Genomic DNA, 72,089 nt, shown 5'->3' with positions numbered 1-72,089 from the left:
AATTATTATAATAAGGAATACATATGTATATACATATATGTATATGCCTGCAGTAGTAATATTAGTTAATAAAGAGACCATGAATTTGAAGGAAAAAGGGAGATTTTGAAGGGAAAAAAGAAAATAAAGATTGTTTCCAGGTTCTGGCTATTACAAATAATACTGCTATGAACATAGTTGAACAAATGCTTTTGTCATTTGATAAAGCATCTCTTGGGTATATTCCCAAGAGTGGTATTGCTGGGTCCAGGGGTAAGTTGATCACGAATTTCCTGAGAAACCGAAACACTGACTTCCACAGTGGCTGCACAAGATTGCATTCCCACCAGCAATGGATGAGGGGTACCCATTCCTCCACAGCATCTCCAGCAAAGGCTATCCTTGGTGTTTTTGACTTTAGCCATTCTGACAGGTGTAAGATGATATCTCAAAGTTGTTTTGATTTGCATTTCCCTGATTGCTAAGGAAGTTGAACACGACCTTAAGTGTCTTTTGGCCATTTGAACTTCTTCTGTTGAGAATTCTCTGTTCAGTTCAGTGCCCCATTTTTTAGTTGGGTTAATTAGCATTTTAAAGTCTAGTTTCTTGAGTTCTCTATATATTTTGGAGATCAGACCTTTGTCTGTTGTGGGGTTGGTGAAAATCTTCTCCCAGTCAGTAGGTTGCCTTTGTGTCTTAGTGACCATGTCCTTTGCTTTACAGAAGCTTCTCAGTTCATAGCAGTATTATTTGTAATAGCCAGAACCTGGAAACAACCTAGATGCCCTTCAATGGAAGAATGGATGAAGAAAGTATGGAATGTATACACGCTAGAGTACTACGCTGCGGTAAAAAACAATGACTTCTCGAATTTTGCATGCAAATGGATGGAAATAGAAAACACTATCCTGAGTGAGGTGTCCCAGACCCAAAAAGATGAATATGGGATGTACTCACTCATAATTGGTTTCTAGCCATAAATAAGGACCACGGAGTCTACAAGAGGTGAACCTAAAGAAGCTAAGTAAGAAGGTGAACCCAAGGAAAAACATATAGTTGTCCTCTTGGCTAAGGGAAGTAGACCAAATTTCCGGGGAGAAAATGGGATCTTGGGGATGGGGTGGGATGGGGGTAAAGGGAGATGGGGAGAGAAAAGGTAGAAGGGAAGGAGGGGGGACCTGGGAAACAGGAGAATTGGGATAAAGGAAAGGTGGATAGGGGAGCACGGAACCACAATTCTTAGTTAAGGGAGCCAGTTTAGGGTGGGCAAGAGACTTGACCCTAGAGGGGCTCCCTAGTGCCCAAGATGAGGTTCCCAGTTAGTTCCTTGGGCAGCTGAGGATTGGGAACCTGAAATGACCCTATCCTAGAGCAATACTGACGAATGTCTTGCATATCATCATAGAATCTTCATCTGGTGATGGATAGAGATAGAGACAGAGACCCACACAGGAGCACTGGACTGAGCTCCCAAGGTCCCAAGGAGGAGCAGAAGGAGGGAGAACATGAGCAAAGAATTCGGGACCACGACGCGTGCATCCACCCACTGAGACAGTGGAGCTGATCTACGGGGAGCTCACCAAGGCCAGCTGGACTGTGACCGAAAAAGCATGGGATAAAACCGGACTCTCTGAACATGGCGAACAATGAGGGCTGATGAGACACCAAGGACAATGGCAGGGGGTTTTGATCCTACTTAATGTGTTGGCTTTGTGGGAGCCTAGCCAGTTTGGATGTTCACCTTCCTAGACATGGACGGAGGGGGGAGGACCTAGGACTTACCACAGGGCAGGGAACCCGGACTGCTCTGTGGACTGGAGAGGGCGGGGGGCGGGGGGGGGGGCGAGGAGTGGGGGGAGGGGGAGAAGGGTGGGAGGAGGGGAAGAAGGGTGGGAGCAGGGGAAGGGAAATGGGAGGCTGGGAGGAGGTGGAAACTTGTTTTTTTGTTTAGGTTTTGTTTCCTTCTTTTCGCAATAAAAAAAAAGAAAATAAAGAATGTTATTAAGCTATAATCTCAAAATTAAAAAAAATTAAAAATGATAAAACATACAACAATGTTTTCAGAGTGAAATCACATATGTTGAATGTTAGCAAAAGAACTCATATGAGAATAGTGTTGATGTGAACATTTTCATAATTCCTTTAGGGAAAACAAGAATACTATCAAATTAAGGTAAAAAAATATAACCTTCCAAAATGATTTAGGATGAACTCATATGATCTCATGTTTCATAATTCACAGCAATTTACATAAAGATCCCAAAAGCACAATTACAATCTTTAAACAGCATGCCTAGGGAATTAAAGTAATTTCTGTTAAAAACACAAAATTGAAAAGTTAAAAATAATTTCTAAATAGTGTAAATTAGGCATGTGGTGTATGATAGAAAAACAGCACCCAGGATAGGTATGTTCATAAAATTTGTCTTAGAGTTCTCAGTATGGATGGACACGAGACAACTCTGTTGACTAGTTCTCCAAGAGCATCCTTCACATCCTTGTTTCTCAGGCAATATATGAATGGGTTCAGCATGGGACTGATCACAGTATACATCAATGAGGCAATCATTCTTCTCTGAGAATGAGAAACAGAGGAGCTGAAGTAAACTCCAAGTCCTGACCCATAGAACAAGGAGACCACACAGAGGTGAGACCCACAGGTGGAAAAGGCTTTGTACTTACTCACAGTAGAGGACATCCTTAACAAGGATGAGATAATCTGTGAATAAGACATAATGATACCTATCATAGGAATCACACCTAATAGGGAAGTCAGCACATACATAAAGACATTAATGACGTGAGTATCAGAGTTGGCTACCTTGATAACTTGTGCCAGTTCACAGAAGAAATGTGGGATTTCAGTTCCTCTGGAAAATTTCAATTCATTCAGCAATAGGATATGAGTCAGGGAGACCCAGAACATGATGATCCAAAATATCAGGACCAGAAGTGTACATACCCAAGGACTCATGATAACAGTGTAGTGGAGGGGATGACAGATAGCTACAAAGCGATCATAGGCCATTAAAGTAAGTAAAAAATTATCCATTCCAACTAGAGTATTAAAAAAATATACCTGTGTAAGGCATTCTCTGTAAGAGATGCCTTTTCTCTGTGAATGCATGTTCACCAGCATCTTTGGCATTGTAGTTGAGACGAAACAGATGTCAATAAAAGACAAGTTGGAGAGGAAGAAGTACATGGGAGTGTGGAGGTGGGAGCTAGAACTGACAGCCAGGATGATGAGCAGGTTCCCAAGCACTGTGACCAGGTACATGGACAGGAACAGTCCAAAGATAATGGGCTGCAGTTCAGGATTATCTGAGAGGCCCACAATGAGAAATTCTGGTATCACTGTGTCGTTCTCTGTTTCCATTTAACTTTTGTTTCTGTTAGAGATGAGATAAGGAGAGTTTTCAACTAATACCACTGTCAAGTCACAAAATAACCTGTGAAAGCATATCTTTCATAATGACAACAACTCTCATTTACTTAACCAAGTGATTTTTTGTAACCATTTTTAAATATGTGTAATCATTCTTTTTGTATTTAGTCAAATATCTCTCTTCCTTAACTTCTAAAACTGCTATTAATGGAATTTTATAAATAAGCCAATATAGAAAATTTATTCTTCAATAAGCCCTACAAACACTTGAAATACATTTCGAAAATGTCAGTTTTCATTTTTATATTATTATTACTAATATAAATCTGCTCTATTATGATAATTATTTTGGGTGCATAACAAAATTTCAAAAGTAAATATTGAACAATGATTTACAAGTTAAAAATTTTGCCATATTTCTTTAACATAATCTTGGTTCATCCATTGACATCTATGTAGTCTTGAGAAAATTATGTGACTTCTTAAATTTCTCATGCATAACTATCATTGAGAATACCCAAAAGGTCTTCTGTGGAGCAGCAGGAATTGATGATGTATTTCTGGCATAAATACAACAAAGTTGTTGCACTACTTTGAATCAATGAGGTTTCCTACAGCTCTTTCTTTTGAACACTTGCTTCCAAGTGAATGTGTCTGGAAAGAGAAAAGAGCAGTGGTCTATAGAGATGAGAATATGAAACAAGAAGCACACTATCACTATAATAAGTAGGGGGAGTGCATTCTCATATGCTCTTCCCTGTCCATAAACTGGATTATTATTGTAAAATGAGGAGCACTAATGGTAAAACTTTATAATCAGTTAATCTGATTACAGATATTGAAATATAATTAAAACCAAATCATCAAAGAAAAGTAAAAGACTTTTTTTACTTATATAAGTTACTAAATTTTCCATGAAAGAAAGTGTTAACATTATGAATGCCTGAGAATGTTATTTGCCTTTGAAAAAAATACCTGCAAAGGAATAAAATAGTTTATCCTGTGAGAGTGAAAGAGTGGATAGTAGTATCTTCCCTGAAATAGGAACATTTGAGAAAAGACCAAAAGGCAAAAAAAAATGGAGAGAAATATCCAAGGATGAGGGACTAGTATGTAATTTCACTATGAAGATATCAGTCTGGCGTTTGGCTTGTGAAATAAGAAACAGAAAATGAGGGCCTCAAGGACAAGGTATGAGATTCACATATTGTCTTCTGTGTTTTCTTTGTCACTGTAACATTGACTGATTCACATTCTTTGTTAGTCTGAAATCCTGATGGTTCTGTTCCATAATTTGTATTTTGAAGGAATTACATTTTGATTATTAAACTTTAGGAGCTTGTGGGAGCCCACCGTGAGTCCATTCCAGCCTGAATGGAGGTCAGAGTTCAAGCTTGTTCTTTCTTCTCAAGGCCAAATAACAGGATGTTTGACCAAAGGAGTGGTTGCTATATATTTTGAGTATTAAGGAGGTGATTATGTTAGCTTGCTCTTAGAACCATGGTAAGGAAGTATTTTGCCGCCCCCTTTTGCTTTGGGTATAAGAGGGCTATAAGAAATAAATCATGACTGCTGCAGTATTCACCAAGAGCTCTCTCTCTATCTTCTGTCTTTTGTCTTTCTTTCTGAATCATCACACCCATATTCAGGTGCTGTTTGACGAGTCATCTGATCCCAATAGAACTTGAATAAATATAAATATTTGAAGTAAAATATTGAGAAATTACCTACAAAAGGGGAATCTTCCAATTATTTATACACAAATGTAAGTATCGCGAATTTAAACTAAAATACATTAACATTTTTAAAGAGATGAACAGAAAATCATAATTCTAGAAATGGATCTTGAGTACTTTCTGAGTATGAAATTGGGAAAGGAATTCTTACCAGATTCTACAAATCCCATAAAGAAGTGGAGAATAGATGGATACTCTTTAGAAAGTGACACTGGAAAAATAACCAATATTGCAAAGACAGAAACAGATTAATATCTGTAAAAGGGACTCATTGAAAACTAAAGTGTCTTTGAAGTACAGGCTCTTTGTAATAACAGACCAAATAAACACTTTCCAGTTTGCACTCTTTCAAGGATCTAGCCCACTACACACATCCTCTCTGAGCTCCAAGCCTACCCCGCAAGCCTTGATTGGTGCACACCAGCTCTTCCAGTGGTCATTACTGCAGCTGTTTCTTCTCAACCATCTGTTTACAGAAAGATCAGGTGAGTTTTCATAGTACAGAGGTCAGAGATAAATAAGAAGAAGGGGCATTATAAAACTTTCATATGTCCCAGGGTTTGGATTCTCAAAGTGCCTCATTAGTTAAATTATCTGTTGTCTTTACACTCCCCAAACTATTGAGTTCCCTTGGGGTACAAAGGAAAGTTGAAAACTGCTAGTTAGTTTTGTGTGTGTGTAGTTAATCACAAAAGGAGACTGATTTTTTTTTGCAAGAAAGAGCATTTATTTAGGTTTAATTAAAAATCATTCTTTGACCCAAAGATAGTGTCAGTTCTACAAAAATCAATCCAAGACAAACTTTAGAAAGTCTCCTTTAACAATAGTCCCCAAATTGTCAAATATTATATCTATTCTATTACAAAAAATGACACCATTTGTATCACAATATTCCATGGTTTGTTTTTCAATTTATTATTTAACTTGATAGATAATATCTTACTTTTATTGTCCATAAAGTACGATGTCTGGGAACAATTTATATTAGGCATAAATTAAAACTGAGAATTAACATATACATAAAATTGTTATATAAGAATATTTCATATGAGCCATATTTTAGGAATATATCATTACTAATTATATTTACTCTTCTGCACAAACTATTTTGTATTCCTCTGACCAAGTATAATTTTTTAATCTTTGATATGGTTTCATCTAATATGATGCTCAAACTCTCCTGACTACTAATAATTCCCTCATTTACTTCTTTAGGGCAAATTGGACTAATTTCAAATATCAGTAAGATCATGTGCGATTTTCCTTACTGTATTTGGTTTATTTCAACACACACACACACATGCACATGCACACACGCTAACACACACACACACACACACACAAACACACACACACACTTCTCTGGTATATTAATTTTTCTTGGCTTGTACCCTAAAAGATCTTTAGGTAGTGTGGTTATTTGGTATTTATTTGTTGTTTTCCTTTCTTATTTATAATTTCAAATATAGTGGTTAGCCTGAGAATGGTTGCACATGCTTTTAATCCCAGCACTCAGGAGGCAGAGGCAGATGGATCTCTGAGTTCAAGGCCAGCCTGGTCTACAGAGTACATGGTTAAGGACATTCAGGTCTACATGGAGAAACCCTGTCTCGAAAAACAAACAAACAAACAAACAAACAAATGAGAACAGTGTTCAAGGAATCCCTTTTCTCCATGGATTTCTAAATTTTTTGATATTATGATTATTGATAGATTTTAATGTTACATATTGATAATCTTCACTTTTATATTTTTATGCTAGCCTTTAACTCAAGTTCACAAGTGAAGCTGCACCAACATTAAAAGTTCTACAAGAATGGTTAGCATATCAATGATTGTGGAGAGTAGGCCTTTTGTAACCCCCAAATCAAATTATCTTCAGCTGTCTTTGCTTCCTAAACAGCATTTTCAACCCACCACTGGGTGTGATCTAACATGCACATGTTTATCAGAGAAATAGATCCTTAGCTTCCATTAAACGTTAAGAATAATTTTAGGCAATATCAGAGGCCTAAGACAGAACATTCCTTTTTGGCTATAATCACCTACCTTATAATTTTACCAGTATATTTGAAAGCATCTTGATTTATGATTTATGAGTGGATTTGCTCCTGTACTGTAAGACTTTTTATGAAACTGTTAAAACATTAAATGGTATTTGAGGTATTGTAAACCTGTTGTACTAAAATGTGGTTTTTCATAGTTGAATCCAGAATAAACTTTCTCTTATAACCGTTGAGGTGAGAGAAGTGTTTTCTGTATTAACAGACAAACCTTGCTTTGCTCATGTGTACACCCTGTCCTATTGTAACCATATCTACCACTCTGACCTATAAGTCTGACTTCCATAGTTCCTTCTGCTCTGTATTTATATTATCCCTTTTCTCATCTTCTACTTATACAAGTAGCACATAATACCTTTTATTTGATGCTTAACTCATTTGGCTTGACAAGCTGTCCTGCTGTTCCATCTAATTTTTTGCCATCAACTGATGTGAAGTTATACTTTTCATGGTACAATAATATTCCACTGATTTGCAGTATGACTTTTCTGCATGCACCAATCTTATAAGGTATTATTAAACTGAATAGTTTTCAACTTCAGTAGGTTATATGTTTCTGTAAGCACATCAAGTTCTTTTAGATTTTCCAATATAATGGATTATAATTTTGAAACAATGTCTAATGTTCCTGTGGAATTTAATAGTCTGTTATAAAATCCCACTTCAAACTTAAATTGTATTAAAATGCTTTTTTTTCTCCTCATCATGGTTATTTTTGCTAAGATCTTTCAATATGTCTTATATTTTGTTTTTGTTTCTTGTTCATTTGCATTTTTGCGGTATTGGTATTTAGACACAGGAACTTACACACATTACATAAGTATTCTGCAAATCTACACCCTTAGTCAGGATTTTTTTTTTAAATGAAATCAGTGCTTTCCCCTTGAATATTTTTTGTGTTCTTTTAAATTTAATTTCATTCATTTCAACTTTGACTCTTACTATTTCTTTCTTTCTTTTGGAAGTTTTTCTTCTCACAATCATAAGACATATCATCTGTTTTCTTATTTGTATCTCTCTCTCTCTCTCTCTCTCTCTCTCTATATATATATATATATATATATATATATATATATATATATATTTCAGTGTAGGCAGTCACAGTTACAAATCATCCTCTTAGAAAAACTACCTTTTCCGTCTTCCACATATTCTTATTTCATTAAGTAAATCTGTACTTTGACAATTTCACAGGATACATAGGGGTGGGAGGATGTGTGGAGGGAATGGGAGAAAGGGAAAAATTGGGAATTTGGATTGGTATTTTTTAAAAAAAATATAGTAAAAAAATAACATTATTTGAGAGTTGGTACTTCATTTGTTTTGTTGTGTTTGACCGTATTTTACTTTATAACATACTAGAACTCAGTATGTAGGTCATGCTGGCCTTGAACTCACACCAATCCTCCTGCCTTATGTTCACAAGTAATGGGATTACAGGAATGAGGCACCATCACTCCCCAAAGCTAAAATTTCTTCCCAGATCTGCATAACTCCTCGGTTGCTGTTCCCATTTACGGGGGGTTTAGTTTCTGTATCACCCATGTTCCCAAGGTACCCTCCCTACTCCTCTACTCCTGTTTACTCTCTACTTGCTCTGTCTTCCAAGAGAAAGAACTTCAGGAAGTCCTAAAACCTACTGGTCTGTTATAGAGCTGCACCCCAGGGACAGGGTTGAGAATGAAGTTCCACAACTGTAAGAGCATAAATGCATTCTTATGTAAACAAGAAATTTTTCACCAGAAAAATACAGACTTACAAATGCATTATGGTACCAAGCTTCAATCCAACATGCTCAAAGGGACTCACCAGGGGGTTTCCTGCAAATTACATTGGTATGTTTTTGGTGGTGTTTGGGTGGTTACAGGTCTTCCTGTACAATAATATGGCAACCTAGGCTATGTGAGCTATTAAAAATGGCAACTGAATATCTTGTGTTAGAGTTTTTATAGATACAATCTTCATGGAGGAATTATCCAGGAAGAGGAGGCTTCTGGAAGAAGAGAGACAGTGGTCAGTGTTTTTTTGGAAAAGTTGAATTGTCAGGGTGGGAAAGAAAATCTCAAAATGAATGAATTAATTCATGTGATAAAAGATAGAAGTTTTAAAGATGTAATTTGATAATAATTAGTTGCATTTTTCCTAAAACCATGTCTTATATCTCCCCGCAGAGACAGTGAAGACCATTGCTTTGTTGGTAATATGGGCTTTTACCAAATAGCTTAAATGAAGGCCCCATTATTTCTTATTGGAAACTGTAGCCGCCCTAAGATGTGATGACTGGCTTGCACACACACCTTTGACTCGTGCATGTATCTAACCATGGCTATCACTCTTGGACTCCAGGAAATATGGAGAGACCTTGACATGCATCACTTATATTTTCCAATAGCCTTATGAACACTGTTTTAAACCTCGTTTTAGCTGTGAGAAAAACTGAAGGTCATAAGGAGTCTTCACTGGTCCAACATTAAAGCTTGCAACTCCAACAGGGCAGAAAGGAGATTCAAAGAAGGCTCTGACTTGGCTAAAATCTACAGCTTATCGGTATTTCTGAAGAAAATCTCTAAATGATGTTTCTTGATTATATGGGTAGGGAAAGTGACTAGATGAGGCCTTGACAGAATCAAGTTGAGTAAGTATCAGACAAGTACAAAACAAACACACAAAACCAAAGAAAGACAAAAGCACATCTCTCTACCCCTTTATTCTCAGCTCCACTTCACTTTCTAGGAATCTAGAGGAAATGGGACTATTTGCTACCTCTGAGTTTTGAGCTGAACTTAAAGTTTGTATTCATCTCTTAAAATGATCTCTGCTTCAGGTTAGACTGAAGACTTAGGACATAAAAGGTTGTGATTATCTTTATGTCCTATAGGCACCCACTGTTCCTTGTAAGAGTTCCCTTGTCCACCCCTGTGATGACTACTCTTGGTTGTCAACTTGTCTATGTCTGAAATGAACTATAGTCCTGAAATTGAGGGCACACTTGTGATTCAGACCTCCAAGCAAGAAGAGAACATGCCTTTTATCCAGATCTCGAGGCTGGAAGGCACACCTTTAATCTGGGCCACAACTTCTTGTTGTGAGAGACTTGTTTTGTTGCTCCGAGAAAGTCAATGGTGTTAAACCTTGATTCAGACAGTGGAGTTCACATTCAGCTGAATGAACCGTAGGACTTTCTGACTGACTCAGAGGAAGATCGGGAGTCTTAGAGAAGAATAAGGAGGAGCTTGAAAGATTCAAGGGCCTTTTCTGAGAAGGTGGAGAGGAAGGCTGCTGATCCTTTCCCCCTGACATTGTGTTGATCTTCCAGGTTAATGCCCTAATATCTGACACAAAATTTTATTTATTAATAAAACAATAAAAGAAGCTGCTACACCTTCTGCTAGAAGGGCAATGGAAGAAGGAAATTGGCATGTTTGTTCTTCCCCTGCTTGTCCTCGCCTTGCTAGTACATCCATTTTTTTCACTGGCATTGGAGTCTACTTCTTTGTGATTCCAGCATATATGTGACAACTAGACTCCTGTGACTGAGCAAGTACTATAATCTTGGAGTTTTAATCACAGTTAGCCATTGCTAGATTGCAGCCCATAAATAAACTCAATAAATTCCCATGTATGTATGTATGTATGTATATAAGTATATATATATATATATATATATATATATATATATATCTGTATATATGTGTATGTGTGTGTAAATTCCAAGTATTTGGATTTAGTGGAATCTCATATATATGTATATGCATATATGTATATATATATACATATCTCATATATATACACATTATATATATGAGAGAGATTCCTTCTATAAGTTCTGTGACTCTAGATATCCTTGAATAATACAACCCCTTCGTTACTCAGCCAATAGCCCCATCATATTGCCAAACAATCATGCTGGGATTTCTAGTTTTTTTTTTTTCCTTTTTACCCTGTCTCCTGGTCAGTCTGCATATATGTTTCCTTTTTCCTTCCTTCCCCATTTTCCCTTCCTTCCTTCCTTCCTTCCTTCCTTCCTTCCATCCTTCCTTCCTTCCTTTTCATATGGGGGGCATTTCTCTTTGTCTCTTCATACCCATTTCCAGCTATTCAAGTCCTCTTTATCAATCTCTCTTTCTTATGCTCATAGTCTACATGGCTTCCAGATGGATGCTTAAAAGCCAGGAACAATAATTGTCACTATATTCAAAGTTTAACATGAGCTTGCTGGGTGCTTGTCCTGGGTAAATAGTTTCTCCCTTTTAGGTTGCTTATCTAACATCCCATTCTTTGTCCTGAAGTTTTTGGTGATTCGTTTTATCATCAGATAAAATTTGAGTTTTATATAGTGTCATGGTCTGGCCTTCTCATTACCCCAAGTTATCTCAGGACGCTGCTGCTTGTCCACTTGACAGCTATTTGAGACACTCCCAGCTCCTCCTACTCTCTCCCACCCTTGTGTGTTCAGACATGCTGCCATCCTTCTATATGTGGAAATACTATCTAAACTTTGTAAATCTTACCAACTAAATCATTGGTTTGGGTAAGTTTGTTTCCACCTGGCTCTTCCTTTCCCTTTCTCTAGAGATGTATACCATTGGGAAATGCTAATTACATTTGAAAATGTAACCTGCTTGCATGTGCCAACAAAGCCATTATATTGTCACTAATTCTTGATGCCTCTAGCAGAATAGAGACTCCTCAGTCCACTACCCTATGTCAAAATGAGGACTTCAGATTAACTTTCAAAATTCAAATCTCAGCTTTTACTTTTTACAGTCACCATTATTTAGCTTGCCAGCCTATGGTCTCCGTAGAGATGGTGGCTCAGAGCCCATGGGGGCATATTTTGCAGCTAGACTCTCCAGAGAACAGAGCCCTGACTACTTGGCACATCCTATCTAGAACCAAATTTGGCAAATTGTTGGTACTCAACATTTTAATGAAAATTTTTATGCGTGCAAAGAGATAATTTTTTGGTTCCACTCAATGTTTAAAAAAAGTAGCCTTTGGGAATGGTCTTGACCTTCCCTGGGGAGGAGTTACCATTTGTTGGGCTGTCCTGATCCTCCTTGGGGAGAAGTCACTGCTTGGCAGGTTCTCTCAGAGGTGGAGTTTGGACTAAGGCAACTCCATGGGGAGGGGTCTTGAAATGAAACCTTCTACCCAACATTTCAAAGATAGATGCCAGGGGGTTGGGATGAGGCCCCTGACTATAACATTCCAGACTTTTGTATAAAGGGGTGTTAGGGAGCTAGAGTGATGCTTTCAATCAAACAGTGAGTATTAGTCATTTCTCTTATACAGATCTATAATGAAAATGAACAGGGCTGGAGAGATGGCTCAGCGGTTAAGAGCACTGCCTGCTCTTCCAAAGGTCCTGAGTTCAATTCCCAGCAACCACATGGTGGCTCACAACCATCTGTAATGAGGTCTGGTGCCCTCTTCTGGCCTGCAGGCATACACGCAAAACAGAATATTGTATACATAATAAATAAATAAATAAACATTAAAAAAAGAAAATGAACAAACAGTCTAAAAGAAATACAAAACACACAGTTTGAAAAGAAAAAAAATACAAGCAAATGTAATGTTGGAAGCAAGTACAGTGCTCAATGAGATTTAAAAAACTTAAATTAATTTTTAAAAAGCCTGGATTCATAAGTGAATAAAAAATACAGGGAGTGACAACCTTAGGGTAAGTCCCCACCCTCTATGTTTCCAGCTTGTGAAAAGGAATTAAAAGAAAGCTTAGACAGTAAAGGAAAAAAGCAACAACACAAAACTAATGCAAATGTAATTGAAAGAGGGGCCTGAGTTGCTGCTGCAGGAAGCAAAATAACTTGTTTTGTGGCTCTGGTTTTAGAGTTAAATACAAGAAAAGAGATACGGAATCTCTCCCCACTACTAAGGAAAGTAGCATGGGCCAGGCATGTATCAGGGATGTCCCAGCATGGAGGTGTTGGGATACTAGAGTCAGGGATGCCTGCCAAGAAAAGCTGATAAAAGGGATGCGACCAGCCCAAGAGAAGGAAATGTGCTGCGGTCAACAAAATCGAAAGGAGTTAGAGCTCTGAGGAGAGCTTGACATCTAACACGGCAGTGCAAAACTTAAAGATAGCCCTGTTGCTTTTTAGTTTGTTTTAGCCCAGTATTCCTCACTATGTTCCCCATCCTCTCTTTTGGAATAGTGATGCGTATTCTGTGACATTATATGCTGGAAGTATGTGATCTACTTTTAAATTTTGATTGTATATAGTGTTACAGTTAAGAGATTGCCTTGAGTTTCAGAAAAGATTTTGGACTTTTAAACAGTGACAATAAGCTAACCCTCCGAAATTCTAAGCAAGTCTCCAATTAAACGGTTTTTTCTATAAAATTTTTTAGTCATGGTGTCTCTTCACAAAAATGAAGTTAAAATAATTATTTCATTTTTGGTATAACAATAAATATATTCCATAAGAGTTGGTTCTTAAAGAATTATAAATCCTTTATTACTTTCATTTCCTTGTTTTTCATAATTTTTCATTTATTTTCTTAATTTTTTATCATATTACTATGTGTGTACATGTGTGTGCATGTGTGTGCTTGTGTGTGTACATCATATGTTTGAAGGTGCTTGTGGAAGTAAGAAGAGAGATCAGAATCTCTTAAGTATGTATACTTTGAGTAAATGCCCAAGAATGATATAACTGGATCTCGAGACAGATAAAATATATATTAGCTTCATGAAGAACCTCCATACTGATTTCTATAGTGGCTGTATCAGTTTTCATTCTCATTAGAAATTATTAAGTATTCATCCATGCTAATAGGTACTGTTAGGAATAGTTCTTTTGATGAGCTTCTCCATTGACACAAATAATTCCAATCAGACTAAATCAGACTAAATCAAAGATGCTCATGGTTAATGCAGTACTCCTGGGTGGTATTGGGAAAGCATGGCAAGGGGGAGAGAGAGAGAAGGGGAGACCATGTGAAACCCGGAAACCATGTGTTCATTCTCTTTCTGGCAATCTAAACAGCCTGTGGGAGTGGTCCTGACCCTCCCTGGGAAAGGGTCACCACTTTGCAGGCTTTCCCAGAGGTGGAGTCCAAGGCAAATCCTAGGGGAGGGGACTTGAAATCAAGGCAAATCCTAGGGGAGGGGACTTGAAATGGAACTTTATGCTCCATTTCAAAGATAGGTGCCAGGGGCTGGGATGAGGCCCCCAAATATAATATTCCAGACTCTTTGTATAAAGGGGTGTTAGGGAGCTGGGGTGATACTTTTGAGTAAACATTCCAGGCTTTTTGGGTAAGGGAGTGCCCGTGAGCTGAGGTGAAGGCCCTAAACCAAATAATTTAGGCTCCTTGGCTCAAGTCTGGATGACATGGGGGAGGGGAGAGCAGGGAGTTGGCAGGTTCATGTTCAGTGAGAGGTGTGGCTGGAGCGGTATCCAGTTTACTGTCATCCTGGAATTCTCAGACAGCTGTTTCTTGAGGGAGGAGAGAAGGCAGGTGGCTAGGAGAAAAAGTACTGTTATTATTGGCCTTACAGATAGGGCTAGTCATGGGAAATCATTAACTGCAAGAAAGAATGGGACAGAGAAGTGCCTTGGTTGTACATGTGAGACTCAGGTTATAAGTGTGACACAATAGCAAATAAAACCAGATTTTAATTAGTAAGTGTCGTTGATACAGGAGTGTTGGTCCCAACAGTGAAGTCCCAGAAGCTGATGCAGCTGTTGGTGTTGTTTGGAGAGTGCTTTGTAAGTTAATCTTGGCTCAGACAGCAGGAGCAATCTGTAAAATATGATTGAAAATTGGTGGGGTTAAAACAGGCTCAGGAGACTGTTAGTTTTTATCAGACCAGTTTTTTTGATACAGTAGCAGAACTTTTTCCAGGAACCTGTAGGTATCTGTAAGGCAGCTGGAACAGATTTACATCTTGGTGTCATAGCAAAATGCTATTGCTTTAGGTTAAAAGGTATAAGCATATTAGAAGATAATTAAAGGCAATTAGAAACTCTGAACCTCTGAATATACTCCTGAAACCTGTTAGTCCTTCCTGAACTATGAGGACTATGAAGCCTGTTAAAGAAACACACCTACCTGTATTTTAGCAGAAAACTTAAAACAAATGAAGTAATGAGCTACCAGTACCTTAAGTCATCAAATGCCATTAGACAGATCAAAGGGGGATAAATGAAAAAAAAAATAAGACAGCTTTTTTAGCTACACAGGCAATCCCAAGTCTCTCCTTAGTCCTTGGAGAACACTAGCCTAGAAACAGTGCTTGCTGTTAGCTTCTGAGTACAAGCGGCCTGAAAATTTTACTTTAGAGTGAAGGTTTACTCTACCTGTTTTGGCAGGATGAGATGATTGATTCTCTTGGTGGCATCCAGGAAGCTGAAGAGGTAGAAGGCCACTTTTTGCTGTGTGGGTGGCTTTGCCAAACCCAAAGGCAAGCCTGGAGGTGGAAGGTCTTTTTGAGGAGCTATAGGATGCTGTGGGAGCTGGCATGTCTCTGTGATAGAAGCTCTTTTGTTAAATGCCATACTCTCAGATCTCTAAAGGCCCTTGAGAATTGGGTAGTAGTCCTTGTTATATTTAAACTTGGCATATAAGCTAAATATAGACATGTATTTTATCCAATCAGTTATACCTTACCAATGCTAGTAAATGTAAGAAGACTAAAAGGGATATTTATTAAGTCAAAGAATACTAGCACATGTAGGTACTTGTATCCAAGATGGTGGTGGGGTTTAAATGGGGGTTACCCGCATGTTTGTATTTTTTCAGAGCTGTTATAATCTGGAGTTATAAATTTTACTGATCTTAAAACAAGCACACAAAAATATAAATCAAGCATACTATGAAAACACACCCACATACTCACATGGACATACTGGAGCCACATGATTCTAAGAGACAGATAAATTAAAAAATTTTAGAAACTTGTGTCAGTTGATCAACTTAAAAATTCCGGCATAGGGCTGGAGAGATGGCTCAGTGGTTAAGAGCACCAGCTGTTCTTCCAGAGGTCCTGAGTTCAATTCCCAGCAACCATATGGTGGCTCACAACCATCTGTAATGAGATCTGGCGCCCTCTTCCGGCGTGTGGGCATACACGGAGGCAGAATGTTTTATACTTAATAAATAAATAAATCTTAAAAAAAAATTCCGGCATAGGCATAGGTAGATGGCAGAAGCCAAGGAAGCACACTGGATTAGCAGACACTGCAAGAAGGGAAAAGAAGAAAAGGACTGAAGAGCTATACAGTATTAGAGTGGAAGGACAGAAGAAGCAGGTCTTTTTTAGAGAATCCCAGAGTGAGACAAACAGCAAACAACTAAAGTAGCAAGGGGGGGGGGAAGGAGAGGGGGAGGAGAGCAGGAGCACACATCTAGAAAGCATGGCTTTTGGAACCTTGTTTGTTTTTACATTAGACGTTCAATAGCCTGAATTTAAAAGGATTTTTGTAAAAGGCAGCTGAAGGGCATTTGAGGATTTGGCTTATAATTACAAGAACCCATTTAGAAGCCCATGCCAACTGGGACTCAAGCGTGTCACAATGTGTCCACTGGACAAAGCTCTTGAGTCAAAAACGGGGGGGGGGTTCATGAGAAATGAGTGGTAGAGGTCACTAACCATCCAAGTCCCATCTCAGTGAGGCCTGGCTTGCCACTTGAATTAGGCTTTTGGCATGGCTGCGACTTAAATGGAAAGCATAAAAATCGACAAGATAAGGAAGTGCAAATGTTCCCCCCACCTCGGAGGACTCTACCTGCGTGTATTCCAAAAGGGAAACTCATCAAGATGAACCTGATCTTAGCCTGGTGGAGAGCACATGCGAGAAGGGAATTTTCCAACACAGTGACTCTGGGCCTGTGAAAAAATAAACCCTCCCCCCGCAGGGGGAATCTCCGTATATTAGGAATATTCCTTAAAATGAGCCTCTCCACTGATGCAAATAATTCCAATCAGACCAAATCAAACCAAATAAAAGATGTCCTTGTTCAATAAACTCCTCTTGGGTGACCGGGAAAGCATGGAGGGGGGAGAGAGAGAGAAGGGGAGACCACGCAAAACCTGGAAACCACATGTTCATTCTCTGGGGGGCAGCCTAAGTAGCCCGTGGGAGTGGTCCTGATCCTCCCTGGGACGGGGTCTCTGCTTGGTGGACTTTAATGGAGGTGGAGTCCTGACCAAGGCAACTGCTAGAGAATGGGGCTTGAAATGGAGCTTCCTGCTCCATTCCAAAGATGGGTGCCGGGGGCTGGGATGAGGCCCTGAATATAATATTTGGCAATGTGGGAGAGAGAGAGAGCTGGGAGTTGGTGGGCTCACACAGTACTGTTGTTTTACTGGTTTTGGCCATTCTCAGTAGAGAAAAGAACAGTCTTAATATACATTTTCAGGATAGAAAGGATATTGAACACTTCCTTAAGTGTTCCTCAGCCATTTGTCTTTCATCATATGAGAACACTCTGCCTTGTTATCTACCTCACTTTTACTTGTTTCCCCTTGGTGTTTCTGTAGTTCTTTATATGCTTGATATACTAGCCCTCCATCAGAAAATAATTTTAAGGTATTTTCCTATTCAATAGGTTGACACTTTGCCAGAAAATGGTGTCTTTAAATGTACAGAAGTTTTCAACTTCATGAGGTCCATTTATTAATTGTTATTCTTTTTTTTTTTTTAATTTATTTATTTATTAAGGATTTCTGCCTCGTCCCCACAACCGCTTCCCATTTCCCTCCCCCTCCCCCGATCAAGTCCCCCCCCCCCCCTCATCTGCTCGAAGAGCAATCAGGGTTCCCTGACCTGTGGGAAGCCCAAGGACTGCCCACCTCTATCCAGGTCTCGTAAGGTGAGCATTCAAACTGCCTAGGCTCCCACAAAGCCAGTACGTGCAGTAGGATCAAAAACCCACTGCAATTGTTCTTGAATTCTCAGTATTCCTCATTGTCCGCTATGTTCAGCTAGTCCAGATTTATCCCATGCTTTTTCAGACCTAGGCCAGCTGGCCTTGGTGAGATCCCAATAGAACATCCCCATTGTCTTAGTGTGTGGGTGCACCCCTCGTGGTCCTGAGTTCCTTGCTCGTGCTCCGTCTCCTTCTGCTCCTGATTTGGACCTTGAGATTTCTGTCCGGTGCTCCCGTGTGGGTCTCTGTCTCTGTCTCCTTTCATCGCCTGATGAAGGTTAATATTCCTGAGGATGCCTCCCAAAAAGAGGAACATGGGATGTACTCACTCATATTTGGTTTCTAGCCATAAATAAAGGACATTGAGCCTATAATTCATGTTCCTAGAGAAGCTAAATAAGGCGAATCCAAAGACAAACACATAGGCATCCTCAGGAATATTAATTGTTATTCTTAATGCTTGGCCTATCAATGTCATATCCTGTGGAGGCCAAAAAATGCAGGCCCATCCTTGTCTAATAGTCAGAGAGTTTGGAGATTGACAAGCATAGCTGTACATCCAACTCAGGATGTGATTGCTTGGTTCTTTTGAAATTACAATAGCTCCATGCCATTCTAACAGGTGGTCAGGATATTCAAATGACTTTAGCTCCTTTGTACCTATGAGGTTACCTGGGGAGGGGCACTCTTCAGAATACTTGACCGAGAGCATCTTTCTGCCTAGACTACAGAATGCTAATGATTTGATGTCTCAGAGAGTAAAGCAATTGACTATGCGAGTTATCCTTTGTATCATGTTAATAAAGTCTTTTGTTACCTTCTCCCCCTTTTATGTTCGGTATAAAAGCTGTGGAAAAGCTCTCACGCCAGGAGAGCCAGCATTGGGGTGAGTTTCTGGCCCCGCCCGGCGCCAGCCTGGGATGGGGAGCTCAGAGGTTCCTTGGCCCCCTATCCTTCTTAGGCTCTCTGCAGGGATTCTACTCCCTGCATACCGCCTCATTCTTCCTAGCCCACCCAGCTTCCATCCAGAACCCTCTCCACTTCGGCCCCACCACCCTCTTTCGGCACATAACATCACCCAGCCCAGCCTGTCTGGGCACTGGGTCTGAATCCTAGGGGCACGCAAGCGGGCGGGAGTTCCTTTGTTTCTATGGCCTGCCTGCACCAAGCAGTGTAGGCGCTTTGTTTGCAAGCTGCCCAACCAGGACGGGGAACTGATCTCTGAGCACCAGGAGAGCCAACGTTGGGGAGAGCCAGCGTTGGGTAGGCAAGGAGACCTGATCCGGTAAAAGAAGATCCATAAGGGAGCATTTGGAAGAAGAGATGGGCAGACGCCAAGGCAAGAATTCGCCCAACAAGCTGAAAAGCAACATGAAGCCACCAGAAACCAGCGACCTCACAACGGGAGGACATGAACACCTTAATCAAGAAAAAGTAGAAAAGATTGACTTCATGAAAGCGATTGACACCCTTAAACAGCATGTAAAAAATGCCCTAATAGAAATGGATGAGAAGTATAACAGAAAGTTTGAAGAATTGAATAAATCAGTGAATGATACCCTAGAACACCAAGGAAAAACAATCAAACAGATAATGGAAACAGTTCAAGATTTGAAAACTGAAATGGAGGCAAAGAAGAAAACACAAACAGAGGGCCGGCTGGACATGAAAAATTTAAGTAAACAAACAGAGTCTACAGAAACAAGCAAAACTAACAGAATACAAGAATTAGAAGAAAGAATCTCAGATTCTGAAGATACCATAGAGAAAATAAACACACTGATCAAAGAAAACAGTAAGTCCAACAAACTCTCATCACAAAACATTCAGGAAATATGGGACACAATAAAAAGACCAAACCTAAGAATAATAGGAGTAGAAGAAGGAGAAGAAGTGCAGCTCAATGGTCCAGAAAATATATTTAATAAAATTATAGAAGAAAACTTTCCCAACCTAAAGAAGGATATACCTATGAAGGTTCAAGAAGCATACAGAACACCGAATAGGCTGGATCAAAAAAAAAATCCCCTCGCCATATAATTATCAAAACACAAAGGATACAGAATAAGGAAAGAATATTAAGAGCTGCAAAGGAAAAAGGCCAAATTACTTATAAAGGTAAACCTATCAGACTTACACCTGACTTCTCCATGGAAACCATGAAAGCCAGAAGGTCCTGGATAGATGTACTGCAGAAACTGAGAGACCATGGATGCAAGCCCAGATTACTATACCCAGCCAAGCTTTCATTCACTATAAATGGAGAAAATAAAATTTTCCAAGATAAAAACAAATTTAAACAATACGCAGCCACAAATCCAGCCTTACAGAAAGTAATAGAAGGAAAATCACTAACCAAGGAGTCCAACAATGACCACAATAACTCAGACATCTAGAGACCCTTCACCAACACAAATCAAAGAAGGGAAACACACAAACTCTACTACTAAAAAAATGACCGGAGTTAACAACCACTGGTCATTAATATCACTTAATGTCAATGGACTCAACTAACCTATAAAAAGGCACAGGCTAAGAGATTGGATACGAAAACAGGATCCAACATTCTGCTGTTTACAAGAAACACACCTCAACCACAAAGACAGGCACCTACTCAGAGTAAAGGGCTGGGAAAAGGCTTATCAAGCAAATGGACCTAAGAAACAAGCAGGTGTGGCCATACTAATCTCTAACAAAGTTGACTTCAAACTTAAATCAATCAGAAGAGATGGAGAGGGACATTTTATACTCATGACAGGAACAGTTCATCAGGATGAAGTCTCAATCCTGAACATCTATGCCCCTAATATAAAAGCACCCACGTACATAAAAGAAATATTGCTAAAACTCAAGGCAGCCATCAAATCGCACATACTAATAGTAGGAGACTTCAACACTCCTCTCTCACCAATGGACAGGTCAATCAGACAGAAACCTAACAGAGAAGAGAATTAATGGAGGTATTGAATCAAATGGACTTAACAGACATCTATAGAACATTCCACCCAAATAGGAAAGAATATACCTTCTTCTCTGCAGCTCATGGAACCTTCTCGAAAATTGACCACATACTTGGTAACAAAGCGAACTTACACAGTTACAAAAAAATATTAGTAACCACCTGTGTCTTATCAGATCACCATGGATTGAAGTTAGAATTTAACAACAATGCTACCCCCAGAAAGCCTACAAACTCATGGAAACTGAACACTCAACTACTGAACCATACCTGGATTAAGGAAGAAATTAAGAAAGAAATTAAAGTCTTCCTGGAATTCAATGAAAATAAAGAAACAACATACTTAAACTTATGGGACACTATGAAAGCAGTCCTAAGAGGAAAGTTCATACCACTGAGTGCCCACTTAAAGAAAACAGAGAAAGCACACATTGGAGACTTAACAGCCCACTTGAAAGCTCTAGAAAAAAAAGAAGCAGACTCACCTAGGAGGAGTAGAAGACTGCAAATAATCAAACTGAGGGCTGAAATCAACAAAATAGACACACAGAAAACAATCCAAAGAATCAATGAAACAAAAAGCTGGTTCCTGGAGAAAATCAACAAGATTGACAAACCCCTATCCAAACTAATCAAACGGCCGAGAGAGAATATGCAAATTAATAAGATCAGAAATGAAAAGGGGGACATAACCACAGACACAGAGGAAATTCAGAGAATCATTAGATCTTACTACAAAAGCCTATATGCCACAAAACTGGAAAATGTAAAGGAAATGGACACTTTTTTAGATAAATACCATATACCAAAGTTAAACCAGGACCAGGTGAACAATCTAAATAGACCTGTTAGTCGCGAAGAAATAGGAGAGGTTATCAAAAACCTCCCTACCAAAAAAAGCCCAGGACCAGATGGTGTCAATGCAGAATTCTACCAGAACTTCCAAGAAGACCTAATACCTATACTCCTTAATGTATTTCACAATATAGAAACAGAAGAGGCATTGCCAAATTCCTTTGATGAAGCTACAATTACTCTGATACCAAAACGCACAAAGACTCAACCAAGAAAGAGAATTATAGACCAATCTCACTCATGAACATTGATGCAAAAATCCTCAACAAAATACTGGCAAACTGAATCCAAGAACACATTAGAAAAATTACCCATTATGATCAAGTAGGCTTCATTCCAGGGATGCAGGGCTGGTTCAACATACGAAAATCTATCAATGTAATCCATCATATAAATAAACTGAAAGAAAAAAACCATATAATCATTTCATTAGATGCTGAAAAAGCATTTGACAAATTTCAACATCCCTTTATGATAAAAGTATTGGAGAGATTAGGGATACAAGGGTCATACCTAAATATAATAAAAGCTATATCCAGCAAGCCGACAGCTAATATCAAATTAAATGGAGAGAAACTCAAAGCCATCCCACTAAACTCAGGAACACGACAAGGCTGTCCACTCTCGCCATACCTTTTCAATATAGTGCTTGAAGTTCTAGCAATAGCAATAAGACAGCAGAAGGGGATCAAAGGGATTCGAATTGGAAAGGAAGAAGTGAAACTTTCGTTATTTGCAGATGATATGATAGTGTACATAAGCGACCCCCAAAACTCCACCAAAGAACTTTTACAGCTGATAAACACCTTTAGTAATGTGTCAGGATACAAGATCAACTCCAAAAAATCAGTCAACCTCTTATACACAAAGGATATGGAAGCAGAGAGGGAAATCAGAGAAGCTTCACCTTTCACGATAGCCACAAACAGCATAAAATATCTTGGGGTAACTCTAACCAAGGAAGTGAAAGATCTATTTGACAAGAACTTTAAGGCATTGAAGAAAGAAATTGAGGAGTATACCACAAAATGGAAGGACCTCCCTTGCTCTTGGATTGGGAGGATCAACATAGTAAAAATGGCAATTCTACCAAAGGCAATTTATAGATTCAATGCAATCCCCATCAACGTTCCATCAAAATTCTTCACAGATCTTGAGAGGACAATAATCAACTTTATATGGAAAAACAAAAAACCCAGGATAGCCAAAACAACCCTATACAATAAAGGATTGTATGGAGGCATTACCATCCCTGACTTCAAGCTCTATTACAGAGCTACAGTGATGAAAACAGTGTGGTACTGGCATAAAAACAGAGAAGTCGACCAATGGAATCGTATAGAAGACCCGGGTTTTAACCCGCAAACCTATGAACACCTCATTTTTGATAAAGGAGCTAAAAGTATGCAATGGAAGAAAGAAAGCATCTTCAACAAATGGTGCTGGCATAACTGGATGTCAACCTGTAGAAGAATGAAAATAGACCCATATCTATCACCATGTACAAAACTCAAGTCCAAATGGATTAAAGACCTCACTAACAGTCAGAACACATTGAACCTGATAGAAGAGAAAGTGGGAAGTACCCTACAACAGATGGGCACAGGAGATCGCTTCCTATGTGTAACCCCAACAGCACAGACATTAAGGGCAACATTGAATAAATGGGACCTACTAAAACTGAGAAGCTTCTGTAAAGCAAAGGACACTGTCACCAAGACAAAAAGGCAAACTACTGACTGGGAGAAGATCCTCACCAACCCCGCAACAGACAAAGGTCTGATCTCCAAAATATATAGAGAACTCAGGAAACTAGACTTTAAAATGCTAATTAACCCAATTAAAAAATGGGGCACTGAACTGAACAGAGAATTCTCAGCAGAGTAAGTTCAAATGGCAAAAAGACACTTAAGGTCATGCTCAACCTCCTTAGCAATCAGGGAAATGCAAATCAAAACAACTTAGAGATATCATCTTACACCTGTCAGAATGGCTAAAATAAAAAACTCCAATGATAGCCTTTTCTGGAGAGGCTGTGGAGGAAGGGGTACCCTCATCCATTGCTGGTGGGAATGCAATCTTGTGCAACCACTTTGGAAATCAGTGTTTCGGTTTATCAGGAAATTCGGGATCAACCTACCCCTGGACCCAGCAATACCACTCCTGGGAATATACCCAAGAGATGCCCGATCATATGACAAGAGCATTTGTTCAACTATGTTCATAGCAGTATTATTTGTAATAGCCAGAACCTGGAAACAATCTAGATGCCCTTCAATGGAAGAATGGATGAAGAAAGTATGGAATATATACACACTAGAGTACTATGCTGCGGTAAAAAACAATGACTTCTCAAATTTTGCATGCAAATGGATGGAAATAGAAAACACTATCCTGAGTGAGGTATCCCAGACCCAAAAAGATGAACATGGGATGTACTCACTCATAATTGTTTTCTAGCCATAAATAAGGGTCACGGAGTCTACAATTGGTGATCCTAAAGAAGCTAAGTAAGAAGGGGAACCCAAGGAAAAACATATAGTTATCCTCTTGGCTATGGGAAGTAGACAAAATTGCCGGGGAGAAAATTGGGATCTTGGCGGTGGGGTGGGATGGGCGTAAGGGGAGATGGGGAGAGAAAAGTTAGAAGGGAAGGAGTGGGGGGACTTGGGGAAACAGGAGGATTGGGATGAAGGAAGGTTGGACAGGGGAGCATGGAACCACAATTCTTAGTTAAGGGAGCCACTTTATGGTGGGCAAGAGACTTGACCCTAGAGGGGCTCCCAGGTGCCCAAGCTGAGGTCCCCAGTTAGTTCCTTGGGCAGCTGAGGATAGGGAACCTGAAATGACCCTATCCTAGAGCAATACTGACGAATATCTTGCATATCATCATAGAACCTTCATCTGGTGATGGATGGAGATAGAGACAGAGACCCACACTGGAGCACTGTACTGAGCTCCCAAGGTCCCAATGAGGAGCAGAAGGAGGGAGAACATGAGCAAAGAAGTCGAGACCACTTGGGGTGCACCCACCCACTGAGACAGTGGGGCTGATCTATTGGGAGCTCACCAAGGCCAGCTGGACTGTGACTGAAAAAGCATGGGATAAAACTGGGCTCTCTGAACATGGCGAACAATGAGGGCTGATGGGACGCCAAGGACAATGGCACGGGATTTTGTTCCTACTTAATGTGCTGGCTTTGTGGGAGCCTAGCCAGTTTGGATGCTCACCTTCCTAGATATGGACGGAGGGGCGAGGACCTAGGACTTGCCACAGGGCAGGGAACTTTGACTGCTCTTTGGACCGGAGAGGGAGGGGGAGAGGAGTGGGGGGAGATGGAGAGAGGTGGGAGGAGGGGGGGAAGGGTGGGAGGAGGGGGAGGGAAATGGGAGGCTGGGAGGAGGTGGAAACTTGTTTTTTTTCTCCTTTTCTTAATAAAAAAAATTTAAAAAAATACCTTAAAGAAGAGCAGATATATATACCTTGTATTGTATATACATATATTTAGTATAACAAAATTTACCAAAATTTGTTTCAAGATCCATACCAATGCCAGGTATTCATCTCTATATAATATCCCCCTTATTTATTTTAGAAATTGACTTTCACAATTAATCATTTATGCTCAACCCTTTTGAAATGAAAATAAACATTTGTAAACAACCATTTTGAAAATTTGGGCATAGTTTTCGCCAAATTGCTTCTTGTTTGTGGAGCAAATTCAGGGGTTGAAGAACATTCAGAGTTTCTGAAGCAAGGTTCAAAGAACCTTAGATGCCTTCCCTGGGCTGTGGCCAGGACATAAGGTCACTAGACTGATCACATGCCTCACAAACAGGCTCTGGGCATCAATTTCACAGCCAAGTGTGCACACACTCAGGGCTGGGAACTTGGTGCTTCAACAAATGGTGTTGGCATAAGTGGTTGTTGACATGGAGAAGAATGCAAATATACCCATATCTATCCCCATGCACAAAACTCAAGTCTAAATGGTTCAAAAACCTCAACATAAATTCAGCAACACTGAACCTTACTGAAGAGAAAGTGGGAAGTAGCCTTGAATGACTGGCACAGAAGTAAATTGAAGTGTGGTGGCCAGTGAGCAGGGTGTAAGGAGAGGAGCAAGAGAAGAAGGGGAGTTGAAGGAGAACATGAGGAATCTCCTGGTTGAGTTGGAAGAAGGAAAAAGAGTGAAATCAAGGAAAGAGATATCTTGATTGGGGGAGTCATTATGGGGTTATTCTGAAACCAGGAACTAGGCAAATTCCCAGGAATCTACAAGGAAGACCCCAGCTAAGGCGATAAACAATAGTGAAGAGGGTGCCTGAACTGCCCTTCCCCTGTAATCAGATCGACGACTACCTTAACTGTTATCATAGAACCTTCATAGTATAAATGATGGAAACAGATGCAGAGAACCACAGCTAAGCACTGGTTCAAGCTTCTGGAGTTCAGAAATAGAGAGGGAGGAGCAATAATATAAGCAAAGGAATCAAGACCATAATGGGGATAACCACAGAAATAGCTGACCCAAGGTAGTGGGAGTTCACTGACTCTGGACTGACAGTTGGGGAACCTGCATAAAATGAAACTAGGCCCTTTAAATATGGGTGACAGATTTGTGGCTTGGACAATTTGTGGGGCCATTGGCAGCGGGACCACTATTTATCCCTACTGCATGAACTGGCTTTTTGGATTCCATTCCCTATGGAGGGATACATTGCTCAGCCTAGATACGGGGTGAGAGGGCTTTGGTCCTTTCTCAATGTGATGTGACAGACCTTGATAACTCCAGCTTTTATATTGCTGGAATGTGATATCCACATTATTTGGGGGTGGGGGGAATCGTCAACTTCATCCAGCTGAGAGATCTGCAAGCTACAACACAAGTAGCCTGAAAAAATGCTTATTGGTGCAATAGCACTGATATTATGATAGCAGCCAACCACATTTTAGTAAAACCTAAGGCCTACTCCATGAGTTTTAATGAATTTCTGATATGCCCTGAGGATAGGGCATATTTCCATGGGAAGAACTTAATTGAACCTGATATCTTAAAACAGTTCATACTGATTTCTTGCTATATCCACAGACAAATGAATCTCTCATTCCTCATCAGAGAAGCTTCTTTATGCATTATAAGGTAATTGACATTTACCTTATAAATTGAGGAAATTTTTTCCTCAATTACTTTGTTGTTGTGTTTGCTTTTAAATAGGAAGTTCAAAGATTTTTTTTTTTTTTTGGATTTTTCGAGACAGGGTTTCTTCGTAGCTTTTTGGTTCCTGTCCTGGAACTAGCTCTTGTAGACCAGGCTGGCCTCGAACTCACAGAGATCCGCCTACCTCTCCCTCCCGAGTGCTGGGTTTAAAGGTGTGCGCTGCCACCGCCCGGCTGAAGTTCAAAGGTTTTGTCTTCTAGTTTTGTGTCCTATTTTTTGATGAATGCATTTATAAGCTGTGGAAACTTTCTGGTATAATATTTATAGTGTTTTGTGTATAAAGTAATATCACCTCTACATAAAGATGCTTTGACTTCTTCCTTTATATTTGTGTCCCTTAATATCCTTCGGTTTTCTACTGTTCTAGCTAAGACATCAAGTACTGTACAGAATCGTTAGGGAGACAGTGGACATATTTGCTCCTGATTTTACTGAAAATGCTTTAAGTTCCCCTCCATTCATGTTCATGTTCACTGTTGTACTTCTGTAAATTGTCTTTATTATTTTGAGCATTATTCTAATTAACCTGCCTTTACTGGGTATTTTTCCCTTGCGGCTTTTAATATTTTTTCTTTGTTGTGTATGCTTCGTGTTTTGATTACTAGGTGTCACAAGGAACTTTTTTTCTGTTCCTGCCTATTTGATACTCTGCAAGCCTCTTGGTCCTTGATAGGCATCTCTTTCCTTATATAGGGAATTTTTCCTCTATGATTATGTTAAAGGTACTTTCTGTGCCTTAATCTGAGTCTCTTCTGTTTTTCAAAAGCTTGATGTTTTTAAAGTATTCAAGAGTTCCTGCAAGTTCCATTCTTGAGTTTTTCAGAATTGACATTTTCTATGATTGAATGATCCAAATATTCTGCCTTGCCTTCAAGCCTGGATATTTACTTCTAGTTGACCCAATCAGTTTCCTTAAATATTTTTTATTTGAATTATACACTGTAAGGTTTTTGCAGCCCTGTTCATAATATACAAGCCATGAAACCAACCTAGGTCTCCAAAAACAGAAAAATGGATAAAGATAATGTGTTATATGTACAATGTGGAATTTTTTTTTTTTGTTTTTTCAGACAGGGTTTCTCTATATGGCTACCCCGAATCTCACTCTGTAGGTCAAACTGGCCTCGAACTCGCAGATATCCACATGCCTCTGCCTCCCAACATTCTGGAATTAAAGGCACGTGCTCTACTGCCTGACCTGCTTTTTATCCATAAAATAGTGTTATTATGAAGGAAAGTAAAATAATGGAGGATAATCCTTTTAAGTGAATTAAGTATGTCTCTAAAAGATCAATATGGGATGCATTTTCTTACTTTATATGTACATAAAAATATATGTGTAGAAACGGACTTTCTAAGGGGTCAAAGAACTACTGGAGAGATGATAGCAAAATGGAAATGAGACTGAAGTCTAAGGAGAGATGTGCTCAGAGTATCTGAGAGTCTTGTATGAAAATGTTATTATATAAAGCAATATCAAGTACAGTCCAAAATATTGCTACAGAAAGACAATAAGAACTTCTTCAACATGCATAATTTTTTGCATTTATTAATGATTAAGTAGAGGATTTGTATAATTATAATTTTGATGTCGGATTTTAGGTTTTTCATAAAGAAAAAATCATGACTGAATATGTTATATACCAGAATGTACTAAATGATAGGACTATATTCAAGGCTATTTAAGAAGTTGCAAATTTTGCCTTAATTTCAAGTTAAATTTCTTAAGTAATTTACATTTTTCTTTACATTTGAGAGGTTCACACATGTATACAAGCATATTAATCCCTCATTTCCATTTCCCCCCATAAATTTTCCCTATATCCTTCATAATATGTTCTTTACCCAGTTTCATATCTCTTTTCTCACAGTCCATTGAGTTCATTACTGTTGCCCATATGTATTTGAGTTTGGGGCAAGCCCTAGCAAATGGGAATGCTCTCAGTGTTCATATAATCAAAAGGGAATGATTCTCCCTTCCTGAGAAACTATATATTGCAAAGTGCTGCTCATGAAACTCAAGTCAGTGACACAACCATCAATTTTTAAAATTAAACATCTGTCTTGTACAACACAGTCTGAAATATATTAATTTCACATTTACATGCTGACAAATTATATTAAGAAAAAAATGAAAATATTTTTCTTCCTGAAATTAAACCATTAAATTTCCATCTGTACATATGGTAGCATCATAGTAATTCTTATTGTCAAATCCAGCAGTCAAATCCAAGCCAATCCAAATATTTTTGTCTGCATTCTTTGATGTTTCATTGTATGAAAACATTTGCAGCCACCAATTTCTAATGTTATATGCTCAGAAACCAGGCCATGCTGAAGCTACAATATGTAATTTGGATAAGCACAACAAAATATACCTGATTCACTACATGTATGCACTGTTTTGATTATTTTATCTTAAGAAATTTTTACAGTTGCTACATTTTTCTTGACATCACAATAAGTTATTTGATCTGTAGCTTAAGAACTTATGTGTACAACGATCATACAGGTACTTAAGTTAGATTATTTTGACCATTTTCTGAAGAGCTTTCTTGATGTCCCTGTTCCTCAGACTGTAGATGAAGGGGTTTATCGTGGGAACCACAATGGTATACATTATTGAAGCCACCATGCTTTCCCTGGAATAACTAGAAACAGATGAACTAAGGCACACACCAAGGCCTGTTCCATAAAATAAGCAAACAACAGACAGGTGTGATCCACAGGTAGAAAAGGCTTCCCATACAATGTACTTCCCATACAATGAGGGAACTCTAAAAATGTAGGAAATAATTTTATAGTAGGAGTAAAAGATTCCTGAGACAGGGAGAAATCTTTAATAAATAAATAAATAAATAAATAAAATAAAATAACTTATTCATCATAATTCCAAATTGTGTGTATGCCTGTAGGCCAGAAGAGGGCACCAGACCCCATTACAGATAGTTGTGAGCCACCATGTGGTGGCTGGGAATCGAACTCAGGAACTTTGGAAGAGCAGGCAATGCTCTTAACCACTGAGCCATCTCTCCAGCAGGAGTTATTCAAGATGAATTTCATTCCTTTTACAGAGGGTGAACCCCAAAGCATGTGTGACATATATAATCAGTATTCAAACTGACATGTTGTCGCTGGACATACTGCCTTTTTAAATATTTATTTATTTATTTATTTATTATGCATATAATATTCTGTATGTGTGTGTGTGTGTGTGTGTGTGTGTGTATGTCTGCAGGCCAGAAGAGGGCACCAGACCTCATTACAGATGGTTGTGAGCCACCATGTGGTTGCTGGGAATTGAACTCAGGAACTTTGGAAGAGCAGGCAATGCTCTTAACCACTGAGCCATCTCTCCAGCCCCATACTGCCCCCTTTATAAATTAGCACCATAATTGTTTCTGGTTTATAGGCACTCTGGTGCTTTTTAACTTTTTTTTGTTTTCCGTTTTTCAAGACACGGTTTCTCTTTGTAAGAGCCCTGACTGTCCTGGAACTAGCTCTTGTAGACCAGGCAGCCCTCGAACTCAGAGAGATCCGCCTGTCTCTGCCTTCTGGGTGCTGGGATTAAAGACATGCACCACCTAAAAGCTTAAGTGAACTTTGAGGTTTGTTGTTGTTGTTTCAGGTTTTATTTTGTTAAAGAGGACATGACCATGACGGTGGGAGGGGAAGGTGATAGGGTCTGGGAGGAAGTAGGGAGAGGATATAATGATTAGTACACACTCACACACACAGACACACACACACAGACACACACACACGCAAACGTATGTATATAATACATTGCACACATATATTAAATTCTCAAAGAATAAAAATGATTTTATTTTTTATTATTTATTTATTTATTTATTTATTTATTTATTTATTTATTTATTGTGTATACAATATTCTGTCTGCATGTATGCCTGCAGGCCAGAAGAGGGCACCAGACCTCATTCCAGATGGTTGTGAGCCACCGTATGGTTGCCGGGAATTGAACTCAGGACCTTTGGAAGAGCAGGCAATCTCACCAGCCCCTAGAAATGATTTAAAAAAAAAGGGGAGGGGGGTACATAGATGGATCAGTGGTTAAGAGCTATTAATCACCATTCTTATAGAGGCCCAGTGCTCACAAAAGGTCAGTAGCTTCAGCTTCAGGGGACCCAACACCCTGTTTTAGCCTCCGCGGGCATTGAATGCACATTGTTCACAAACTTGCAGACAAAACAGATCAAGTAAGAAAATTTCCTAAGAGTTGGGAGGGGAAGAGTACAGAAATGGCTCCGCAATTAAGAGCACAAAGGGATCTTGTGTAGGACTTGAACTCCCTTACCAGCACCAAAATCATGGTAGTTCACAACTGCGTGCACTCAACTAAATAAATCGTAAAAGATTAACTCCCTCTCCCTACCTTCCTGTGAGAGTCCAGTCTCCCTCAGAACCCGCCAAATCCCATTAAACTTCACCTGCACGCAGGAGGCAGAGGCAGGCGGATCTCTGTGAGTTCGAGACCAGCCTGGTCTACAAGAGCTAGTTCCAGGACAAGCTCCAAAGCCACAGAGAAACCCTGTCTCGAAAAACAAACAAACAAACAAAATAAATAAATAAATAAACAAACTTCACCTGATCCAAAGCAACACAGACAAACTCTGTCTCGGGGGAAAAAAAAAATCAAACTTTACCTGGTCCGCTAGCAGACAGCGACCTGGTGGCTCTCAGGCTCGGCATAATTCGGCAGAATTCGGATATCTCCGGGGATTCCTTAACGGAGCGCGCCGCCCGTAACCCGTCCCTTTAAGTGGGACTTTTCTCATGCTGGACCGCCCCGCCCACCAAGTTGGTACGTCATTCACCTGCGCCACCCGGAAGCCGTGGTTCATAGTAACAGTTCTTGCAGGTGGCCTTAAGGTAAGCTCTCAGGCTCGGCAGAATTCGGCAGGGTTCGGATATCTCCGGGGATTCAAGAACGGAGCGCGCCGCCCGTCACCCGTCCCTTTCAGTGGGACTTTTCTCATGCTGGACCGCCCCGCCCACCCAATTGGCACGCCATCCAACTGTGCCACCCGGAAGCCGTGGTTTCCCCTCCTCCGCACGCAGGCGACATCATGGCGACGCCCCCCAAACGGCGGGCCTTGGAAACGGTCGGAGAGAAAGTGCTGCGGTGCGAGGCCTTCATCAGTGATGTACTGCAGCGAGACTTGCAGTGAGTGACGACGCGGATCCTAGGCGTGACGTAGTTTGAGAAATTCCACGCGTGACGTAGTGGGTGGGACGGAATTCCCTGACAAACTTCTGGATTGGCCGGGAAGAGGGGTTGACGTCGGGGCTATGATTGGGTTAAACATGGTCCTTGTAGGACAGCCTTTGATGCTGTTTGTCGTATTTAAATTAAAATTAAAATTAGTCATTACGAACCCACAATATTTCAGACTGGGCTATTTAACCATTATTTATAAACAAGTTGTACCTCACCTCTCTTCCCTAGGCTTTATGAACTTTTCCTCATCAGTGAGATGGGGAAGTTTATATTGCCTTCGTAATGGGGTCTTTTTGAGTTTTAGATGTATCAACCCGGGTAAAGAATGTAACCCAAAGCCGAGCGTGATATAACACAGGACTGTAATTCCAGCACGAGGGAGGCAGAAGCAGGCGGAGCTTCAGAAGTTGGAGACCAGCCTGGGCTGTAGACTGACTGTCTCAAAAAGAAAAAAATTGAGACTAAAGCCAGGCTCAGGCTCTGTGGTGTGTGCCAGGAGTCCTATCTAGTGGTGAGGTGGGAAAATTTATTTCTTTAGCCAGAATGTTCAAGCCAGCCTTGACAATAGAACATGGTTCTATTAAAAACTAAGAATTAAAAAAAGCTCACTGTGATGACGTTCTTGCAATGGGTAAAGCAGGAGGACCCAGAGCTCAAAATTATCCTCAGTTGCATTTCAGAGTTGAGTAGAGCAGAGACTCTGAGACTATGTTTCAAAAAAAGAAGAAGAAAAAAGCTAGCAGGATGGCTTGCCTTGCCTCCAATACCAATGCCCTGAGCTAGATCTCTGGGATCTAGTAAAAGGAAAAATCTTCCAAAAACTGTCCCCTGACTTACATGTGTGTACCATGTCACCAATACATGTACACAAAATAAATACATTAAGTAAGAATACTTTTTTTTTAATGCACATAAACCCAACTGCTGTTATATTAAGCCTGAGAGAAATACTAGCCTGGGAAACTCAGCTCTAGTCTCAGAAAATAAAACAAATAACCTGGATAGTTGTTTTGAAAAAGGAATTTTGCTCCAGTGCCTGAAACACAATAAAGACTCAATAACTAGATGATTACCATTGCTGTCATTATTAATCTGAACAGTTAGGTGTTCAGAACTAGAGCTGTATGATCATCCTAAACAAGATGGCGGAGAGGAGAGATATATTTAGGGTGAAGATGGGACGTTTTAATTAGCATAATGCGCTGAGTAAAATGCAGTATTTGTAATAAATAGTATTAAAGTATACAGTGCTTACCCATTTGGGTGACATTTAAAACACTTTAAAATCAAGTCATAGTAAACACTGGATTCTAATGACTCCTAGGAGGGGAAACCAAATCCCAAACAGATTTCCTACTTGCCAAAGACACATTGCTGGTAAGAGGTAGAGCTCAGGATGAAATACAGTCTGACTTATATTTTCTACGTATCAGAAAGGTGCTGGATCATCGAGACAAGGTATATGAGCAGCTGTCTGTATACCTTCAACTGAGAAATGTCATTGAGCGACTCCAGGTAAAGGCCTTTAAATTGGGTATCCGTGTGTGTATGTGTACAAAAAAGGAAAGAAACCCCAGAACAAAACCTTTTACCTGCCCTAAAAATTGGCCACTGACACCCTACTTCTTTTCTCCTGGCCCTACAGGAAACTAACCATTCGGAGTTATATATGCAGGTGGATTTGGGCTGTAACTTCTTCGTTGACACAGTGGTGTGAGTGTATTCCCTCCCCTCTGAGTTTCTCCCTTCTTTCTGCAACAAGTATTTCTTTTTTTTTTTTTTATTATGTACACAACATTCTGCCTCGATGTATGCCTGCACACCAGAGGAGGGTGCCAGATCTCAGTACAGATGGTTGTGAGCCACCATGTGGTTGCTGGGAATTGAACTCAGGACCTCTGGAAGAGCAGTCAGTGCTCTTAACCTCTGAGCCATCTCTCCAGCCCAAGTATTTCTTAATATTTTCTATATATTAGATTCTGGTGACTTTTCTTTTTCTTTTTTTTTTAATTTTATTTATTTATTAAAGATTTCTGTCTCTTCCCCGCCGCTGCCTCCCATTTCCTTCCCCCTCCCTCTGGTGACTTTTCTATTGCATTAAGATATAAGCTACATGCTGTGGGTGTGACAGTGAATGAACAGAAAATACCTTCTCTTACAGAGCATTCACTTTGGGGAATTGAAGGGAATAGGAAACATCTTAAACTGTCCGATATGCTAAATGATAATAAAGACTTCCTCCACTTCCTCTGACTTCTTTCCTCAGCCCAGATACATCACGCATCTATGTGGCCCTGGGATACGGTTTTTTCCTGGAGTTGACACTGGCTGAAGCTCTCAAGTTCATTGACCGAAAGAGTTCTCTCCTCACAGAGTGAGTTCATTCCATGAGGATAGTATGTAAAACCACCTACATTGGCTCGGGGTACAGGGCAGTGGTACAGCATTTGCCTAGCGTGTGTAAAGCCCTGGGTTCTATCCCTAGCACACACCACACAGAAAGGCACACACAAAATACATAAAAGTCAGGTATGGTGATAAAGCAAGGCCCTATCTAAAAATAAGTAAATAAATAAATAAACATCACAGAATTTAATAGTCTACCCTTTTCCCCCCATGACTACAGGGAATGGAACTTAGAGAACCATACTACCTTCCTCTTTAGAGCTAGGACTCTAAAGAAAAGTGAGAATGCAAAGTTCAACCTTTGCATAATAAACAATAAATGTTTTTTGTATCAATCCCTTCACACATTTATTGAGTACCTTGTGTATACCAGGTTGTGTGATTAGTGTTGAGAAGAAAAGAGTCTTACATTCTAGGACTATGCTGTTGTATGTACATATATCTATGGATATCATGGATGAGGTTTCAACCCATGAGTCAGTAACGGTCACTTAACTATCTGCGATTATTTCTGCTTATTGACATCTTTTATTCACAGAAGTTTCTGTTTTCTCAGCACTCTAAACCTCACATGCCTGTACCCACACGTGCGGAGATAACACCCTCTTCTGTTGCTGTCTGTCTTATTCTTCACCAAACCTTAGAGTTTGCCGTTTGGGGGCTTCAGCAAGCTCCTGTCCTATAGTTAGAGGTGTTTTTACATTGTTACTGGGGATCCAAGCTCAGGTCCTTATGCCTGTACAGCAAATGTTCTTGTCCACTGAGCCACCTTCCTAGCCTTAACACATGCTTTAAGCATTCCCACTTTTTTCTTCACTCAGTTGTCTTGTACAAATAATACTTTCTCAACAAGTTCTGTGACCTAACTTCAAAATTGCAACCCCTAGCCCTCTTGACTTGCCCCTCCACTTTAAAAAATTAATATTACTGTGTGTGTGTGTGTGTGTGTGTGCGCGCGCGCGCATGCAGGTATGTGCTCATATGCACTTGTCTGTAGGTGTATGTGCTATATATAGCATGCAGGTGGAGATCAGAGAATAGTTTTATAGAGTTGGTGCTCTGATTTCAGGGATTTTATGAATAGAACTCAGATTTCCAGGCTTGTGTGGCAAGTACCTTTGTCTGCTGAGCCATCTCACTAGCCATCTTCTAGTTTTTCTGTTTTTCCAGTGTCTTTCTCATGTTCATTGTCTTTTATAAGTAATTAATAAGCATCATTTACATTTTTACAGGCCTAATACTTAAAGCCAAGGTCTCTTGTATACTAAGCAAGAGTTCTGTTGCTGAACTGTGTCCCCAGCCTAGGTTTATAACCTGGCATTGTAAAGGGGAAAGTTTAAACTGTAGATGCCCAAAATAGTGTAAAGCACAAAATTTCTGTTGAATGAAGAGTATTGTTTCAATACACTAGAAGCATATTGAAGGGTTTATCAAAAGTTACCTATGTGGGTAGTGGTGGGCAGAGAAAGTGTGGGTTCCAGATGAGTTATGGTTTTGTGTAGGGAAAAACTAGTTTAGGAGAGTCGTTTGAAATATTATAGGTAGTGTTGTAGCTTGTCACATGTAGAATAGTTTAGAATAAGTATGAAGGGGCGGTGAGCAGTCCACTTAGATAAATATACACTTACAAACACGAACATCTCCAATGTAAAATTTCCCCTTGGTCATATTTATTCCTGCATTCATTTTGCCTCGAGTTTCTTCCTTTAAGGTTTCAGTACTTATTCTATTAAGCTTTCTAGAGTTTTGAGTTTTAGTAGACCTGAGTGAGAGCTGCTGAGATTTCTAAATTTTGGTGATCAAACAAATTGGCAAATAGTTTGATGAAGGGCAGTGTAATTCCAAAGTAGTGGCCATTTAGAACAAGTTCAGTTTTTATAGCAAGTTTTCCTCCTATGACACAGGGTTTCAGGGTCTTTAATTTTTTTTCTTTTTGAGAATTGATGATTTTTCTCAAAATGTGGTATTTGAAGTTATCAGTACCTATCAGAAAAACTCTTTGCCTGGTCTTTCTAATCTGTTGACATGCTTTCTACCGGTGTGATGAAATATGTGCTTGACCTCATATTGCTCCGTTATCACTAATAGAGCTGTCTCAAACTTTCATCATTCTAGATTAGGATTTGAGTCTACGTAGTTGAACTTTCTTTTTAAAACTTGATTACTTGGGATATACTTTATAGTAACATATTTTCTGGTTGCTTTTTGTATCCCAAACTGCCTGCCAGTACTTAATTGTTTTTAATGTATTTCTTTGGTTATTATTATTGCTCTGTGTGTGTGTGTGTGTGTGTGTGTGTGTGTGTGTGTGTGTCACACATGTATATATAATCTACTGAGTCCATTTAGCTTTGTTTGTATGTACATGTGTCCAGGGTTGACTACTTGAGATTGGGCAACCTATGTGGGAGTTTGTCCCTAAAGGAGACTGATTCTGCCTCTTTCAGCAGGCTTTGATCACTTGTAGTTCTTCATCTCAAGGTAGGCCATTGTGTAATTTCCCCTTTCCACCCTGACATGCCAAATGGTGGTGTCATTATGCTGACTTTATTCATATTCTTGGAAATTCATAGGTACAGCTTTCCTAGTTTGTCCAGGGAATATCTAACAGCAGACATTCTGAGCCTCTGACTCTTATAATCTGTTCACCCTATCTCTATGATTCTCCCTGAGCCTTAGGTATAGGGGTTACATTACAGATGTATCAGTTGGGGTTGGGCACCTCACAGACTCTTATTCTCTGCATTTTGGCCAATTGTGGATCTCTGTGATAGTCTCCATCAGCTGCAAAAAAAAAGTTTTTTTTTTTTTGGTTTTTCAAGTACATACATATGTTATAAACATAAAATAGTGTTTACCTATGGCCATTTCAATCATCCTCATGTTTTTTAGCCCTCCTCTGTCCCTCTTCCTCAGTGTTTTTCTCCCTCTCCCCTCCCCAACTTTTCCCTGTTCCCCATCATAGCACCTGTGCCATCCCACCCCATTCTCTACAGTTTCTACTCCTCCCTATCCCCTGGTCCCTTTTTACTTTCCTGGTTTCTGTGGTTACTCCAGCTTATATACTCACATCTAAAGATTCAGAGTTAGCATCCACAAATAAGAGAAAACTTGCAATGTTTATCTTGCTGGGTCTGAGTTACCTCACTCCGTATAATATGCTGTGGTTTCATCTATTTACCTGTAAACTTCTTAATTTCACTTTTCTGTGTAGCTGAACAGAATTCTGTTGTGTATATGCACCATATCTTTATTATCCATTCATCTAGTGGATGACATGTATATTGTTTCCATTTCATAGCTGAGAGTGAATAGAACAGCTCTGAACATGGCTGAGAAAAGGTATTCTTGTTCTCCAGCAGTAATGCTATGCTTCATACCCTGTCCTAATCATAGACTTAAGTATTATTTAAGGATAAAGATATTGGGTTCCTTTGAATGCAGCAATCTTCATTCATTCAACAGCCATTGGGTCCCCACTCTGTGTCATATACTTCTTCCGGTCCTCATTATACAACAAGCAGCAAAACAGACCACAGTCTGCCTTCGCAGCTGTCATTCTGATAAAAGGAAACAATAAGTAAATAAGGCCATGATGTGGTATAATAGATGTTGACAGTGGTACAGACAGTACATAATGGAGATGGGAGGTTTTGCTTGAGATGCAGTTGTGGTGTTGAATGGCTGACTGAATATGAAAAACAAAGAGGAGTCTTGAAGCTGTGGTACCTGTCAGTAGTAGAGTCCATAACTGGGCTGTGTGAGGTCCTGAGTTCAAAGCTAATTCTGCAAAAAGAAGAGAATCTGGGTTTTTTGTAAGCAACCAGAAAAATGCCATTACTTCTATTTGAGATGGAAAAGTAGACCAGTTGGAAGAGCTGGGACTCAGTGTAGGACTTAGACACCAAAGTGAGGTTTTTGAAGATAGTTGGCAATATAAATTTGGGAAGATAGTAGTATATAAATAGTTGATACTAGTTTTTTTTTCCAACTTAACTTTCTATCCCATTGCCTTGTTTCTTTGTGAAGTCTTTAGTTTCATTTACGCAGATCAGCACAATTAAATTGGATTTCCTATTATGCTATCAAGATCCTGCACTATCTAGCCCCTTCTGCTGCTTCCACATTCTCTAATACCATCTCCCTTCACTACACACTTAATTCATAATACCGACTGCTTTTCACAAAGCTTTTTTGTGCCCCATGGTCCTTTCTCTTTACCTGACTGCAACCCTTTGGCCCTGCCTTCAAAATACTTACCAAACTGAGTTCTTTCTATTACTTCAACTCTACTGCTCCCTGTGGTCCGAGCCTCCATTCTTCACCTGGACTATTGCATTAACCTCCTCACTGCACTTACTGGCTTCACATTTGGGTTTCTTGTCCTGTCGGTGCTCTGCCCTATAGCCAGGTGTATTCTTTTTTTTTTTTAATATTTATTTATTTATTATGTATACAATATTCTGTCTGTGTGTATGTCTGCAGGCCGGAAGAGGGCACCAGACCTCATTACAGATGGTTGTGAGCCACCATGTGGTTGCCGGGAATTGAACTCAGGACCTTTGGAAGAGCAGGCAATGCTCTTAACCACTGAGCCATCTCTCCAGCCCCCCAGGTGTATTCTTTAAACCACAATGAGTTTATTTATCCAATCAATTTGCATCTATCCTCCACTCTCAACCTTCCTCTTTTTCCCACCTTATTTAATATAAAAGCTAAGGTCTTTACCACAGTCCTGTAGACTTTACACCCTCTGCCTCCTCCCTTACCTCTCCTTCACATATTCTCTAGCCACAGTGGCTCGTACCTGAACCATACCAAGCACACTGCTAGCACCTTTGTATTGCCTGTTCTTTTCGTGGGAACACTCATCTTCCGTGTCACCCACACTATATGAACTTCTTCATTTTAGGTAAGTGGTAGAGTGATAGTACACATCTGTAATCTCGGCAGATCAGCAGGAGGATCTTGAATTTGGAAGTGAGGCTGGGCTACATAGTCTTAAAAGAAAACTTCTTAGTATAGCCAAACCTGAGCACTCTTTAAAATTGAAGCCTCCACTTGCTACCTCTTCCCCTTTCATTATTAATTTCCTTATACATAGATCTAACACATGGTTGCTTGTGTTTATTTTTGTCTCTTAATATTTTAAGAGCTGGAGAGGTGGCTTTGTGGTTAAGAGCACATACTGCTCTCTAGAGGAACTGAGTTTGCTTCTAGAACCCATATCAGGCAGCTCACAACCAGCTATAACTACAGCTCCAGGGGATCTAATGTCTTCTTCTGACCTCTGTGGGCACTTACACTCAAGAGTACATTTTCCCTACACACAACAGACAGATAATTAAAAACTAAAATTTTTAAAGGAGCTCCAGGAGCCCAAGAATTTTGTTTCATTTACTGCTGTTTCTGCTGCTATTTCCCCAATATTTATAGCTGCCTGACATCCAGAAGACTTTCAATAATCTTTACTTTCTGTTATCATATACTCATTATAATGGGTTTCATAAAGACAGTTTCCAGTATAGTTTGATCAGAGACCCTGTATTCTCCCCACTCTTCCCCTTATCCAAAAAAAAAAAAAAAAAAAAAATTACTACATTTTTTTTGTGAGTACGTGTGAAGGTAAGAGGTCAACTTTTGGAAGTCAGTTCTCTCCTCCACTATTTGGGTCCTGGGGATTGAACTCAAGTTGTCACACTTGGCAGCAATCACTGTTACATGCTGAGCCCTCTCACTGGCCCTATTCCCCTCAGTCTTTAAATGAGGAAATTCCAAGTAGTAGTAGTCATCTCTGCATAGGAGCCATCCATGCAGAGTGGATTCCAGGTGGGAGCCATCCAGGATGCAAGCATTTCCTGAAATGATGAGGAAGGAATTACCGTTGTAAGCCTAAATAGGGCCCACGTTGCCCTTTCTTGTTCCTTTTTTCTAGGCTCAGCGACAGCCTCACCAAGGACTCCATGAATATCAAGGCCCATATCCACATGATGCTAGAGGTGAGAACAGCTCACTCCACTCTACCCTCCAAATATTTTAGGATGATAACCTGAAGGAGAAAGCCAAAAAAGGGAGAGATCATCTTTCCTTCTGAACTGAAACCAAGGAAATGAAAAGCAGAGAAAACCTGGGGCAGGATCTGAACCCAGCCTCTGCTCAGTCTATTTTGTCCTCTTTTACAGGGACTTAGAGAACTACAAGGCCTGCAGAACTTCCCAGAGCCATCTCCCCATTGACTGCTTCTTCCCATCTAATATTAAAGAGCCGAATGCCTTGGAATTACATAGCCGTTCTTTTTCCCCTCTCACTGACTGACTAAGTGCCCTGGAGACCCATCCACTCTGTAGAACCTCTAAAACACTCTAGAGGTCTTGCCTCTGATTTGTATTTTCCATGTGACTTTATGCTTTACCCTTTTTGTCACCTTGTGAACTTCGACCCACCTCGTCACAATTTAATTCCTTTTCCTAGATACTTGTATCTGTGCTCTTTGTATTACCATAAAGAATGGACGGATGCATGGGCTGGGGGTGAAGTTCAATTGGTAGAGTGCTTGCCTATCACATGTGAAACCCTAAATTCATAGGAGGTCTCCCTGAGTGAGATCAGGAGTAGGCAGGAAGGTTAGAAGTTCAAGGTCATCCTGAGCTATCCCTGAGACCCTTGAAACGAATTTTCAAAGTGCCAATTCAAAGTGATTTGTTCCCATGGCCATTAGCCTTTTCCTCAGATCTTAAGGTTTATTACCTCTCTCTCAGACAGCCTTGATTTGTTCCCTAAATGGTTCCAATAGTTCTAAATAGATCTGCCTTTCCTGCTACAGGCCCTATCACCTAGAGTCTAGTCTTAGATAACTAAGAACCAAGTTCTACCCTTATAACTGGCTGCAATTTGACCCTGCCCTTGTAGACAGTTCATTTCCTCCCTTCAACTCCCTTGTGTATCTGGCAGCCATTCAGCCCTCCTACCTCGGCTGGATTCTAAATTCCTCTTGCCTAGCTAATTATCATAGCGTTCCCCTACCCTCCTACATAGAGTCAAGCCCTACCCTGCTGCTGCTAGTCCTCATTCTAAAGTCCCGTTTCCGCTGAACCGCATGGTGTGCTCTTGGCAGCTGTCTCGGTGTCTCCACCAATCAGCTGAAAACAGAACCCATCCACTGCCCTCCATCCTCTGGGCCTGTCTGCCATCCATCTCATTTAGGCCAATCCGTGTGAACCAGGCGCCCTCCTCCCCCAACCTTGGCACTTGCCCACTTGGCTACCAGTCGTCGACCCAATCAGGGTGAAGAATCAGTACCGCCCAACGTCTCTCTAGTTGACCACCCAACGCAGTCCATCAATCCCCTTCGAGCCAATCGTGTCACAGCTCTGTTAGGATTCCACCACCGGGCCCTGAAGCTGTGCCTACATCCGTGACATACATTTATTTATTCATTCATTTATTTATTTATTTATTTATTTATTTATTTATTTATTTATTTGTAGTTCTGCCTCCTCCCCGCCACCGCCTCCCATTCCCCCCCCCCCCCCCCATCAAGTCCCCCTCAGTCTTCAACCCTTGACTTTTTTTGGCCAATCAACAAACAACAGGACGCTCAGCTCCTCCTCTGAGGACCCACGTGAGAGGAGGGGAAACGCAGGGGCGGCTTCTGGGTGCTGCCGCTGCCGCAGTTGTTGCTCCCGCAGCCCGTTACCGCCACAACCACCGCCTTGGAACTCGGGCCTGGGGGGGCGGTGGGGCCTCGCATGGAGCCCCGCCCCCCGGAGCTGCCGCCGCTACCGCCACCACCGCGCCACACGCAGGTGAGCCCCAGGCCCACAAGGTGGAGGGCGCCATCCATGACCCCATGGATCCTCGCCCCCGCGCATGGGATGTGGCTTGGCCCAGCCTGCTGCTATTCGGCTCCACGGTGTGCATTTCCAGCTCCTTTTGCCCCTTGCAGTGGATCTGAGTGTGGCCTAACCTCCTACTGGGTCTGTATAATGGGTCGATGTTTTTCCTCACCCCCAACTTAATGGACTCGTCCATGTCTTGCCCTCCCCAACCCCCACTGACTGGGAACCAGTCCGTGGCATCGTCCAGTCTTCCTTTAGTAGTAGATGCTTCTCAAGTGTTTGCATGTCTCCTAGCCTCCACTTTCAGGGGATCTTTCTGTGGCCTTGTTTATGGAGCCTCTCATGTTTGGTTGTAGTGAATCAGTTCGTGGCACTGGGCCCCCTCCAGGGACACAATGTTTGTTTAACAGTCAGTCCACCTGAGTTTATATTTCTGCCCCCTTGAATCCCCAGTGCATAAACCCATGACTTTACCGGCCTCCTCCCTCTGCCCCCATCTTTCTGCGGGTTAGTCTGCATGGCTGCATTCACATCACTCTAGTTATCACTGCCCTAACTTTCCTCCCTGATTTGTAGACTCTAGCCATTGAGCTGCTTCCTTTTAACAATGGGTCAGTTTAGTGCTCTTTCTTTCTTTCTTTCTTTCTTTCTTTCCATTTTCGGCAGCCCAGTCTATGGCCTTGTCCTGTCCCTCTTTTTTTTTTTTTTTTTATTTAATTTTTTTGAGACAGGGTTTCTCCGTAGCTTTTGGTTCCTGTCCTGGAACTAGCTCTTGTAGACCAGGCTGGCCTCGAACTCACAGAGATCCTCCTGCCTCTGCCTCCCGAGTGCTGGGATTAAAGGCTTGTGCCACCACCGCCCGGCTCCTGTCCCTCATTTTAATCACTATGTGAGGCTCTTCTCTGCTATTGTACAGGAGTCCGCCATATCTGCCTCCTTTTGTAATAGATCTGTTCAGTAGCATCCTGCCACCTCAGGGTTTGTATTTCTCATATCCGTCTGAGTCCAGTGCTTGCAATCTGTCCCCGAGGAAGATAGGCCTTGCAATTTATTTCCCTCCTCTTCATGTGTTCGATCAATCTTCCCTGCCCCATCTCTTAGGCGATCCTGTGTACTTCCGAAACCCAGGGACTTACACTGTATACTTTATATGTTTCCTCACAGACACTCTTAAACACTTAGACATTTTGCCTTGATACAGTTCTCAAGTACAGGAGTGGTACTGATGTTAGTGACAGTCCGAGCTAACCTTTCCACTTTCCACTTGCTAAGTGTACTATAGTCTCCAGCTTGCTTAGTCCTCATCACAGCCTTGTGAGACAGGCTACTGACAAAAATGGGGCATATGGAGGTTAAAAGCCTTAGTGAGAAATGGTCCAATAACTACTTAAAACAAGAAACATTTTCCCAGTGCCCCGTCTCCCTCATTGCATCCCACATGAGGACACATTCGCGCCAATTACCAGGTTTCTGTTCCTGCTCTTCTGCATCAGAGCTATCTCCATTCCACACTGGTCTCAAAACCCATCAACCCCCAGTCCCAGCAGTGCTGTGACTTTACTTTTTCCCTGTACTGGACTGAAAGAGGGGAGGCAGAAACTATAATCCTTTCCAGTGTGAAGAGAGAATATGTACTTAGCTCCTTCACCTCCCCTTTCAGACCCCATGGTATAGTCATGCTGGCCTCCTCTTCTCCGCTTCTCAGAAGCAGCAGGTCCAGGCAAGCCTCAGGGTATTTGCATTAGCTTTTCTTTCTCCCTGAACACTACTCCCACATTTCTGTACGGTAACTTCCTAGGCTCTCTTCAGGTGCCATTCTCAAAAGAATTTTAGCACACTGTGCAGGGAACACACTAAAGATGTTTCTAGGAACGCTGCGGTGAGTGGAAAGGATGTGTTAATAGACATGTGCTGCCGGTGATATCAAATAGAGCAGATGTTGCAGTGAACACTTTCCTGTCTTTGCATCTGGGTAGTGTTCTTTCAGTAAAACATGTATTTGTCCCACTGGTGCTTGGCTTATACTATATAAAGGCACATGTTTCAAAGGGTACTTTGTTGAAAACAAAGTAGTCAACACCCACCCCTCCCCTTGACCATCTGATTTTGCACACCCAGCAGGGTTCGGGTCTCCTGCTTGCTTTGTTCTTTTCTACTCTGTCACCGTTAGAAATGCTATACAGATCGTTATATTGTCTGCCTCTCCTCAGAATGGGTACTTAGAGATTTTATCTACTTAGTGATCACTCTTTATCTAAAAATGTACCTTCTTAAAGTAGGTGCTTGAAAGAATTGGTGCACAAATAAATGATGGGGAGATGTTATCTATCTAGGCTGTGCATGGGTGATTCACAACTATGTATTTCCAGCATGGAAGACCAAGAGAGATTTTTCAGGAAGTAAATGCTAACTTGGGCTTTCAGACTAACCTGGACTATGGAGTAAGATCCTGTCACAAAATTGAATATGAAAATTATATCCCAGATATCAATATGAGGATGGACTAGGCAACAAACAAAAGAAGAAAAGGAATGCAAGAATTAAGATACTTGTTGGGATTGTTTAAATGTTAACAGCTATTTTCTAAGCACCTAGTGAATACCAACCAGCCATTCATTCTAGATGCTGGCGATATGGAGAAGCAAAACGGCAGAAATCCCTGCACATAGGAAGCAGGTGTTACTAAAAGTGAAGGAGAAAGACTGTATAAATAGGTAAAAATAGTGTAATATACAAATGCTAAGGAACAAACTTAAGTGGGGCAAACAGGACTGGAGTATCAAGATGTTTGATAATCTTGGAACAAGGCAGGCTACACTTGGAAATGTGACTCATGAATTAAGGCCTGAAGGAAACAGAGGATGAATCCATAATGTGTAAAGGAAAAGTGTACCAGAAAGAACACTCAGTACAAAGACCATGAAGTCACATTGTACCTGCTTGTCCAAAGCCAGTGTGGCTGGAAAAGAGTCGGCAGGAAGTGGCCGGGGGGGGGGGGGGGGGGAGGCAAAAGACAAAGTATGAACAGAGCCTGATGCGGGGGTGAGGGGGGAAGAAGGATGACACACAACCTAAGGGCTAACATTTATTGACTGTTTACCATGTTCTAGAGACACTTTTCTAAGTCTTTTACATATATTGGCATGTTGAATCCTTATAAAAAGCCTTTGAGGGAAGGCATACTTTTTTAAAATTCTTTTTTGGTTTGAGAGTAAAATCCCTTGTTTTACAGATGTTCAACTAGACATAAAAAAGTTGAGCAACTTGCTCAAAGCCACACAGACATAACAGGGCAGAATGTGAGGCTGTGAAGACCGAGACAGAACAAATTTGCAAGGACAAGCAAGTTACTCCATGCATTGGATTGTGCAGAGGAAAAGTTAATTCTACCTGCTAGGGACTAGAACTTGAGAATTATCCTAGGAACCATGATACCTCAGGTAGACACTTCAGAGCTTTTGTATATGCGATTTCCTTTACCAAAATTATCCTTCCCGTGGACATCAATATGACTTCTACTACCCCTTCTTCAAATGTCACTTCCCCGGGGAAGCCTGTCCTGCTCACATCATTGTCACTCTGGGATCTCGCCTGTCTCTATTTTCTTCATAGAGAACTGGCCTTGAGTAGCTAGGGATGCTGAGTCAGAATTTATCCAGCATCCAACATCTCATCCAATGATGAGATCTTAGGCAAGTTACTTAACTACTAGCTCCACACTTACTTGTCTGAGAAATGGATGTCATAATATAATCCACCTTTTGGAGGGTGGTTGTATTGTGTTGTGTTTTCTTCTTTTTGGAGATATTGAATGTGTGAATCATACTAGATTCCTCTCTGTTGTGTCCTAAGCTGTTTTGGAGCACCCAGTAAATGAGGTGAGGAGCAAAAGGAAAACCTAGGAAGGGCAGGTGACGAGAATTCTCATTAGGATTGTGCGAGAGAAGCAATAATCAAATTCAGCCCCCTGTCTACTAATTGGGCCGCTTTCACTCAGCTGCCAGATTTTAGCATAGCTCAGAAGAGGTGGTGAGGGGGCTGGAGAGATGGCTCAGAGGTTAAGAGCATTGCCTGCTCTTCCAGAGGTCCTGAGTTCAATTCCCAGCAACCACATGGTGACTTCCAACCATCTGTAATGAGATCTGGTGCCCCCTTCTGGCCTGCAAACGTACATACAGACAGAATATTGTATGCATAATAAATAAATAAATAAATATTAAAAAAAAAAGAAGAGGTAGTGAAGTTGCCTGTCTTCGCCACTAGGAGCCACAGTGGACTCTGGGCCTCTGAAAGAAGTCCGTCTTGGGTATATTTTAGTCTTTTAAAACTCTGAGGAGGGGACTCTGGTCCACTGTTGTTTGGCACTGTAATTTGGATAGCTGCCTAACACTGTGCCTGCTAAATGAACCTTGAACTAGCTCAGACATATGAGACAATCATACTGTAATTTCATTCAGATTAAAGAATAAAGCTATAGATATAAGTTCTTCAAAACCTTAGAAGGTTTATTCTTAACCTAACAATCCCAGCCAGGTGGACGGATGGTTAACAGAGTCCCATCAGGGACTAGATGGTTCAAGGTTAGCTCCAGTTTGCTTATGGAAAGAGCAGTAATGGGATGACAAGAAACATCCTTCCTCTTCAGGGCGTGCCTAAAAGGAGTAATCATTTGAAGTAATATTTTGATTTGTTCTTCCTTTTATGGAAAATAGATTTTTTTTCTCAAATAATATACATTCTGTTTATGGTTTCCCCTCCTTCTTACTCCCACTAATTCCTTCCTACTTCCCCTCCCATCCAGATCCACTCTCTTTCTGTATCTCATAAGAAAACAAACAGAACTAGCGTGGTGGTGCACACCTTTAATCCCAACACTCAGAGGCAGAGGTGGTACACCTCTGTGAGTTCAAGGCCAGCCTAGTCTACAGAGCAAACTCCAGGGCATTGAGGATATTAAACAGAGAATCCCTGTCTCAAAAAAATAAAAGCAAAATGAAAACAAACAGGAAGCCAGGCATTGGTGGCATATGCCTTTAATACTAGCACTCAGGAGGCAGAGGTCAGCGTGATCTACAGAGGAAGTTCAAGGACAGCTAGGGCTACACAGAAAAACACTATCTCCAAAAAAAGAAAAAAAGAAAGGAAACAGGCTTCAAAGGGTTGATAATTATAAATTATAACAAAACAAAAACTAACACATTGCAACTGGGCAAAACAAACAGAAATAGCCCAAGAGAAGACCCAAGAAACAGGGACTCATTTGTTTAAATACTAAGGAATCCCATAAAAACATTGAACTGGAAGGTGTAGTATATACTCAAAGGACCTGATGCACACCTGGTGCAGGTTAAATGCTCAGATCCTTTGAAGTTGGTCATGGTGACCCATCCCTGTAAGTTCAGTCACAGGGAGGTGGAAACAGGAAAATCAGGAGTTCAAGATCATCCTCCATATGGCAAGTTTTAGGCTAGCATAGACTGTATGAGACCTTGTCTCTAAACATAAACAAACACTTAGATCCCTGGAATATACTTGGTTCAAATGCAGGAACTGTCTTTCACCTACAGCAGTGTAGCATAGTGAAGTCACTTGGACATCTCTTGCCTCAGTATATAAATTAGGTGTGATATTACAATAAGAATATGTCCTTAAACAAAAGGAAAAATGCCTACTTTCCAGAGTCGGGATGAGAAATAAGTGACTCAGTGCCTATAAAAATAACAGCCCATGCCTTTATCCAAAACCCCAGAGACCAGATGTATTTCAGAATTGTGAATTTTTCAGTTTGGAAAGGTAGCAGCGTGCACATATGATACGTTACATAATATCTTCAGCAGCTCTGTCACCAGCTGCTTTTAGATCCCTGCAGCAGAATGCATGAACATTCACACTAAGCAGGATCAATAAAAACCAGAATGGGCCTTGCTTTCTTTCAAATCATGTTTTGTTGCCAAAAGCATTACAACAGTTCTTGGAGCTTTTTGGATTTAGAGATAGCAGGAAAAGGACTTTTGAACAAATTAGAAAATTCTCTCTTTTTTTTTTTTTTATGATTTTTCGAGACAGGTTTTCTCTGTGGTTTTGGAGCCTGTTCTGGAACTAGCTCTTGTAGACCAGGCTGGTCTCAAACTCACAGAGATCCGCCGACCTCTGCCTCCTGAGTGCCGGGATTAAAGGCGTGTGCCACCAACGCCTGGCTAGAAAATTCTTAAAGCCTTTACCCCAAGTAGGTTATATTTAATTCACACAATGATAATGGTGCATAGTGTCTGTTTTATAGATGGGTATGTCACTGTCCCTATTTCACAAATGAAAAAAAATTTGAGGTACAGAGAGGTTAATGAATCTGGCCAGGATCACACAGCTAATAACTGGCAGAACAAGGATTCAAAACATAGAAGTCTAGCATTAGACTGAGGCCGATTGTCCAGTAGACCAGCCTTTCTGCTTAGAGCAGTGCCTAACATAATAGTTTACATGTTTGTTTAAAGAAAGACATGGGTTTATAGTGAAGCTCTGTGATAAAAACATGTGTTTAACATGCATGAGGCCCTGGAGTTGGTCTCTAGCTCTTCAGAAAGAAGCAGCAGCCATGTATTCTTGATATGTATAATCTCAGCACTCAGGAGATGGAGGCAATAGCATCAAGAGTTTAAACCGAGGCTAGAGAGATGGCTCAGAGGTTAAGAGCACTGGCTGCTCTTCCAGAGGTCCTGAGTTCAATTCCCAGCAACCACATGGTGGCTCATGACCATCTGTAATGAGATCCAGTGGTGTCTTCTGGCCTACATGCACACAGAACACTGTATATGTAGTAAATAAATAAATCTTTTTTTTAAAGATTAAACCATTGAGGGACAGAAAAGTGTAGGTATTCAGTTTGAGAAGGCTTCATAAACCTAACTTGAACTTTGAGTAGGGTTTGTGTTTTTTTTTTTTTTTGGAAGATGACTGTTCAATACAGGAAAGGAGCCCCATATGCAGTGAACAGTGTTTACAAGGGCCTAGCAAAAGGCACACCCTCAAAAAGTTAATGGGGTAGAAGACTGTAAGAGTCAAGTCAAGGACATTTCACTAGTTTTCTAGTACTGCTATATAAATTATCTCCAACTTGGGCTGGAGAGATGGCTCAGTGGTTAGGAGCATTGTCTGCTCTTCCAAAGGTCCTGAGTTCAATTCCCGGCAACCACATGGTGGTTTACAACCATCTGTAAAGAGGTCTGGTGCCCTCTTCTGGCCTGCAGACATACACACATACAGAATATTATATACATAATAAATAAATAAATATAAAAAAATAATCTCCAACTTATGCACACCTCTAATTCCAGTACTCAGCAAGCTGAGACAGAAGTTCAAGACCAGCCTGAGCTACATAATAAGACACTGTCTTTTTAAAATAACTACACATTTATCATGTGTTAGTTCTGTAGCGCAGAAATCCAACACTGTTCTCACCAGGCTAACATTATTATTGTCTTGGTGGGACTTTAGTCCTTTTTAGAGAATTGTTGCCTGTTCATTCAGGTTGTCCTTTGAGTTGTGATATTGAAATTTCCTTACTGGCTGTAGGTGGAGAGTCATTCCCGATTCGTGAACCTGCCCAACTTCTTTGTCTTGGAGCCTTCTCCAGATTCAGGGATGGCAGGAAAAATCCCTCCATGTTTGAAATCTACTGCCTCTCCTGCCATTCTGCCTCTAATGTTTCAGCCTTATTTTTCTGCTCTTAAAAGAGCTCATACAGTGAAGTTGATCTCAAATAAAACCAGAATGCTTGCTGTGTCTTAAGGTCTGTAATCTTAATTTCATTCAAAATTCTGTTTTGCTATGTAGCATAACACAGTCAGACTCTAACTAGGATATGGAACTCTTTGGGACTCAGGTTGTATTATCCTGTCTTCCCTCTAGCTCCTAATGATGCATATTTGTCATGGTTGAGCTGATGGCTCAGTGGTAAAGAGTGCTGGCTGCTCTCACAGAGAACCAGAGCTCAATTTCTAGAACCCATGTTGGGCAGCTCATAAGTGGCTGTAATTCTAGCTCCAGGGGATCCATTGCCCTCTTCTGGTCTCCCTTGGCACCCATACACATGTTCACATACACACAGACATACATATATATACATAAATATTTCTTTTAACTCGCTTTCGTCCCACGTGTGAAATGCAAGAGGCATCCAAAGCTGTATAAGGGAGTTTAGGAGATGGTTTAGGGAATAGTAGTGGGATTTGGCAACAGAGGTGGAGACAAGGTAACAAGAAAGAAATCCCTTTTGCTGTCCTCCAGGTACCTCTGGAATGGCGTGAGCACTTCCCTAGCGATGGACTCATCTGTGACGCTGTGGCAGTTTCTGCTGCAGCTTTTGAGAGAACAAGGTAATGGCCACATCATCTCTTGGACCTCACGGGATGTTGGTGAATTTAAGTTAGTGGATGCAGAGGAGGTGGCCCGTCTATGGGGGCTGCGCAAGAACAAGACCAACATGAATTACGACAAGCTCAGCCGGGCATTGCAGTACTACTATGACAAGGTATGGCCTCAGAAACCAAGACTGGAAACCCTTGAAACCAGAAAACTATTTTCTGATTTTTTTTTCCCTTTTGAGGCAGGGTCTCCCAATGTAGTATAGATTTGTTTGAAACTTACTGCGTAGCCTAAGCTGGCCTCAAATTCACTGTCCTCCTGCCTCCTACCCCCCAATTCCTGGAATTATACTTCTGGCCTAGAAATTTCATTTTTTGTCCCAGTTACTGTAGCTATAACTTTGAAAACAATATTAAAACTTATCAAATTCTGACCTATCCTCTAGTTTCCCGCAGGCTTTGAGATAATTGTGTTTTCTGGAACCCTCAGACTAATTGTGGGTTCCCCTGGTTACTTTATATATAATCTTCTCTCACTATAAAACAATCCATATTCTTATCCCTAGACTCAAAATCATCCTGACATTATAATACTAACATTCCTTACTTCACTTTCTAGAAACCCCAATATCTTTAATCAATTGTTTTATTTTCTCCTATTCCTTTATTTTGTTTTTATTTTTGAAGCAGGTCTCTTGGTGTTACTGAGGATGGCCTCAAACTCTCATTCCTCTTGTCTTAGTCTCCAGAGTGCTAGGCTTACAGGTCTTTGCCTTCAACTAAATGCTCCAGAATAACGTGTAGTGCCAGCTCCAAGCCCACTCCTCTTAGATTCCTAGAACAGCACCTCAGTGTCTATATCACTACTGCAGCTCAAATTTTAGATTTTCTCATCTTACATTCTTAGACTCCCAGATCTGCATTATATTTCCTCTTCCCCAATATTTATACTAATAATTTCCTATTTCTTCAGTATAAACCTTCAAAACAATATTAATAATTATCCCTTTTCATTTATCTTCTGAAAAATATAAGGATACTCTGAAATACTTGACCAGCATTAAGACTTCCACCAAAATACCTAGCGTCCCCAGATTCCTCCAAAAAAAATAGTAATTCTCACCTGTGCTTTGTGTCCTTGAAAGTTTATGGCATATATTCCAGTTTCATACATTACTCTTTCGGTTCAAACCTCTAAAGCAGTGTTAATGACTACCTCATTCTGATCCTCTCTGAGACCACCAGGACATCCCTGGAACCCTCCAAACCATATGTATCTCTCTTAGGGTTTCTATTGCTGTGACAAAATCTCCTGACCAAAGAGCAAGCTGGGGAGGACAGGGTTTTTATTATTATTATTATTACTAATTTATTTTTAAAAAGGCCAATCCAAATTCCCACTCCCTCCCCTCCTCCCATTCCCTACACCCCCTCCCACCTCATCCCTACCCCCTAATCCTCAGAGAGGGTAAGGCACTTTGTTTTGTGGAAGGTCCAAGGCCCTCCCTACTACATCTAGGCTGAGCAAGGTATCCATCCAAAGAGAATAGGTTCCCAAAAAGCCAGTACATGCAGTAGAGACAAATCCCAGTGCCCTCAGTCTGCACCACCCATGCAACTGTCAACCACATTCAGAGGGACTAGTTTGGTCCTATGCTTGTTCCTTCCCAGTTCAGCTAGAGCTGGTGAGCTCCCATTTGTAACATGGAGGGTCCTGTTTGTTTGGGTTTCTGTCCTGCCTGGTAACCCACAACTGTTTAGCCCCAAAGAAAATCACACATAGGTCTCCATAAATTATAAGCTGATTGGCCCATTAGCTCTAGCCTCTCACTGGCTAACTCTCACATCTTGATTAACCCATTTTTCTGATCTATGTTAGCCATGTGGCTCAGTACCTTTTTTCAGTGGGGCAGAACACATCCTGCTGCTTCGGTGGTCTGGGCAGGAGTGGGAGGAATCAACTTCCTCCTTCCCAGAATTCTCCTGTTCTCATTACCTCATTTCTACTTGCTGTCTGGTTTTCCTGCCTATACTTTCTGCCTGGCCAATCAGCGTTTATTTTAAACATGATTGACAGATTACAGACAATTCTCCCACACCACTTCCCCCTCTTTTTTTTTTTTTAAAAAAAAAAAAAGGAAAATATCCATCGTCCATTTTTTGGGAATGTGGGCGTAGTATTCCAGGCTACTTCCAGCTGGTTGGGGGTGCTGATAATCTTATGGGGACCTCAAGAAAATTTAGAGTTATGATCAAGTCCTGACTGAAGTGTCCTGTGAGTCTTGATCATCTCAGGCAGCAGTCTTGAACCTGTTCTGGATGAAGAACTCAGGCATCTGGGCCATCTATTTATGCTAGAGATTTTTCAGGTGGTCTTCCTTGATCAAATTGGATTTTTCTTAACTCTGAATAAATCCACAGCCTTTCATTTTCTGTGGAAACAAAAGCAAAATCTCTTCTCCAAAGTAACATACCTTTGACTTCAATTTTGAAGTCAAGGTATTTTCAAAATACCTATCTTAAATTAATTCTGCAGCATTTATAAGCAAATATCTTTTAGCAGCTGTTGCTCCTTCCTCAGCATTCAAACAATTTAAAGAGAGCATAATAGCATACAGTATCAAGATTCTCTGTGTATTTTCCATCTTTACATGGCTTTACTTTAACCTCTATTTCTTTTATTTTTACTTTTACTTTTTGAGACAGGTTCTCTGTATATCTTTGTCCTGGAATAACTCTGTAGACCAGGCTGTCCTTGAACTTACAGAGATCTGTCTGTCTCTGCCTCCCAGGCAAATCCTACCAGCGTGCGCCACCACAACCAGCTACTCTCTTTCTTTCTTTCTTTCTTTTTTTTTTCTTTCTTTCTTTCTTTCCAGAACTTTAACCTTTAGCCTGTATAAATTTTTAACACACTATAAACCATTTAGAGGTTTTCTTCCTCTTTGGATCTCTCTTTACTGTATATCTCTCTTTTTCTGACCACATGGGTCTTTAATTTGCTAAGAAATATGGAGAAGTTTTTTGCCACAACTCTGGCATTTCAAGGTCCTTGCCAGAAAGCAAGCTGCAACAGTGTGTGCATAAACAACACTCAAAAGCTCCTATGACATTTCAAGATCCTTGCCAGGAAGCAAACTGCAACAGTGTGTCCATACCTCCATAGTCGGGATGGCCTGCTTGAAAGAGTCAGAGTTTTCCCTGGCAGGACAGCCCAGAAAGCCAGCATTTTAAAACAGTGCAGCTTTTTTTCCTGCTACAGCTGAAAACCGAAATGCTTTATTCTAGTCTTTCCTAAGCTTTCTCAGCCTTTCTGTGGATGCAGTTATCCATGTAGGCACCATTTGTAACATAAGGGCTGGGCTTGCTTGTTGGGGTTTTCTGTCCCACCTGGTTCCCCACTGTCAGCAAGCCCCAAAGAAAATCACACAGAGATCTCTATAAGTTATAAATCTTATTGGCCCATTTGCTTAGGCTACTTATTAGCTCTGGTAGCTTATATTAACCCATTATTCTGATCTATTTTTGCCATATGGCTCAGTAACTTTTTCAGCTGGCAAATCACATCCTGATTCCTCGGTGGTCTGGACAGGAGTGGGAGGAATCAACTTCCTCCTTCCCAGAATTCTCCTGTTCTCATTGCATCATTTCTACTTGCTGTCTAGTTTTCCTGCCTGTACTTTCTGCCTGGCCAATCAGAATTTATTTAAAACATGATTGACAGATTACAGACAATTCTCCCGCAGACTACACTGAACCTGATTGAAAAGAAAGTGAGATGTAGACTGCAACATATGAGCACAGTAGACCACTTCCTAATATAACCCCAGTAGCACAGACACTGAGAGCAACAATAAATAAATGGGAACTCCTGAAACTGAGAAGCTTCTGTAAATCAAAGGACAGAGTCAATTAGACCAAAAGGCAGCCTACTGAATAGGAAAAGATGTTCACCAACCCCACATCAGCCAAAGGACTGATCTCCAAAATATATAAAGAATTCAAGAAATTAAACATTAAAATCCTAAATAGCCCAATTAAAAATGGTGTACTGAAATAAGCAGAGAATTCTCAACAGAAGAATTTCAAATGGACAAAAGATATTTAAGAAAATGTTCAACTTCCTTAGTTATCAGGGAAATGCAAATCAAAACAACTCTGAGATACCATCTTACTCTTGTTAGAATGGCTAAATTTAAAAACACTAATGATAGCTTATGGTGGAGAGGATGTGGAGTAAGGGGAACTCTCCATTGCTGGTGGAATTGCAAACTTGTACAACCACTTTGCAAATCAGTATGTTGGTTTCTCAGAAAATTGGGAATGAACCTACCTCAGGATTCAGAAATACCACCTTGTGAATATACTGAAAAGATGCTCAATCATGCTACAAAAGCATTTGTTCAACTATGTTCATAGCAACATTATTTGTAATAGCCAGAATCTAGAAACAACCTAGATGCCCCTCAACTGAAGAATTACTCAGTGGTAAAAAGCAATGAGAGCTTGAATTTTTCATGCAAATGGATGGAATTAGAAAACAGTATCCTGAGTGAGACCCCCAAAATGAATATAGTATATATTCTCTCATAAGTGAATACTAGGGTGGGAAGGTGTGTGATGGGTTGGGAGGAGGGAAGAGGAGGGAGTGGGAATTTGGATTGGTATATTTTTAAAAATTCTTATAAATTAAAAAAGTAAGTTAATACAAAAAGAAACTTTGAATTGTATAAATTCCTTTTCCAATAAAGCTTACCTGTCCTAGGTATTTTGATAAAATACTACAAAATGGATTAACTCCAGGGCAATATGCCTTTAGTAATATTTCTTCATTCTGGTAAACTCTTACAACCCTTTCTCTGATGGCCTCTGTGAGAATCACTTGTTTCTACATATATCATCTTCAAACCTTCTAAGAAAAATATATATATTAAAGAGGATTACTTTGATATAACTATTCCAAGAACACAGTAAAAAGATCCCTATTGCTACAACTACACATGAAGAAGAAAGTAAAATTTCCATCTATTTCCTTTGGAGAAAATAATCCTTCTAATAAAGGACACCATGAAGAAGTTATATATAGTTTATCTTCTAAAGCTGCAGAAAGTTTATACCCTTGAATTTTCATTGTGAGTACACAAGCTAAAAGAGCTAAAACCTGGCAAGCAGAAGTGATTCAACAGTTAGAAAGCCCTTCCTGCTCCTCTAGAGGACTGAAGATTTGTTCTCAGTACTCACATCAGGGGGCTCACAAAAGCTTTTATCTCCTCCACAGGGGGAAACTACACCATTTTCTGGTCTCTGGGTATCTGCACACAACTGGCTTGTGCACAAAAATAAAAACATATATTCAAAAAATTTCAAAATTAAGAAAAAACCTAGATTATAGTTCTGTCAAATGTTGTTAGTCAAATAAAATTTTGATATTCTACATGTTTCAGATAGTTTCTTCATTTTTCCATTTTCTGATTTTGTGTCTTATGATTTAGTTTCTCAGAAAATTATCAGCTGAATATTCTCAGGTAAGTGTATTTTCAAATATACCTGAATGTATAAACATTTAACATTGTCTTCTGAGTTAGGTAAACATTTATTATTTTTATTGCCTGCACAAAATATTCTCTATACTTGATTCTAAGGTAATATTAATTGATAAAATACAAACGATGAAATAAATTTTTATCTTTTTAGTTGATACACAAAAATTTCATTATGCAATATTTCAAAATATATATTATTGTAATTTGCTTGTATCCAGCATCTACTACCTTCCCTCATTCTTTTTTCCCAAAGCTTCTGCTGACCCATTTCCATACAATCTTGTCCTATCTTCATTTAAATTTAGTGTTACATATAGAAGAATTAATGGCATTTTGCTTTTGTTATTTCCGATTACCATTTATCTTACAACCCTGCCTCAGCATCCCAAGTAAGGTCCTCGTATCATAGATAGGCATATTGTGCCACACTTAGTTACAATTACTTTATTTTTCTTTTTTACAAATAATTATTTTACAGTGGTAACTATATATTTTTCATTTTCCCCTCCTTCGCTCCCTCCCTCCTTCCCTCCCTCCCTCCCTCTCTTTCTTTTTTCCTCTTCTTTTCTTTTTTTAAAATTTATTTATTTATTATACAATGTTCTGTCTGTGTGTATGTCTGCAGGCCAGAAGAGGGCACCAGACTTCATTACAGATAGTTGTGAGCCACCATGTGGTTGCTGGGAATTGAACTCAGGACCTTTGGAAGAGCAGGCAATGCTCTTAACCACTGAGCCATCTCTCCAGCCCCTCCTCTTCTTTGGTAAATTCTGATGGTAGATCCCAAATCCTTGCACATGCTAAACATGAATATGGATTATGTAGTTACATCTATTCCTTACCTTGCGTCATTATATTCTTTAAATTCTACAGGGTCTCAAGGGAAGATCTAAGATTAAATTCACCTTTTTGGTTTGCTATAATCTAGTAAAATATTCTATTTCTTAGATATATATCTAATCCAAACTTTCATGATAGATGTGTTATATTTTTGGATCAAATTGAACCCACTTATGTACATTTGAAGACCATAGGACCACACTGGAAGCAAAGCTTTGTCTGGAACTATAGTTTGACCTTCTTAAGATATCTTAAGATATTTTCTATTCATTCATTTTTATGGTGATTGCATTTTCTCTAAAATCATCTACCTTTAGTTGGCCTTCTTATAACATCCTAAGATCTTTTCAGTTCAAATTTTTTCTTAGGACAATTGTATTTTCTTTAAAGAAAGTTATCTTAATTTTAAAATTGAGTGTTTCTTTCTCCTAACATGTCAAAACATGATTTAATTCCTCAGTGAAACTTAGTAATATGTTCAGTCAATATGGAAAAATTATTTCAAGTTTCCAAGATATTTAATTTTGATAAAAATTCAAGCGAGAATGAACAGAAAATATCTCACATGAGTAATTCAATTATAAAACAGGTGTATTGATTAGATCTAGTGAACACTGACAGGTCATGACACCCCAAAATACTTTCAATTCACTTGAGATAAACACAATTTGAAGTAAAGATTGTTGAAATAAAATTTTTTATAAAAGAAGTTATCTTTATTTGTATATTTGTATAAATTTTTATGATGTCCATTTTCATTCCTACCCAGAATATAGGAAAAGTTCCACTGATGAACAAAATTTCAGGTATTCTTCATTGATAAGATATTACATATTGCAAACTTTTAAATATTAACATCTAGCTCTCATGGATTCTTTTTTTCTGTTTGCCTTCCCTCATTTTCTAGCCCATAGGATCTTAAATATTTTAAAGTTCTGAAATTGACCCCCTTAAGACTTTTATTCTTCTTAGGTGTTAAGCTGCTCTACAACCCTAATGCTTTTATATTGTTTTGTTCATATTTATATCTTGTAATTATTATCATTGTGTCTGTCTGGATATGTTCATGAAGGAATATGACTCTACCACATAGGAAAGTGATGGAAGGGAATCATGACCTTCAGGTCGGCCTCAGTGTTATAGTGAGAACTTTTGTCAAACAAACATACAAAGGCAAATGAATAATAAAATATACTCCTATAAGGACAAGAATAAAATTGTCTTGGTTAAGGGTGCAATGCAATTCTACCATTGAAGACTTGCTTGGAAGGCATGCAGCATGAGATTTTATCATAAGTCCATCAAAGAACAATATAAAAATAATAACAGTAGAATAAAAAGTTTGTTAAGAATCCAGATCCAACTGAGGCTTCAAATGATGATATTTTTGCTGAGTGAAATGATACTTTCCATTCTTAATATTTGACTCAATTTAATTTCTCTTGTCATCTGTTTAGTGACAGGCTCATTATCATGATTTTCAGATATAACCATGATACTCATGGTTATGACACCTGTAGTCAACTCAGAAGACTAAACTGAATTGTTATAATATGCCTGATGTCACACTAGTAACACATGACACAGGAGATTCAAAATTATACTTTGTTTAATTAATTTGATTGAAATTCAATTGTTAGCTAACTTAAATTATTTGATTAAATTAGTTGAATTAATTAAAATTTAAGGTCTAAACAAAGAACTTAGTCATTTTCTCAAATTCATGGTTTAAATTGATGTTTGACATGTATTCTTAAATTTTCAAGTATACTAGAACATTTTTAGTTTGGTGGTGGTTGTTTGTGAAAATATGTGTAGATCAGAGGTAAATTTTGCTTACTCTGTATCTTACTCTGTATCTTACCTCTCACTGGTCTTGAATATTAGTTAGGCTACATTGTCTAGCTAGTCATGACTTAAGATCTGCCTTTATCTATTTACCAAGTTCTGAGGTTACAAACACTCCTAACAATACCCAGATTTTTGATATGGAAACTGGTAATTGAATTCTGAACCTCATGCATGTGCAAAAAAATGTTCATTCCTCTGAGTCATATCTTCACATCACTCTAACAGTTTTCTGTTCCCTCAGTTATGGAACCCAATGCTGTGATTTTACAGTTCCCCTAAAGTTGAAGTGTTTTTTTTGGGGGGGTGGGTTAAGAATAAATGACACAATAAACAATGGAGGTAAAATTAAGAAGTGTGGACATTATTGCCAGGATATGGTGATGCACACCTTTAATCCCAGCACTGGGGAGGCAGAGGCAGGCGGATCTCTGTGAGTTCGAGACCAGCCTGGTCTACAAGAGCTAGTTCCAGGACAGGCTCCAAAACCACAGAGAAACCCTGTCTCGAAAAACCAAAAAAAAAATATTAATATAGAAAAGAAAGGGCAAAAATGAATATACCAGGAAAGGTATAACTCTTATTAGCTCAGGAAGAGGCTCAATTTTACTCTTCTGATCTCCAAGTTGTAGGAGAACTTACAAAATTAAAACACATGGTTTTAATTAAATGATGTAGTATGAGATTTGATATGATTTTTTATTGAATGATTAATATAATTTTCAGAGAATTAAGTTTTTCATATAAAGAATCTGATACAATTTCCATTTTCTCAGTTGATATATCTGAGAAGAAATTGGTTTGATAAATTCCATAATTGTGTATTAGTTTTCAATTTTATGTTATGAAGTTGTGTGTTTTTTCATTATTTTGTATGACATTTCAGGTTCCTTTTCTTTCAAATCATGTATGTTTATATTTTAGGCAGTGATTTATTTTTTCTATTCTTTTTGTGATTATAACGTAATTATATATTTTCTCACTTTTGTGTCCTCCCTCCAAATGCTTTCCTGTACCCTTCTTGTGTTGACAAATTCATAGCCTCTTTTTACATTAATATTTACTATGTTAAAGATGTAAATACACATATATTTCTAAATATAATCTACTAATGGAAGCCTGAATAATCTGCATAAATATTTCATGGTGTCTTGGATATGTCAGAATTCAAAATTTAGATCAAGGCTATACCCATCACAATCATTGCCTAGAAGAATTACAAACTAATTTGCATGACTATTACATAGATTTGTTTTCAGTACTAGAAGGAAAACTGCAACCCAAGGAAGTTGGTTACATCCACAAAACCACAGACAATAGATGATCTCATAGCAGCAAGTCCCAAAGTATGGAAAAACACACAAAATAACATCACCACCAATGATAACTAAAATAACAGGAGACAGCAATCACTAGTTATTCATATCTCTTAATATAAATGGACTCAACTCACATATAAAGAGTCACAGACTAACAGATTGGCTACAGAACCAGAATTCATTCTTCTGCTGCTTACAAGAAACATACCTCAACCTCAAAGACAGACATCACCTCAGAATAAAGGGTTGGGAAAAAATTTTCCAATCAAATGAACCTAAGAAACAAGCTGGTATAGCTATACTAATATCTAACAAAATAGACTTCAAACTAAACTCAATCAAAGAGACAAAGAAGGACATTTTATATTAGTCACAAGAAAAATCCACTAAGAGTAAATCTCAATATTGAACATCTATGTCCCAAATACAGGGGCACCCTCATATGTAAAAGAAACACTTGAAAAGCCTAAATCACACATTAATCCCCACACAATGATAGTGGGAGATTTCAACACTCCACTTTCACCACTGGACAGGTCTGTCAGTCAAAAAACTAATAAAGAAATAAGGGAATTTGTAGACTGAGGTTTCTGTCCTGCCCAGTTTCCGCAGTCATTAAGTCCCAAAAAAATCACACTGAGGTCTACATTAGTTATAAACTGACTGGCCTAGTAGTTCAGACTTCTTATTAACTCTTATAACTTACATTATCCCATTATTCTTATCTATGTTAGCCACGTGGCTTGGTACCTTATTTAGCAAGGCAGTCATATCTTGCTTCTGTGTCTGGATCACGACTGCAGACTGTGTCTCCTTCTTCCCAGCATACTTGTTGCCTACCTCTACTTCCTGCCTGGATGCCCCATCTATACTTCTTGCCTGGCTACTGGCCAATCAGCATTTATTTAAAATATGTGATGGTACAGGCCATTGATCCACATCAAGAATTAACAGATTTTATGACTCAAATGGACTTAACAGACATCTATAGAACATTTCATCCAAACATAAAAGAATGTACATTCTTCTAAGCACTAAAAGAACTGTCCAAAAATTGAACATACTAGGTAACAAAGAGGACCTCAACAGATATAAAAATATTGGAATAACCCCATATATCTTATCAAATCACAATGGCTTAAAATTAAAATTCAACAGCAATGCTAATTCCAGAAGGCCCACAAATACCTGGAAACTCTGAGATTACATCTTATACCTGTAAGAATGGCCAAGATAAAAAGCACTGATGACAACTTACACTGGAGAGGATGTGGGGTAAGGGGAACACGCCTTCATTGCTGATGGGATTGCAATTGGTACAGACCCTTTGGATGTCAGTATGGGTATTTCTTAGAAAATTAGGAAACAACCTACCTCAAGATCCAGAAATACCACTTTTGGGTATATGTCAAAAGGATGTTCAATTGTACCACAAGGACATGTGCTCAACTATGTTCACAGCAGCATTGTATGTCACAGCCAGAATCTGGAAACAACCTATATGCCCCTTGACTGAAGAATGGGTAATTAAAATGTGGTACATTTACATAATGGAGTACTACACAGCAGAAAAAAATAATGACATCTTGAAATTTACAGGCAAATGGATGGATCTAGAAAACATAATATTGAGTGAGGTAACCAAGAACCAGATAGACAAATATCATATGTACTCATAAGTGTCCTTTAGACACAAGGCAAAACTGGCCTACAATTCAAAATCCCAGAGAACCTAGGCAACAATGAGGACCATAAGAAAGACATTCATGGATCTACATGGAAAGTAGATAAAGACAACATCTGAGTAAATTGTGAGCATGGGGACCATGGTAGAGGGTTGAAGGGAGGGTAGAGAAAGAGAGGTGACCAGAGAAAGTGCATAACTCAATAAAATCAATAATAAAAAGCAAAGATAAAAAAATAAATAATTCTTTTGGTTTCCTGAGATGGAGATGGTTGGCAAGAAAATGCTGAGAGTTTCATTCTAACATTGTTTGACAAGACACTAATATTTACTGGAAGTCAGTCATTACATTAAAGTCATACTTAGTGAGATTGGAATGTACCAGTTTATGAAAAATTAGGCAAGAACCATTGGAAACTTACCACCATACACTGTAATATCTCAGGTATAAATCAGAAACATTGCCAATTAAAAATTTTGATAGGTATGTTCTTTGTGTCTTAAGGCATTCTATAATCATTTTCAATATCATATTCTCAGCCAATTTATTTAGAGAAGAATTGGGCCATGGAATAATTTATTCTGTTTTGAGTCTTCTTGGGCTCTTTCATGTTAGCTTCTAATTTCTCTTCCACTATGTCCTTCAGCAATGTCAAGAAAACAAAATAATATTGTCTACTCAGCCCTAGCATATTCTGAATGCTATTAAAACCATGACTCATCTTACTTCCGTTATATTTACTTTGTATTTTTCCCCTTTCTTCCTCATCAGGGTCTCATTATGTAGAAAGAGCTGGTTTCAACTTGAGATCCTTCTGCGTCAGTCTCATGGGTACTGAAATTTCAGATGTGAGCCACCTTACCTGGTGTCTTTAATAATCTTCATGTTGACCTCTTCAGTAAGTTTTTATTGAAATGTCTTTAGTATATACAGTGTGATAATAGTCAATAGAAATTATCTTTTATTGCATATTTAAACTCTTTTCTTTTGAGTTGCTCTTAAATATAATTCAATGTGTGAACAATTGATAGGTTTTCATTTACTGACATGAAGATAATCAGATATCAATTAGTTTCAACATGGGAAAAAATGGATGATAACTATCTGGGTGCAGAAAATTGTAGAGAGAGAATTTTGAGGAATACCAAGTGGCACTGAAAAAGAAAAGATGAAAATTGAGACATTTTAATCATTATGCAATAGGAACACATGATACTGAAATTCAATTTTGCTGAGAACTGGGATCAGATACTATATGGCTGCTAAATTTAATCTGGAGAAAATGTAGGAGAGAAAAAAATTAGGTGTGTCAGTGACTTGTCCTGTGTTTTTAACATTTTCTTATATTATTGTATGGGAAAACATTCCCATAACTATCCTCTATCCACTCAAGAGAAACAAAAGATTCAGTATCTTCTACTGTGTGCTTTTTAAATGTCAGATTTGGGCAATTTCTACTTTTTCACCCTCCCTGGTTCCCTTTTGTTTTGCTTTTTAAAACAATGAAGAACTTATTTTGTTAGTTCTGGAGGCATTTAATTTTTCAGATACTATTAAAGGGACATGGGACCATCCTACTGGAGATTGAATTTTTTTAAAAAGATTTATTTATTATGTATACAACATTCCTTCCATGTATGCTTGCATACCAGAAGAGGGCACCAGATCTCATTATAGATGGCCGTGAACCACCATGTGGTTGCTGGGAATTGAACTTAGGACCTCTGGAAGAGCAATCAGTACTCTTAACCTCTGAGCCATCTCTTCAGCCCCCTGGAGATTCAATTTGACAGCAAAAATAAAGCTATTCATTTTTTCTTCCAGTTTATAAAACAAAATATAAAGACTATATGCCCTGTTCTAAATACATGAAAAACTCTCTGAAATAACTATATACACTCAGGAAAATAATGAAAGGCTGTTCACTGATAACACACATTGGTCTTCAGTTAATCCCATGAATTGTAGACATTATTAGTTTACACATGTAGGCATTAATTTACATATGTAAGGAATCTGAGAGAAGCAAAATTGTGAAAAAGCAAGTGGGTATTATATGGCAGACAACAGGGTAGGAGTTGCAGGTGATGCAGAATGCTCCTGTTGACTAGATACCCTTAAATGAGGTAGTTGACATTTGGGTGCATATTAAGGGAGGTCCTAGTATACAAAAACCCACTTTAGGAGATTCCTGTGGAATGCTGACTTTGGGCTTCTGTTTACTTGGTCAGAGTCCTTCTGTTTAGGACATTGTCTCCAGCACTGCCATTTTGGGGGTTCCACGTTTGACCTAAAAATATTTACCCGGAATTATGCATCCCACAACACCAGAGATTTAAGAAAGGTAAATTAGAACAGGAAGAATAATCCAAATGGCCTATTTAGCAATAAAAATGCCAAGATGCAGATGCTTGTTCACCAAGATTGACCAGCTGCTGGATTCCATTCCCAGCCATTAGGTCTCAATTCTATGGCAAATTTCACAAAATACCACAGTATGACAACTATCCATTAGGCTCATTTCTCTACTAGGGAACATGCCTCTAAAGAATAATTCAAGAGTGCAACACGGGGTGACAACCACCATTAAGTCCTGGGCTTCCCTAAGGCCTGCCATAAAGGTTTCTTCTTAAGCAAAGTGTAATTCTGTCAGGTGGGCATGATGACCTCAGGTAATAACTACTGAAAATTGAACAGCATTAGTTAACTAAAATAATTCTAAAAATATGCAACATATTTGTTGTATACTTTACCACATGTGTAACTGGCTCAATGGAGTTGCAGTCTCTTTTCTCTGGGTCCATGACCTTAAAGAGATTTAAGGATAACAGTGTTTGTGGAATGCAAGAGCCTAAGGTAGATCTCTTAAGCACAGTAATTTAAGTTTAAAACATAATTTAGGATGTCTAATTATTCAAAGCCTCCCAACACTGGAAGCTTAGAGGATGAACTGAGCTGGGGCTTTTGAATTTCATGACTGAGGAACTCTTTTCACAGATATGCCATTTCTGATTGAAACATAATCCAGAAGTTAACCATCACAGAGTATGAGTACCTTATAAGGTAGTTCATATGTGCCACTTTCATATTGAGAGCACCAGATAAATGAAAATGAGAGCATGATCACTACTAGGTTTGATTGAGGGAAAGATTTTATTGTAGATATGAGCCACAGGCATCTGGAAGGGTTCGACTGAACCAGACCATGATAGGCTTTGTACCATATACATTACACACATCTGATCCCATATGGGTCTTCCAGGTTCTCTGCCTCAAGTTTAAGATCCTTCTGCTTCATTCACCTGAGTACTGCAATTAGAGAAATGTATTTCCATACCTTGCCTGTTTTCCTTTTCTTTTTCTAAATGTTTTTATTTTTGTTTTATTTTGTATCTCTCTTCAAGTTGTTGAAGATGAAAACTAAGCCATCTGCATACTAGGGAACTGAGATACTTTTGATGTGTGACCTATTGAATACATGAAGTGCAGGACTTATTGTCCAATATTGTCTGAAGTATAGGAAATATGTAATGAAAATGAAATTGAAAAGTCACTTCAACATAGCGAATATAAAAGCAATTAGAAAAGTTCTTTCAATATAAGGAAATTGAAGAAAAATGTAAATATGCAGGGAAAATATAAGTGTATGATTGAGTTTTTGAATTGATATTTGGGATTAAGACATGATAAAGCTAGAAGGCTAGAGAGGATTGAGAAAGCTAATGTAGCCATAGTGAGATTTCCTTTAAAAATTTTCAAACTATCCTTTGTATCAAAGAGAGCAGGATAGTCTGAGAAAATGTCTTTGAATTCTACAAGCTATCAATGCTTATCTAAACATTTCCCTGGGTCTGTAAAATGAAATTATGACAAGGTACAGGGGAGATGTCCATAAAAACAGATTCCTTTTTTAGAAATTTTGAGAGGATATCAATTACTATCAGCTGGGAAAGATGCAATGGAAAAGGCATGATGTGGGATTTCCCTTTGTAGGCTAGGAATGTGTTTTACTACCATTTGTTAATAAAAGAAGCTGCTTCAGCCTATAGCATGGCGGAATATAGTCAGGATGCAAGAGATATAGAGAGTAGGCAGAGTCAAAGAGAGATGCCATGTAGCTGCTGAAGGAAACAGACATCCAGGAACCTTAACGGTAAGCCATGAGCCTCGCGGTAAAATATAAATTAATAGAAATGGGTTAATTTAAGAGTTAGTTCACAAAAAGCCTAAGTTAAAAGGCCAAGAAGTATTGCAATTAATATAGTTTCTGTGTAATTATTTTGGGTCTGGGCAGTCGTGAAATGAACAAGCAGTCTCCGCCCTCAAAGACACTGTAAGCAGTGGTGGTGGAAACAGCAGATTTGGGCAGTAAACCATATAAAATATTTGGAATAAAATACAATTCTCCATGAATGATTTTGAAACTCATTATTGTAACTATGCTTGCTTTTTTCCAGGGAGAAACTGTAAATTATCTGAAACCAGAGAACTTAACAGCCACTTCAAATTTCATCCTTTTGTGACTTTCAAAAGAAGATGATATCTAACCACTTCTATTTGGACTGTTTCTGTTAATTTGCTTGGTCTGCATCATAGGAAACCTGTTTATCATCCTGGCCATTGGCTCTGACTTCCACCTCTGGACCCCAATGTATTTCTTCCTTTGTAACCTATCTTTCACAAACATTTGTTTCATCTCCACCATAGTTCTCAAGATGTTAGTGAACATTGTCCATCACCTATGAAGTCTGCCTCACCCAGATGTATTTTTTCATGTTTTTTTTTTTCTGGATTGGATAGTTTGTTACTGACAGTAATGTTCTAAGACCAGTGTGTGGCCATATGTCACCCCTTGTGCTACATAAACCCTCTCCTTTGTGGTCTTCTGCTTCTACTATCTTGGCTAATCTGTCTGACCTATTCATTGTTACAAACATTAATGTCTTTGAGGGTGTGTTTCTGCAAGAAAACAGAAATCCATCACTACTTCTGTGAACCTGCTCAGATTCTCAAGCTTGCTTGCTCAGGTACCCATGCCAATGATGTCTTGCTCTACCATGGAACAGGTTTGCTAGGTATTCTTTTCTCTTACTCTAAATCATCAACTCCATAGTGTGCCTTTTATCTAAAGGGGGGAAATATAAAGCCTTTTTTACTTGTGGGTCCCATCTTTCAGTAGTCTCACTGTTCTATGGTACAGGCCTTGGTGTCTACCTCACTTCTCAAACATCCTATACCTCCAGAGAGTGTTCGGTTACCTCAGTGATGTATTCTGTGGTATTTCTCATGTTGAACCCCTTCATCTACAGCCTGAGGAATAGGGACCTGAGTCAGGCTTTTAGAAGACATTTTTATAGCATTGGAGAGAGATCCCAGTATGATAATAGAATAATGGATACATTAATCTAGGGTATAATAATTAGTGTATTCCTTAAAAAGTTACGTTCTTCTGAAGTCTTAAGATACAAAAAAGAAATACTACTCATGAAATGAGTCCACAGCCAAAAATAATCATGGAAACAACTAAAATTAATCATGGGTCACCAGTAACTATACTTACTATGCAAACATTTTCAAGGATATATATTTGTAAGGATGGGAGAATCAAGTAGAAAACACAGCAAGTAAGAGAAATGAGATGTATACATACACATCATTGACTCAGTGTCTCTAAGTCATTGTTGTCTTCTGCACAATGCTTGCTGGGCACTTTTTCTTAGGCCTCTGTCTGGAAAATAATTTTACTAAGAATGTCTCAAAATAACTTCTATTTTTTCCTACAAAATGTAATTACTGAGCCTTGCTATGGTTATTATTATTATTAGTCATGATGGTGTAGCTCAGTGGCAGAACTCTTGTTTACTGTGTAAGAAACATGGGCTTGATATCCAATTTCTCAAAATAAAAGAGCAAATGGCAGTTACTACTGACTTATGAGAAACTCATTATAATTTTGTTTTAATCAAAATTCTGGGGCTAGGATATAGTTAGTGGTAGATACAGTGCAAGCATCTCTCTCTCTCTCTCTCTCTCTCTCTCTCTCTCTCTCTCTTACACACACACACACACACACAATTCACAAATTCTCACTTCTCACATATATGATATATTATATACATATATATCAACATATTATAATAGGTATGAAAGTACAGAGTGCCTACTAATGAAAAAGTGGAACAGAAAAATCAGGAATTCAAAGTCAACCTGAAGTTCACAGTGGTGAATAAAGCATAGAAAATAATTTGCTCAATATTGTTCTTGCTCCCCTCGTGGTCCCGACTTCTTTGCTCATGTTCTCCCTCCTTCCGCTCCTCATCGGGACCTTGGGAGCTCAGTCCAGTGCTCCAGTGTGGGTCTCTGTCTCTGTCTCCATCCATCACCAGATGAAGGTTCTATGATGATATGCAAGATATTCGTCATTATTGCTCTAGGATAGGGTCAATTCAGGTTCCCCATCCTCAGCTGCCCAAGGAACTAACTGGGGACCTCGGCTTGGGTATCTGGGAGCCACTCTAGGTTCAAGTCTCTTGCCAACCCTAAGGTGGCTCCCTTAACTAAGAACCGTGCTTCCGTGCAAACCACCCACCCACTGAGACAGTGGAGCTGATCTATTGGGAGCTCACCAAGGCCAGCTGAACTGTGACGGAAAAAGCATGGGATAAAACTGGATTCTCTGAGCATGGCGAACAATGAGGGCTGATGAGAACCCAAGGACAATGGCACGGGGTTTTGAACCTACGTAATGTGCTGGCTTTGTGGGAGCCTAGCCAGTTTGGATGTTCACCTTCCTAGAAATGCACGGAGGGGGGAGGACCTAGGACTTACCACAGGGCAGGGAAATCTGACTGCTCTTTGGACTGGAGAGGGAGGGGGAGAGGAGTGGGGGGGGAGGGGGAGAAGGGTGGGAGGAGGGGGAGGGAAATGGGAGGCTGGGAGGAGGAGGAAATTTGTTTTTTTTTTCTTTTCTCAATAAAAAAAAGTTAAAAAAAAAGCAAAAATAAAACAAAAAGAAAACTCCAAAAAAATAAAATAAAATAAAGTTGTACATTAGTCTTAAAATATTATATGCAGAAACGATTTGTATTAAAGCAATATTTTATCAATTGAAATCTTAGTATAATTTGATTTCTGCATTTCTTATATGCTACTAAATAGTGTTTTTGGTTCAATCCCACACTACACTGAACTCACACTATAGTGATCTTAAAAATCCAGAAGAGATTCTGACAGGTACCTCTTAATGAAAAATGCCCAAAGATTTGAAAATAATAAACAATTTTTAATAATATAAAAAAATATTGTTCTTGCTTAGCTATACTTTCTCAAAACTTCACATTTAGTTCCTTTTCACAAACATGAAATAAAAGTTGAGTTGCACTTATGAACTTACAACAGCTATGATTACCTACAAAAGATCAAGCCAGTCAACATTCCAGCATAGATGGGGGAGGGATTTGTGAGGCCACACTTCAAAGTGAAGAGTTATTGTGAGTTTATGGCAAATAGTGGTGGGGGCAGCGTTCATCTTTCCTTGGTGGTTTGGGAATTGGTAGGTCATCCATTCCTAGATTGCCCACACCCACAGCATGTATGTAGCACTAAGACAATTGGGTAAAAAAAAAAAAAACCTTGAATATGTGTGGGAGACATGTAGAGGAGGATTTGGTAATGGGAATGAGAGAAGTTGAGAGTGGTCTAATCAAGATATAATATATAAATGTATGGAACTGTCAACTAAATACCTTAGAAAACCTAAAAGTAGCTCCATACAAGAATTCTATATCAACGAACTGATAGGACAAAGCATCTTTTATATATCTTTAAATTTATAGGGAAATGCTCTGGAACAGATGCTGTGGTAGCTGGAATGTAATTGCTGCCCTCCCCCGTAAGCTCATAGGGCATTATTAGGATGTGGCTTTGTTGGAGCATGTGTGGTCTGGTTGGAGGAAGTGTGTCACCATGGGATGGGATTTAAGGTCTCATGTGCTCAAGATACCACCCAGTGTTACAGACCGCTTCCTGTTGCCTTCTGATCAAGATGTAGCCAGCACCATGTCTGCCTCCATGGTCCCTGACATGATGATAATGGACTGAACTTCTGAACTGTAATAGGCCACCTCAATTAAATGTTTTTCTTTATAAGATTTGTCGTGGTCATGGTGTCTCTTTGCAACAATAGACACCTTAAGACAGATCCCAAAACTGAAGCCTACCCGGAGTTGGCTTGAGGAATGCTGAGCCACCCTCTTGGTGAGAAGTGGGTATAGACTTGGGCAAATTCAAAAGTTTTACTTGTAATTTTATCATTTATTAGAGAAATTCCTGTCTCTCAGCAACAATTATTGGATTGAATAGAGAATCAGCATTATGTGTCTGATACATATATCCTTGATAAGTGGCAGGTGTTTTTGTGAACATTGTGTTTATTTAACCTTCTATTACATGTCAATAAGAGGCAGGTCAAATGACAGACCCTGTATTCTTGAAAGCTGTGCCCAGACACATTATCAAAGAAGCACCCAAGAGTTAGACAGAAACTGAGTGACCCTTAGGAAAAAAGGTTTATTCAGTAAAATAAAATCTCACCCTTCATACAAAGATCTCTTGGCATTGGCAAGTGTCTGAAATTAGGTGTAAAAAGATGTTCACCCTCATGTGCACAGACTGTTCACCTTGATCTCTTCTGTTCTAGAAATTATTGCTCTACTACAGTATTTATGAATGAGGACACTACAGGTATTTGAGGTCTGGTAACTGTCATCCCCCCCCCCCCCCCGTGGCACAGCCTTCCCTGAGTGTTCTCTGATATTTAGGTATTTAACATAGTTTATAGTCCCAATTCATTTTATGACATTAACAGGTGCTCTTTTCTCATTAAATCATGGCTACTCGCCCAAAATGCCTCTAGCGTACTCTCAGAGCACAATCTCTTTTGGTAGGAACTACTGATCTATCATGAATCAGAAGTTAGAAAATGGTACAAGCAATAAAAATAAAGTCAAGGGGTATCCAAACAACTAAACCCCAAACAAGATACACTAAGATACTGGCCTCTAATCATGAATTCTTGCCTGGAGAAGAGCTGAGATTTAGAAGCAATACCAAAGTTTTTTTTTTTAATTTTTTATTGAGAAAAAGAAAAAAAAGTTTCCGCCTCCTCCCAGCCTCCCATTTCCCTCCCCCTCCTCCCAACCTTCTCCCCCTCCGCCCACTCCTATCCCCCTCCCTCTCCAGTCCAAAGAACAGTCAGGGTTCCCTGCCCTGTGGAAAGCCCAAGGTCCTCCCCCCTCCGTCCAGGTCTAGGAAGGTGAACATCCAAACTGGCTAGGCTCCCACAAAGCCAGAACATGAAGTAGGATCAAAACCCCGTGCCATTGTCCTTGGCTTCTCATCAGCCCTCATTGTTCGCCATGTTCAGAGAGTCCAGTTTTATCCCATGCTTTTTCAGTCAGCTGGCCTTGGAGAGCTCCCAATAGATCAGCCCCACTGTCTCAGTGGGTGGGTGCACCCCTCGTGGTCCTGACTGCCTTGCTCATGTTCTCCCTCCTTCTGCTCTTCATTTGGACCTTGGGAGCTCAGACCCTTGCTCCAGTGTGGGTCTCTGTCTCTATCTCCATCCAAAACCAGATGAAGGTTCTATGGTGATATGCAAGATATTCGTCAGTATTGCTATAGGATAGGGTCATTTCAGGTTCCCTATCTTCAGCTGCCCAAGGAACTAACTGGGGACATCGCCTTGGGCTCCTGGGAGCCACTCTACGTTCAAAGCTCTTACCAAGCCTAAGGTGGCTCCCTTAACTAAGATTTGTGCTTCCATGCTCCCCTATCCAACCTTCCTTTATCCCAATCATCCTGTTTCCCCAAGTTACCCCCATCCTCCCCTTCTCCCTTTTCT

The 72,089-nt window shown here is 39.5% G+C and overlaps 3 protein-coding genes and 1 pseudogene across 3 annotated transcripts; 3 read left to right on the top strand and 1 right to left on the bottom strand.

Annotated features, from left to right (window-relative positions):
- Window positions 1-2,392: 2,392 nt before the first annotated feature.
- LOC121451351 (olfactory receptor 867-like) lies at window positions 2,393-3,358 on the bottom strand. The gene has a single exon (XM_041656819.1). The coding sequence runs from the start codon at window positions 3,356-3,358 to the stop codon at window positions 2,393-2,395; it is 966 nt and encodes a 321-aa protein (XP_041512753.1).
- A 28,653-nt stretch (window positions 3,359-32,011) lies between these two features.
- On the top strand, window positions 32,012-41,031 carry Uxt (ubiquitously expressed prefoldin like chaperone). Its single transcript, XM_041657437.1, has 6 exons — window positions 32,012-32,292; window positions 33,780-33,861; window positions 33,992-34,059; window positions 34,613-34,720; window positions 40,688-40,751; window positions 40,935-41,031. The coding sequence occupies exons 1-6, from the start codon at window positions 32,195-32,197 to the stop codon at window positions 40,986-40,988; spliced, it is 474 nt and encodes a 157-aa protein (XP_041513371.1). The 5' UTR covers window positions 32,012-32,194; the 3' UTR covers window positions 40,989-41,031.
- A 1,286-nt stretch (window positions 41,032-42,317) lies between these two features.
- LOC121451634 (ETS domain-containing protein Elk-1-like) lies at window positions 42,318-68,111 on the top strand. Its single transcript, XM_041657329.1, has 6 exons — window positions 42,318-42,557; window positions 50,877-51,120; window positions 56,446-56,478; window positions 58,106-58,142; window positions 62,960-63,086; window positions 66,646-68,111. The coding sequence occupies exons 2-5, from the start codon at window positions 50,911-50,913 to the stop codon at window positions 63,061-63,063; spliced, it is 384 nt and encodes a 127-aa protein (XP_041513263.1). The 5' UTR covers window positions 42,318-42,557; window positions 50,877-50,910; the 3' UTR covers window positions 63,064-63,086; window positions 66,646-68,111.
- LOC121451350 lies at window positions 66,628-68,111 on the top strand (annotated as a pseudogene).
- Window positions 68,112-72,089: the final 3,978 nt, after the last annotated feature.

The sequence above is a fragment of the Microtus oregoni genome, unplaced genomic scaffold, assembly GCF_018167655.1.
Source record: "Microtus oregoni isolate MIOR12 unplaced genomic scaffold, Mior012 000008F_ref0000371, whole genome shotgun sequence".
In the NCBI taxonomy this organism is placed as follows: domain Eukaryota; kingdom Metazoa; phylum Chordata; class Mammalia; order Rodentia; family Cricetidae; genus Microtus; species Microtus oregoni.
The sequence above is the reverse complement of the archived record's forward strand: the minus strand, read 5'-3'. Positions and strand labels throughout refer to the sequence as shown.

Bases quoted from the DNA above. Each gene is read 5' to 3' on its own strand.
- LOC121451351 (XM_041656819.1), bottom strand. From the start codon at position 3,358: ATGGAAACAGAGAACGACACAGTGATACCAGAATTTCTCATTGTGGGC.
- Uxt (XM_041657437.1), top strand. From the start codon at position 32,195: ATGGCGACGCCCCCCAAACGGCGGGCCTTGGAAACGGTCGGAGAGAAA. The intron at 32,293-33,779 runs GTGAGTGACGAC...TCTACGTATCAG, and splicing joins GTACTGCAGCGAGACTTGCA to AAAGGTGCTGGATCATCGAG. The intron at 34,721-40,687 runs GTGAGTTCATTC...CCTTTTTTCTAG, and splicing joins AAGAGTTCTCTCCTCACAGA to GCTCAGCGACAGCCTCACCA.
- LOC121451634 (XM_041657329.1), top strand. From the start codon at position 50,911: ATGGACTCATCTGTGACGCTGTGGCAGTTTCTGCTGCAGCTTTTGAGA. The intron at 51,121-56,445 runs GTATGGCCTCAG...CTTATGATTTAG, and splicing joins TGCAGTACTACTATGACAAG to TTTCTCAGAAAATTATCAGC. The intron at 56,479-58,105 runs GTAAGTGTATTT...ATTCCTACCCAG, and splicing joins TATCAGCTGAATATTCTCAG to AATATAGGAAAAGTTCCACT.